The sequence below is a fragment of the Ambystoma mexicanum genome, chromosome 1q, assembly GCF_040938575.1.
Source record: "Ambystoma mexicanum isolate Mex_15411 chromosome 1q, UKY_AmexF1_1, whole genome shotgun sequence".
Lineage (NCBI taxonomy): Eukaryota > Metazoa > Chordata > Amphibia > Caudata > Ambystomatidae > Ambystoma > Ambystoma mexicanum.
The window spans coordinates 772,323,104-772,395,192 of record NC_090922.1 but is presented as its reverse complement, the minus strand read 5'-3'; positions in this window follow the sequence as shown (position 1 = coordinate 772,395,192).

Genomic DNA, 72,089 nt, shown 5'->3' with positions numbered 1-72,089 from the left:
GGCCTGCCCCCACTCCCCACAAACCCCACCACCACGTCCCCTCCCACACACAATACACACACCTAAACACTTGCACCTGCTGTTTCAGGGAACGTTCAGTGCAGTGCACGGAAAGTGCAAGTTTAAACTTCTTCCTACACTTTCATTTTAAAACGAAACCATTCGGGAACGGTTTCTTTTTAAAATAAAAGTATAGGAGCTGTAAAAGGTAATTTAAAAAAGTAGAGGAGCACCGCTCCTGACCGCTCCCGCTCACTTCGACCACTGACCGCCGGTCTCTTAATGAGGCCTAATATGTCAGGAGAGATGAGCAGTTGGCTTCCCATGTAGAACACTTGTGTGCTGGGACAAGAAAGAGGGGTGTTGGGTATATGATAGTATTGGATAGGATTGCCCCTAATAAGTTCTGGAGTGTTAGAGATATTCCTAATGATGAGAAGTGGTTTACCCCGTAACTTGCCCAGCTCAAACATAAGAAAAGGCTGGTAGAACATAACTGGCTTAAAGACAAAATCCCAAAGAATAAAGAGGAATGGAAACGTAAGGAGAAAGAATATAAATATAAGATTTTAGAAGTCAAACAAAATCATAATAAGAGTAAATGAACAGGGCTGGAAATGAAACCAAAGAGCTCTTTAAATTGTTCAGGACTTGGAAAAAGCCTAATGTCCTGTATCAAAATGTTGATACGGATAAATATGACTGTACGAGGGTTCAAAAGGTGTTTACAGACAAAATTTTATCAGCTCAAGCTAAAAAATGTGAAGACTTGGATAAACTGAATGCTCCAATTGCCGGTAATATCATTGAAAGAAGGGAACAAAAATCAGTGGACCACCTATCCGAGTTGGGATTAAAGGATCAGGAAACCGTCAATTCTTTCCCTCAGTTCCATCTCTCAGTTGTGACAGACATAGAGGTTGAGGACATTTTAAGGGGCATGCATTCCACCAGTTGTCCTGGTGACTTATTACCATTGAAGGTGATTCTTGACAATTATGGTATTTTTGCCCCATTCCTACGTAAGTTTATTAATGCCTCCTTAACCCACTGTTAGGTACCTGTAACTATTAAAGATGTTGTGGTTACTCCCCTCTTAATGAAGCCAGGGCTAGATCCCAAGGACGCCTGTAATTTGAGGCCGATAACTAACACCTTCTTTTTCCTTAATATTATTGACAAGTTGGCCACTATGCAAATTCAATCGCATATGGAAGTGTCAGGTGTCCTTCATAAGAAAAAGTTTGGATTCCGGGATGCCCATGTGACGGAAAGGGCCCTTGTTGATATTCAAACCCAGATGTTAACAGCCTTAGAAAGGAGTAGTTGGGACTGCTGGTTTTCCTTGACTTATCAGGAGTTTTTGACCTCCTGGAGCACATACAATTGCTGGATAGATTGGTTGACATTGGGGGTTTCTCTAAATAAGCAGTGGCATGGATGAAATCATTTCTTGAGGGGCAAAATCTAGGGTTCATTGGGGGGATGCCTCGTCTAATGCTGAATGTTAGGGAGAATTCTCCAAATGTGCTAATTTCCCTAACGTTTTGAGACCCCCAGCAACTTTGCTGGATTTCTAAGATTTGATTTTTTTACCTGGAAAGGCTGTGAGCCTTTTTTTCCCACTCTTTCATGTATTTTGATGTGTGTTTTACTTTTGTGTTTTTGGTTATGGAGTTTTAACACAACTCCAGTGGCATCATCTTTTTCTGTGTGTCACACAGCACCTTCAGTGCAGTGGTACAGGGGTGTCTTTCAGACTCCCCAAGTTTAAATACCTTCTCTGGGACTGACTACTGTCTCCCAGAGCATGTAAAGGTAAATTGACTTTACTAGTCTCTTTAAATTTACTGACCCAGCACATCCTATCTTACTATAGAGTGCTGGAGGGGTTGCCTAGCTTCCCCTGAGTCAAAACACTCATGTAACAGTAAATTGTTACTCTTACACTGCAAGACTTGTCCTTGGCCTCATGCCCTGAGATCGTATCTCTCCAGCTCTGAAATCTCTCCATTGGCTCTCAGTGGATGCAAGGATTAAATTGAAAACTCTCTGCATTGTCCACAAGGCTTTCTGGGGCCTAGGTCCAAAATACCTTTGCTATCCCTCCGCAAATACCTCCCCTCTGGAGCTCTTCGCTCCTCAACCCCCAACTCCCTCAGGGTCACTCATTTTTCAAACAAACAAGCTGGGGGTAGATCTCTGCCTTCGACTGGGGCCTCCGTCTGGAACAGCCTCCCTGCCACTCTAAAACTTGAGGAGAACCATCTCCGGTTCCGGAAGCACCTGAAGATCTTCCACTTTTCTTCTGCCTTCGCTCCCCCTCTCCTCTGCTGATCTGTTCTCTCTTGGCACCGTGCACCTGGCCACTCTCTGTCCTCCGGGCACAGGTACCTGCTCACCCTGCCACCCTCCCGCACTGCCTCCGGGCCACCCCTTGCACTGGGGTCTGTATCTGTACCCATACAGCACCTCCTTTTTCTTCCTGCACTTATCAGACCTACCCTGTATGCTGGCTTAAACCTAGCACTTGCAAATTGCTGGCTGCACTACCACTGTTTGTTGCCTTTATTATTTATTTATTGTTATTTATCTGTTTCTCCTCTGCTTTGCACTTTCCACCCCCCTTCCATGCACTTTTCCCCTCCTCCTCTCCCATGCACTTGCGCGTTCTCAATGTCACTGGGCCTAGTAAAATCGCTGTTTTGTTCTCCCCTGTTCCCCTCCCTTGCCTTGTCACGCTCTGAAACACTTGTGTACGAGCGCTATAGAAATAAAATATCAATATCAATATCAATTTCCTACTTTAAATGGCTGGTGGCAGTGGTTTAGATCAACTACCATGATTTTCCTCTACTGCTTACAACGGTAGCTACAAATCGGGTCAGCCATGTTTTTCAATATGGCACCCAAGACCTATCTGTAAAAACAGACTCTGGTCATCTTTTTTTGCCATTTCTTTTAAGAAAGGTCCTTCTTGTGTTTTTGTCTGTGTGCCAAACCAGGTTTGGTCCTTTTGTTTGGTGGCCTTTGGCGGGCTTCAGTGCTGAAGCCCTCCTCTGGCACCCGGGTGTCTGGGATGGACAGGATGTGAGGGAGGTGCCTGAAACTCCCTGTGCTTAGTCTCCTAGGAGACCTGAATGCACTCTGGTGTGATTGGCCGCCTGGCTGTCCAGCGAGGACAGCGACCCTGCTGTGTGAGTGACAGTCAGGCTGGAATGAATGGGGAAACCTGTTTAAAAGCAGGTCTCTGGGACTTGGAAAGCAGAATCGACCACTGGAACGAAAGAACCGAAGAGGAGAGGAAGGAAAGGACTGCTGCACTCATGGTCAACCGTTGAAGCCCTACTGCAGGTCCGAATTGCCTGAAACTCCGACAACAGAGAAGCCCTTCAAGGTTAACTTATTCCCTTGAGTTTTGTGGGAACAACCAACACGTAAGCCACCTGGACACCGTCCTATTCTGGTCGAATTTTCATCAGAGTGCTGTTGAAAACCGGATAGCCAGAGGGAAGGAAACCAGCTTGTGGACTTTAAGGCACTTACACCTTAAACCGACGTCTTGCTGCAGCTTTTGGCTTCTTCCCTGGGCAGTGCGGGAACCTCCCGACATCCTCCTGCTTGTCCCCACGACTGAAGCTCAGGAACAGCGAGATCTGCTCGAACTGCCAGGAACAACTGCCTCAGCTTTCTTCATTGGCAAGGTACTGTGCCAACGGAGTCCGGAAATCTTTTCGCCCATTGAGAAAGTGCGTGAACTTTCCTTAACTACGAAGGCTTTTATTTCCCTAAACATTCGTCAAACTTTTCGCCTAGCCAAATCCTTTAAAAATCTGTAGCAAAGACTTAACCTAAATCTACGAGAACTGTGCTATCCTATGCAAAAGACTCTGAACCATTGACTTTGGCCCAGGCCCATTGAGAGGAATTGCTGGTTGTACTTAACTGAAACTCTTTACCCTGCCTATGAATGTATTTGGGCTGTCTATTCTTATAACCTTGTCTTTTCGCTCCCTTATCAAGTATCTGAAGTGCTGTTTTGCTCACACTTCATTTTTGAGCTAAACCTGTTCAATTACTTACCGGTTGGATTTTTGTGGTGTATTAGTGTGATCTTGAGCTGCTTGTGCTAGTGTAATGTTTTATAACTGACTGAGTAAATACATGTATATTCTTTTACCAAGAAACCTTGAGTAGGTGTTTACTTGTATCACTGTATGTGTTGGTCCTTTGTGTAACTTGTTCTATTGCTCACTTAAACTCTTGAGATAAGTCTGGCTGCTCAGCCATCGCTACCCCTTTTCTGTGCAGTACAGGCTTGTACCAAAGGTGAAATTGTGCTTACACTTGTAGTCCTAATTACTTGTAGTGTTCCCAAAGGGTACTGCAGGTGATTCTGCCTAACACTGGTGCACAGCGGTGAGGATAAAGTATACTTGTTACATCTAGAGTGCTACTTTTACTTTTGCTCAAGTAATCCTCCCAAGGCAAAGCAACACTAGTAAAGCATTTGCTTTATCATGTCTGATATGGAAAGCTACAGACAGGAGACCCTAGTGACTTTAACTGTTGATCAATTGAGAGATATGTGTAAAGCCAGGAATCTCACTATAAAAGGCAAAAAGGTTGAATAGATAGAAAAGCTGTTAGAATATCAAAGTCTGAGGAGTGGGTCTGAATCCCCCACACCTGCAGCAAATGTGGAAAATGTTGATGAGGATGATAATGTTTCTGAGAGTAACTCAAATGTTATGGATGAGTTAGATGAGGAGGAAGAGTCTTCAAATGTGGCCCTGTTTTACCTGTACCTGCTCATAGGCCTCAACCTCTGACCACAGGGACCCCACCATGTCCAACATTAAGTCCTGAATGTGTCTCTTTAGAAAGAATGAGACTTGAGTTAGAGTTTAAAAGAATCCAAGCTCAAACTGACTGCAAACATCAAGAACCTAAACTCAGAGAGATGGAATTGAACCATGCACTAGAGATGAAAAAGTTGTCTGTTGAAACTGGTTCTCTCGCACATTCTGCTAGGTCTTCCAGTCTTAAGAGGCCTCACATGCCCAAATATGCAGTAATTATGTATGAGGTTCAGCTTGATACATTGGATTGGTTGGCTGCTTTTGAATATAACCATGGGATTCAAGACATTACAGGGAATCAGTTAATTCCTTGGTTTTTTTCTAGGCTACCCCTTGTTGCAACTGATGTGGTAATGGAGTTGGGTTATATAGACAGAAAGGAGTATGAAACTGTGAAGCTAGCTTTGATAGCTAGATTTGGGAAGACCCCTTCTCAGTATCCTAAGAGATTTAGAACCCTCAAAAAGCATGATGGTACCCCTTGGGCTACCTAGGTGACTGAATGTTTGAAAAACTTAGATGGATGGGTTAAGGGTTACAGAGTGAACACATATGAAGGTATGAGGAATTTGTTTATGTTGGAATCTATTTATGATGCCTGCTCTCCTGACCTGAGACATCACTTGGCTGACTCTAAGGACATTGATCCCAGAATATTAGGAAGGGCTGCTGACTTGTGGGTTGCCAACAGGGCTACTCACATGGTTTCTGGGGCAACTCAGAAGAAGGATGAGGGGAAGCAGCACAAGAAAGATACCAATGAGAATTCCAATACTTCCACTCCAAAAGAGGGCCACAAACATAACAAGGGTAAACCCCATGGGAAACCAAATCAGGCTAGTGTACCTTCTGGGGACAAACCATAAGGAGGTCAGAACAAACCCCCATTCATAAAGACATTTGGTAAATGTTATGCTTGTGGGTCAACTGACCATGTGAAAGGGGATCTCAGATGTAAGTGTAACCCTTCAGGGGTCCACACTGTCTCCTTAGCTTTCTCCCCAGTGGATGAAGTACCAATGGCAAGTGGACACTTTCACTTACTGGCTGAGGAACCCATGAAAGTCTCAGCCAGTGTCTCTTTAGTGTCCCTGGATCTGTGGGAACAACAGAATGTAGATGTTTACAACTCTATTCCAGACAATACTAAAGAGTATTACAAAGTGTTCTTGTCAATGGTCAGGAGACCGCTGCCATTCAAGACACTGGGGCCAGCAAAACTGTAGTTAGTGAATCATTTTTCAAGGTTGAGGATGTTGCTAAGGCACCCAAAATCCTAGCTAAGTTTGCTGGAGTCCCTGTCCAAATGCTTCCACAGTTACCAGCTCTCATCCAGTGTAATGGTATGACTGTCAAAATACTTGTAAGTATGCAGTGTGAAGTACCTGGGAGAGTCCTGTTGGGGAATGACTTACAAACTCTTGGAGTTGTATCAAGCTCCCCCAGGCCTCCCAGCAAAAGGAAACAGGAGCAGACTAGGAAGGCAAGAGAGAGTAGCTTAAGGGGCTCTCCAGGGGAGATTATAGAGGAAACTATCACTCCCAGTCCACAGGACTTACTGAATGCAATTTCTAGGAAAAAGGAGGAAAAGGGGCAAACTAAAACCTCCAGGAAGAAACCAGCCAGCACTCCTGTGCCACCAAAAAGGACATCCCGAGAGTACTGTCCAAAGTCGTACCTGTGACTCCCTCACCAACTGAGTCTGAGTGTGTGGAAAACCTTGTGTGGTTGAATCAGCTGCTGAGGAATCAGAGCTGGAAGAGGACCTTGCTCTGGTTGGAGATCTGGATCCTGCGGACCATCCTGAGCTGCAGTCTTTACTGGCAGAGGGTGGACCCGGTAAGGCAGATTTCAGCAGAGGTCAAAGAGAATGTCCTACTCTTGAAGGTCTTCGCCAACAGGCAGCTTCCCAGCTGGATGGGCAAGAGCCAGGGAAGCATAGGTTATACTGGGAAGACGGCCTCTTCTACAGTGAACCGACTGAGTCTATCCCAGGGGACTACAGAAGACTTGTAGTGCCTCTTGAAAGCAGACTCCAGTTCCTACAGTTATCCCATGAGATACCTTTGGCTGGTCATTTAAATTTTAAGAAGACCAAGGAAAGGCTCTCTCTATATTTCTACTGGCCTAAGTTGCGGTCTGATGTAGATAAGTTTTGTAGGAGCTGTCACACTTGACAAACCTCTGGCAAGAGTGGAGCCAAGAATGGGGCACCCTTGGTGCCTCTCCCAGTGGTGGGAGTCCTTTTGAGAGGGTAGGAATCAACATTGTTGGTCCCTTATACCCTCCCACACCTTCAGGAAACAGGTTTATCCTGGTTGTAGTAGACCATGCAACTAGTTATTCTGAAGCAATACCTATGAGGGCTTTTACAGCTCAGGCTGTTGCTAAGCCCCTGCTTGGTGTTTTTACCACAGTAGGTTTTCCTAAGGAGGTTATCTCTGACAGGGGATCCAATTGTATGTCCCACTACTTGCAGGCCATGTGGAAAAACTTTGGAGTAACTTACAAGTTCTCAACTGCCAACCATCCTCAGACAAATGGATTGTTAGAGAGGTTCAACCATACAATGAGGAGCATGATAGGTGCTTTAGAGGAACCCCTTAGAAGAAAGTGGGACCTACTACTGCCATGCCTTCTATTTGCATATTGAGAAGTCCCTCAGGAGGAAGTAGGATTTAGTCCCATTGAACTTTTTTTATGGCCATCCAGTTAGAAGCCCTTTGGCCCTAATTAAGGAGGGGTTAGAGAGTGCTCCTTCCACCAGGCCATTGGGAGTCACTGACTATGTGATAGGTCTCTGGAGGAGAATGTCAGCACGATGGCAGAAGCATCTGATAACTTAAAAGCAGGTCAGGCTCTGGTCAAACATTGGCATGACCAGAAGGCCAAAATGGTTGAGTTTACTCAAGACCAGCAAGTTTTAGTTATGGTACCTACAAGGCAGAGGGCCTTACAGGGCAAGTGGATAGGACCCTTCAAGGTTGTGGGTAAACTTGGAGAGGTCAACTATCTGGTGGACTTAGGCAATCCCAAGGAGGCTCCCAGAGTCTTTCACACCAACCGTTTAAAAGCTTATGTCTCAAGACCAGAAGTGGGAGCTTTGCTTCTAGCTTCAGCTCAAGAGGAGGAGGAGAGTGAACCTCTACCTGAACTACTCAGAGGCCAGCCTTTAGATGAGAAAATAGAAGGAGTTAATCTCTCTTCTAACTTGACACCTGAGCAACAGGAGGAGTGCAAGTTTCTGTTAAGTCAGTTTGCCTCCCTGTTTTCACTATCACCAGGCTTGACCCCTTGGGGCCAGCATGATATTCAAATTGGTGACTGTTTACCTGTCAAAAACAGAGGTTACAGGATGTCAGATCATGTAAGATCCCACGTAAAGGAGGAGGTCAAAAAGATGCTTGATCTCGGGGTAATAGAGCCCTCAACCAGTCCATGGTCTAGTCCAGTTGTTCTAGTATCAAAGGCAGGATCCAAGGAGTAGAGATTCTGTGTGGACTATAGAGCTCTTAATGCAGTCACCAATACTGATTCCCACCCTTTACCAAGGACAGATGAACTGGTGGATGAACTTGGTTCAGCCAAGTACCTCAGTACATTTGATCTCACTTCAGGCTATTGGCAAATAGCGTTGGCAGACCATTCCAAGGAAAAAACTGCATTCTCAACCCCAGCAGGCCTCTAACAGTTTGAGGTAATGCCTTTTGGCTTAAAGAATGCACCTGCTACATTCCAAAGGATGGTTAATCAAGTTCTGAATGGGATGGAGGACTTCTGCATGGCATACTTGGATAACAATGCAGTGTCCAGCCCTACTTGGAAAGAACATGTTGACCACCTAGGAAATGTTTTGCAGGCTCCTGAGCAGGCCCAACTGACCATAAAGGCTAGTAAATGTCAAATTGGTCAGAGTAAAGTGGTCTACCTTGGACATGAGGTAGGAGGGGGTGAAATCAGGCCTTTGCCTAGTAAAGTACAAGCTGTACAAAACTGGCTCACCCCTACTACTCAGACCCAGGTGAGAGCCTTCCTAGGCCTCACTGGTTACTATAGGAACTTCATAGAGAACTATGGGACCATAGCTTCTCCCTTGAATGTGATCTCCTCTCCCAAATTCCCTAAAAAGGTCAGGTGGAATGAGGAGTGCACTCAAGCATTTGAAGGCCTAAAGAAAGCCCTTGTCAAGCTCCAGTTCTAAGAGCTCCTGACTATAACCAAACCTTCATTGTGCAGACAGATGCTTCAAATACAGGTATAGGTGCAGTCCTTAGTCAACTGGATGAGAAAGGTAGGGAGCATCCCATTTGCTTCATCAGCAGGAAGCTGAAGAAATCAGAAACAAGGTGGGCAACCATTGAGCGTGAATGCGTTGCTATTGTGTGGTCATTGAAGAAGTTTAGACCATACTTGTATGGATCTACTTTTGTGATTCAAACTGACCACCAACCCTTGGTTGATGCAAATGAAAGGGGAAACCCCAAAACTACTGACATGGTCAATCAGCCTGCAAGGGTTTGATTTTACCATTGAACACAGGTCTGGGTGTCACCACCAAAATGCTGATGGTCTCTCCAGGATGTTTGACCGACTGGAGTATGGAGATGCATCCAGAAGTGGATTAAATCCTCTTGTCCTTAAGTCTAGGGGGGCGAGTGTTAGGGGGAATTCTCCAAATGGCGCTAATTTCCCTTACCTTTTGAGACCCCCAGCAACTTTGCTGGATTTATAGGTTTTGATTTTTTACCTGGAAAGAGTGTGAGCCTTTTTGTCCCCACTCTTTCATGTATTTTGATGTGTGTTTTACTTTTGTGTTCTTTGGTTATGGAATAGTAACACAACTCCAGTGGCATCATCTTTTTCTGTGTGTCACACAGAACCTTCTGTTCAGTGGCACAGGGGTGTCTTTCAGACTCCCCAAGGTTTATATACCTTTTCTGGGAGTGACTACTGTCTCCCAGAGCATGTAAAGTTAAATTGACTTTACTAGTCTCTTTAGATTTACTGACCCAGCACACCTATCTTACTATAGAGTGCTGGAGGGGTTGCCTATCTTCCCGAGTCAAAACACTCACGTAACAGTAAAATGTTACACTTTCCTACTTTAAATGGCTGGTGGCAGTGGTTTAGATCAACTACCATGATTTTTCCCTACCGCTAACAACGGTAGCTAAAAATCGGGTCAGCCATGTTTTTCAATATGGCGCCCAAGACCTATCTGTAAAAACAGACTCCAGTCATCTTTTTTCGACATTTCTTTTAAGAAAGGTCCTTCTTGTGTTTTTCTCTGCACGCCAAACCAAGTTTGGTCCCTTTGCTCGTCGGCCTTTGGCGGACTTCCGTGCTGAAGCCCTCCTCTGGCGCCAGGGTGTCTGGGGTGGACAGGATGTGTGGGAGGTGCCCGAAACTCCCTCTGCTTAGACTCCTAGGAGACCTGAATGCACTGTGGCGTGTTTGGCCGGCCTGCTGTCCGGCGAGGACAGCCACCCTGCTGTGTGAGTGACAGCCAGGCTAAAATGAATGGGGAAAATCTGTTTAAAAGCAAGTCTCTGGGACTTCGAAAGCATGGACGACCACTGGACTGAAAGAACCGAAGAGGAGAGTAAGGAAGAGGACTGCTACAACTCCTGGACGACCAGTGAAGCCCTGCTACATGTCCGAATTGCCTGAAACTCTGACGACAGAGAAGCCCTTCAAGGTTAACTTCTTCCCTGAGTTTTGTGGGAACACCCAACTCGCAAGCCACCTGGACACCGTCCTATTCTGGTCGAATTTTCATCAAAGTGCTGTTGAAAACCGGGTAGCCAGAGGGAAGTAAACCATCCTGTGGACTTTAAGGCACTCACACCTTAAACCAACGTCTTGCTACAGCTTTTGGCCTCTTCCCTGGGCAGTGCAGGAACCTCCGGACGTCCTCCTTCTTGTCCCCACGACTGAAGCTCAGGAACAGTGAGATCTGCTCGAACTGCCAGAAATAACTGCCCCAGCTACAGCTCTCTTCATTGACAAGGTACTGTGGAAACGTGGTCCGGAAATCTTTTCGGCCAGCGAGAAAGTGCGTGAAACTTCCCTCAACTACGAAGGCTTGTCCTTTCCTAAACATTCGTCAAACTTTTCTCCTAGCCAAATCCTTTAAAAATCTGTGGCAAAGACTTAACCGATATCTACCAGAACTGTGCTATCCTATACAAAAGACTCTGAACCATTGATTTTGGCCCAGGCCTATTGAGAAGAATTGCTGGTTGTACTTAACTGAAACCCTTTGCCCTGCCTATGAATGTATTTGGGCTGTTTATTCTTATAACCTTGTCTTTTCCCTCCCTTATTAGTATCTGAAGTGCCGTTTTGCTCAAACTTCATTTTTGAGCTAAACCTGTTCAATTACTTACCGGTTGGATTTTTGTGGTGTATTAGTGTGTGATCTTGAGCTGCTTGTGCTAGTGTAATGTTTTATAACTGACTGAGTACGGAAATCTATATTCTTTTACCAAGAAACCTTGAGTAAGTGTTTACTTGAATCACTGTATTTGTTGGTCCTTTGTGAAACATTTTCTACTGCTCACTTAAACTCTTGAGATAAGTCTGGCTGCTCAACCATCGCTACCACTTTTCTGTGTAGTACAGGCTTGTACCAAAGGTTAAATTGTGCTTACACTTGTAGTCCTAATTACCTGTAGTGTTCCCAAAGGGTACTGCAGGTGATTCTGCCTAACACTGAACCTATCAACTGTGGTGTCCTACAGGGGGCCTGTTTATCCCCCTCCCTCTTTAATATCTATATCCAGCCATTATGCATGGAAATAGAGAGATTTGGGGTGTGTTTCGCTAATTACGTAGACGATTTCCAGTTTACCATGGAACTTAGTGGAATCTATGCTGACGATCAGGAAAAGCTAAACGAAATGTATATGTCCATTAAATACTGGATGTCCAGTAATTGGTTATGCCTAAATGCCAGCAAAACAGAGCTCATTGCATACAGGTCTAAGCATTTCCGAGAGATATTAGGACAGGAATTCTCAAGTTTCCATATTGACAGAGGCCTTTTCCCGTTGGCTGGTAAGGTCAAAACTCTTGGTACATTCATGGAGGCCTTGCTTAATGCAGATGCCGATGTGGACTAAATAGCCAGGTACTCTAACTATTATCTTATATTCTTGAGACTGAATTGTCCTATGATCACGAGGGAAAACCGTGATAAGTTGGTGTGAGCCATTATCTTACCACAATTCGACTATTGCAATTTTCAGTTATGGGGAGATAGCAAGAATTGCATTTACAAAGTGCAGAAACTAAAATGAAGCAGTACGCATAGCCTATAATATTGCACCTAATGACTCGACAGCCATACCCCGTAGAGAGCTTCACTGGCTATCGGTAGCAGCCAGTATTCTCTTTAAGATGTTGACACTGGGACACAAATGCCTTTTGGGATTGCCCCTCGATATCTAAAGGAGAAATTGAAGATTTACAAACCTAGTAGGAGTCTGCGCTCAATAGAGGCCTGCACCCTTAAGGTGAACCGGTTTAAAAGAGTTTGGGGAACGGTTGTTCCTTCCCTGTCCGGGTAGCACAGGCGTGGAATGAGCTCCCTGAATCATTAAGGAAAGAGGAAAACCACTCTACCTTCAGGAAACTCCTGAAGAGTAGACCGTTTGCTTAGGATAGGATCCAGCTCATCTGTTTTATGATATTGTCTTTGTCTTGTGTCTGTCTTCTGTAGCGCCTGGATGCCTGAGGGTATCTATAGATAGATAGATAGATAGATAGATAGATAGATAGATAGATAGATAGATAGATAGATAGATAATATGGATTGTAATTGTGAATTGGCTTGTGGAAGAAGGTTGTAAGGCAATGGTAGTTGGGTGGAAAGATATGTGTAGTGTTATAGGTTGCAGAGTGATGCTGTTATATGATGGGTGGTGTGGGTCTTTTGGAAAACAGTGTGATTTCAGCAATGTGATGAGGAAGTTGGGAAAATCATAGAGTATAGTATGAATGGATAGTTCTGTCAGCTGAAAATAGGGTAATGCACAGAATAGTTATGGAATTAAAATACAATGATATGCAAAGAAATGTGGCTGAACGAGATGCGGGATTTGGCAGCTATGGAGGAGCGTTTGTATAAGAAACAGGGCAAGATGGGTCTGTTTGCTAAGATATGGGGGAGATTTGTAGAACTGTATTGATCTTGATTTCATGGGATCCTGAGATGTGAACAAGGGGTGGGGTGGGATGGGCTTCTGCGACATTTAGATTTTTTGTGACTTTGTATTATACATATTTTTTTTTCCGTAAATATGTTCTTGTATTGTATGGTGATGTTATTCTTGTGTTTTGAATTGAAAATACATTTTCAAAAAAAAAAAATACAATGATATGCACACCACATTGATATACTTACTTTTATAAATGTAAGAGCTTGCTTTCTTGAGTAGGTTTCTTAGGTATGTACTTTTTTCTGGAAATGTAAATGAAAGAATGTTGACAAATTTACATAAATGTATAATATATTAATATTCATATGTTCTTGAGATCGGTGTTGCATGGAATTATGGTTTGCAACACAGAAGACAAGTTATAGTTGGGAAGGCAATGCTGTATTTTATATTGTAATATTAAGGTTTATTATACTTTTGACAAGAGATGTCATTATTTGTTGTACTCTAGCTTTGTAATTGAGGTATTTGCAACTATAGAATTGGACACTGCTGTAATTAGTAGCACATGTAGCAGTCACTATGCAAGCGGAAGTACTTTTAAAAGAAGTAACAAACTGTTGGGATGGGTGCTGCAGTGAAGCATGTTTTGCAACACACAAAGCCAGTTATTTTTGAAGTTATAATTGGTATTGACTATTGCTTTTGAAAATGTAAACATACCTGTAGTATGTCTTCTTAGAAATAGATTCTGGAATGCAGACCCTGTAGATCCTGGAAATAGAAATCTGTAAAACATTGAAAAGTAGGTTGTGATAGAGGGAGTATCATGCTCTTAATCACAGCACAAATGCACTCTCAGAATAGAAAGATACATCTGAACTGTTGAACTAAGCTGGGAGGGTTAGATGTAGGGTTTTTGGGTGTGATTGGTGGATGAGTCTGTGACTGTTTGAATGTAGCCAATCAGGGAGTGTTACAGAGCTAAGGGTAGTTATAGTTAGTTATAATTGTTCATTTACAATGCACTTAATACCAAGAGTGGTTTCTAAGCACGGGATCAGGATTCCAACCTGTTTTACAGCTATGTTGTTTTGCTAGCAAGACAAACACATTGCACCTGAGCTACCTTTCCTCCCCTAGTGAAAAGAGAAGAAGGGCTGCTCTGTGCCCTGAAGTCCATGGACATACACGACTGTTCACGAATGGACCGCACATGCTATCTGGGCACTTTCACCATGCCCTGCAGGGAAAGAGGACTGTGGAGACCCTGGACATCGGGAGGCTCAACTAATAAGTCCTTCTTTTTATGGAGGAGTTCTACCACAGAGGAGGACAGAGCAACAATAGCTTTGATTCTTGTTTGAATTGCTGAAAGCATGCAGCTCAAAAGGAAGACTCTTTGGATTATAGGGGATTTGTAGGTTCCTTGGCTGCAAATATATACAGAGCAGAATAGTATCTCACATAATCTTGGGTTTGAACTATTGGAGGTGGTATGTTATGGAAGTTGTGATATGAAGTGGAATCAACTGTTATGCATGTGTGAAGATAGGGTGCGTTTGAAGCATCAAGAAATGCTTATCATACATTATGGTGGTGTGTAACTCGAGTATCCTTGCAGTTTGCTAAGAAAGATAATTTCACAAGTTTGATGAATCTTTCTCCACAAACCATGTTTATTTTTTCACAAATTACCCAAAGACAAATGTGGAAAAGTTCCAAGCTCTTTTATCCACAAATTGAAAAAGCAAAGTGGAATGAGAATAACGGTGTCTGGGCATTTCTTTGAGATTTTGGAATGTCATCTTTTGAAAATGATACAATTCAACACAATGAAGTAAACATTTTTAGAAAGGATGGAGTGCAGCCTCCACATTTTAGAAATTAGCATTTTCTTTCCAATATTCAGAATTCAGTAAACTTTTTGTTTTGTGAAAGAAATTACACTGGAAGCAATGAAAAAGTGCAAGACTACAGATTGTATGCATACATGTTAAGGTCACACTCTTATACCACAAAAGGCTCTTTTAGTAGCCAATATAGAAAGTAACAATAAAAGAAGTTGAGTTGCTACAACTTCCGTTTCCCATTTTTTGATTGTAAAGTCTGCAGACATAGTTGCATGTCAGCAGACATCCTGGGTGGAAATACACAAAAGGGAGTGGAGTGAGAGGCATAGTGATTGTGTGGATTAGCAGTCTGTTGTCCCTATCAACTCTTTTTTTCACCATTCAAAAGCCCCACGGTCGGCGGAGCTGTGGCGGAGTGAGAGGCAGAGTGACTGTGTGACTGTGTGCACCGTGTACACTGTGTGCACAGGCCGGTCCGGTCTGCTTGGTTCACCTCTAGCGACTCCTGCACACCGCTGACATGCCTGCTGACAGCTGAGGAACGGGCTGGGTGCAACGGATCATGGAGCCAACAGGAATCGCAGCAGCAGGAGCTGGATGCTGCCTGGTCAAAACGCAGTGAGACATGGCTACAAACAGCGGGGACCAAGAACCTACAAGTCAAGTTTGTGACAGCAGCGCGGATAGGGTGAGTGATGCCATCTGCAAAGACATTTGAAAAAGTGAGCTCGAGCGAACGTTGCGGGAAAGGGAAAAGGAGTGAGCTTCACAGTGTGTAGCACGGCAAAATTGTAACGAAAAGGGATACCATCAGGACAAACAAGCATTGCTGGTTGACATTGAGGACTGGGAAGGGAGCACCCAGGACATTCATGAAAGCCAGGAGACACAGAATCCCCAAAGAGGGCACAAGAGGGTGTTGCTTTGTCCCCTGCCTCCACTAACTGCAAATGTGGTAATAATGGCAAGCACGCACAACATATAGGGCCTCATTACGAGAATGGAGGTAATGAAAAAAGGAAGGCGGAATGGTAATAGCAGCATCATTAACGGGACCGGGGCATTCCGACCCAATAACCCGCCAATACCGGCACTGCCCGTACCGTGCCCCCTCATACCGGCATGTACGCGTACACGCGCACCCCGGTGAGCAAATACTGGCATGCTGTTAATAGGAGGATATCACAACCCACGCGGGCATACAAATACCGGCATCCCGAAGGTGGTAATCAGGGGCTGCACAATGCCGGCCATACAGGCATCGCGGACCACCCGCAAACAGCAATCAGCACTCAAGCCAACTGGCACAGGTGCACACAATCACCACAGGTGGACTCAATGAAGTCAGGGCCAGTATAAAAGGAGTACACCCACACACCACACCCCTTCCTACACCAAAATGCTACCACTAGCTTTTGCAATCATGGCGCTTGAGGACATGCCTATAGTGCTACAACTACAACAACAACAGCAAGTACAACAACAACAACAGCAGCAACAACAGGCAGCACAGAGGAGACGCAGGAGGAGAAGGAGGGTGAGACAGGCCCAGCAATTACCACCAGTTCAGGCAGTAGTCCTTCGGAGGCAGCCGCCAATCCCTCGCATCAGACTCAGTCTATTCAATCTAACCCCTGAGCAGATCGACACCCTGTACCGGTTGGACCGGGACACCATCACCCTCATAGTGGACATGATAGGCAACAACATTGCCAGCCTCAGAGAAATATGCACTGCCATCCCCCCACTTCTAAAGGTGGTGTCTGTGCTCCACTTCCTGGCCACAAACACTGACCAGCACACAGTGGGCCAGCTGCATGGCATTTCATAACCACTATTTTCACGCATGCTGACCCAAGTGCTGGATGCCCTCCTGAAGCACGCTAGCACACACATATCCCTACTACGGACTGCCCTGGAGATAGCCGACACCAAAGTAGGCTTCCATGCACTGGCAGGCATGCCCAATTGTGTTGATGCCCTGGACTGCACCCATGTCGAATTGGATGTCCCCCATGCCGTAGAGGCAGTGTACCGCAATCGCAAGCAATACCACTCCATCAATGTGCAGATGGTATATGACTCCAGCAAGATCATCACACATTGCTGTACCCGATTTCCTGGATCAACACATGATGCCATGGTGCTGCGGAACTCCACGCTACCCCGTCACATGGAGCGACATGCTGGACCACGTGCTGCTTGGTGAGTTGCGTGAGTGGGCCATGGCAGTGCATTAGGGTAGGGATGTGTTACGATGCATACCCCACCTGGGTGGGAAGGGAGGGGGAATGCATACCCCACCTGGGTGGGAATGGACGGTAAGTGGAGAATGCATGCACAACTAATGACACCTGACCTGAACCTCTAAACTCCAACATGACACATCATTGGCACACATCTGACCATTAACGCATATCATTGACCACATGTAAGATGCACAACCTGATCACCATGTGTATGTCAAGCAATGCATGACTAAACAGGAGGGCAACTGTGCCAATGTGGCTACTGTGTCCATGCACAGTGTAGTATACACAGTATAAATGGGAGGCTAAACATTGTCGTACAACCACAGTACATCCCCCTCAGCATGCATCATTTCACCCTGCATCATCTATTGAACGCCACCCAGACTACCACACCTCATAGCAGTATAGTATGCATCTAGTTGACATTCGTGCATACGTACAGGGACATGTGCATGTCCACACCAAATAGCTGCGGCCATGACTGTGATTCCTGAAGGTGGCAGCTCAGAGTGACACACACCTATTTGTATTTGCTTGCAGGTGATGGAGGATATCCCTTGAGGCCGTGGCTACTTACCCCTGTGCAGAACCCGCAGAACAGCCATGAAGAGGAGTACAATCGGCTACACACCCGTACCCGTGTTGTGATTGAGCAGACCTTTGGCCTGTTGAAGGCGCGGTTCCACTGCCTAAGCAGGTCTCCTTTATAGGCCTGAGAAGGTGGCAAAGATCACCATGGCCTGTGTCATGCTGCACAACATGTGCGTCCCGAGAAATGTACCACTGCCACCTGACATTGACATGCATGCACTGGGTGAGGATGATCAGGTTGGAGACGGAGTTGAAGCAGCACTCCTGCCAGTACATGATGCACAGGATGGCCATGCAGTACGCCAATCACTGATTCACGAATACTTCTGAAGCACAGGGACTTTGACAGGCATGTGTCAGTGACACATGCGGTCCATGTGGACATGCACACAGGGAATGTTGGGATTTGGGCACTGAACACCGTCATACAATAAATGGATACACACCAAATCACCAATGTGCAGCCATTATGTTTTTTATCACAACGGGTGTATTGGATCAAAGTGCAAAAATGTGAAACTCCCCCATCCCCCTAATAAACTCCCCAAACCCCCCAGTGAACTCCCTAACCCCCCAATAAACTCCCCAACCCCCAATGAACTCCCCAACCCCCCAATAAACTCCCCACCCCACAATAAACTCCCCAACCCCCCCAGTGAACTCCCCAATCCCCCCAATAAACTCCACCAAATGCTCCCATTCACCCCTAACCATGTGTCCGACTCCCATTGTCCGCCCACACTACTTGTGGGACTTTTTCCTGTCCAGGGGCAGCAGTTGGCTGTGCCTTGCACTCCTTCTGGTAGGACGCACAGGGCTGGTGGGGACTGAGGAAGCAGGGGTGGTGGCTGATGAGGAGTCGGTGGCAGGTTCAACTCCTGCTGCAAGGCGTGGCCGCTGCATGTGGAGCAGGATGGATGTTAGTCCCTGTGTTATTGCCCCCAGGCAGTCCCTCATCAGCACTGCCGACGCATTCACTGCGGCTGTATTAGCTGTAATAGCGGCAGTGGTCCCCGCTATGGCATTGGCTATTTCCCGCCTGGTGTCCTCGCCATCTGCAATGTATTGCTGCGGGAGCTCCAACATGGACTCCTGTCGGGCCTCCACCCTCGTCAGACGTGACTCGAGGGTGTTGGTGGGAGCAGGAGTGGTGGGTGGTGCACTCACGGGGCCTGCATTTTCAGTGCTGTCCTCCTCGAAGGGGCTCAGGTCCGAATCATGCAGGCAGGGATCAGCACTGCTGTAGGTGGGTGAGGGCTGAGTTTGGGGTGGGGGGGTGGACACAGGGCTTGGGGTGGGTGTGCATGTTACTTCCGTGACTCCCTCCTGGTCCACATTCTCCTCCAAGTCATCTTTTGTGGTGGCCAGTGCTTGTAGGGACTCCCTTCCACAGATGTGGGTGTGGGCTGCTGGGTCTCGAGTGTGTCAGGCACACTGGCTGTGGGTGTGGCCTGCTTGGCTGCCCCGGAACTGGTGGTGGTGGTAGCACTTTTCTGTATGCGAGATGTGGATGCTGTCGCGGTGGTGTCTTGGCTGGCATCTTCTCCATCGGTGCCTGGGGGGTAGAAGCATACTATGGTGCTGTTCATTATTCATTAAATCATGCATTCATGTCTGACAGGTGTGTCACACAGGGTAGTCTGAGGGGGCATTTTGGCATTTGCTGCATGGCAGGTGGCATGCCGTTGACTTGGGGTTTGTGTGATGTATTAGATGGGCACGGTCCATGTGTGTTGGCTGTGTGTTGGTAATGGGATTGGCACTCAGCATGCATTTCTGTCTGGCAGGGTTTGGCCCGCCATCTGGACTTGTATGTGTTCATGTGGGGGTTGGGACATGCATTGCCTTGCCTAGACTCTCTTCCACATCACTTGTGCTACGTCAAGGTTTCCCCTACAGGGATCTGCAGGGTCACTCACCTCCTTCTGGTGATGATGCTGCACCCGTCTCCATCTCCCCAAAACCCTCGATGGTCTCTGGATTAATGAAGCTGCTTGCGGTCTCCTCCCAGGTGGTCATTTTGGCAGGGGAGTGGGGACCCCCGCCTGTGGCCATGGCCTCCCTCCTGTTGCTTGCCATGATGTTACGGACCCTCAAGCGGAGGTCGTCCCATCTCTTCCTGCAGTCCTTGACACTACGTGGGGTGGTTCCTACAGCCGACACCTTGCGGGCTACCTCCTGCCAGATGACCTTCTTCTGCTGCTGCACCTCACGCTTGTGGTTCTGGGATTTTATGACATCTGCATGTGCAGCAAGGGTGTCCGCTAGCATATTTAATTCAGCGTCCGAAAAGCGCTGTTTCTGCAGCCGGGGGTGGTCTTCCGGGTTGCCTTGGACATTATGGTAGTATTGACACAGAGCTCTCCAGGAAACAACTGGTGGTTTGGGAGGATTGCAAAGGATTGTGTTTTTAAAAATGGCCGCCGGCCCATTTTCCGTTCCGACGCGATGATGTTATTTCAGGGTCCGGTATTACGAGCCCGGTATTAGCATGTTGGTATTACCGGGTCGGTATTTAGGGGTTCCTCCTAGGCGGTGGCAGTATCGGTGGGTCCCGTGATGGCGTTATCGGGGGTTGGAGGGCCTTTTGCAGCATGCCGTTATGGCCATTACCGGCATGGGGGTTTGTGCGTGCTCGCACACTCGTAATCACCCACTATTAGCGGCGTCATACGAGCACGGACCCGCTCGTTCCGCCATGCCAGTAATGACCCTGTTTTTACTGCGCTAATCGTAATGAGGCCCATACACTCTGAAACGGCAAGGGAACGAAGGGAGGCAGCCACCAATGTCGCATTGACTTGTAAACCTAACACACTTAATGTGTACGACGCATCGTTTGGTAATAAAACCACAATGGCACCCGCCAAGCCCCTTGTAGTAAAAACTGGACCCATTACCCACACCGACAGATATCCTGAGAACAGCAGAGATTCGGTAGCCAATAAAAAAAATTAGATGAGGAAAGTGGACTCACCGGATATACAGGCAGACACCCTGAGTATACTGGGGTTTCGGGCAGTCAATGAAAAAATATCAGACTCAACTTCTGCAAGCATACAGCTTCACATGAAGGAGCAAACACAAAGGAAGGTGAACAGGGAGGACTCCACAGGAGAAGCCACAGACCTTGCCCACAAACTGGAAGAACATCAGCTGGATCACCAAGTACTCCTTAAAGGGAGACAATCCCCAGCCGCTCATATAAATAGTTAACATCAAGGTAAGATGGCGAAATTCTCAATGAGACACAGTGGATACATCCACATTCCAAAAGAAACATATGGTCCATGCGCAGCTCAGGCACCAGGTTTATATCGCATTTCCAGCCGATGAGAAGGATGGGGAAAGAAGCGCCCCGCAAGACCAGTCAGGGGAAACTGGGTGTCAAATGCTGCAATTGCATGCCTTACGTGAGCTCAAAGGTGTGGAAACCAATGTCGCTAAACCTTGATGACAACCTGAAAGGTCGTAGATTCTTCTTCCAGGAAAAAACTCCAGAAGAGAGGGCTAACCTAGCAGAGAAGTTGATAACAAAAGAGATAAAACCCACCACTAAACAAACCACCAACACGGTACAGAGCGAAGTACCGGATCAACTAGTGCTGGAAACTTTCCAGGTGATGGAGATCACTGAAAACCATAACCAAAGAAAGCAGCAGGAACCCTCTCAAGACAAAGAGCATAGGGGGTACTCTGTGGAACCAGCATCTAAACCCTTCTATGTCCAACAAAGCGAAGAGTGGGACAATAGGTTGGGGAGGGGCTGTCACCAATCAAATTCGACAGACCAACGTAGACCAGAAAACACCTCACCCAAATTGCTAGGAGCATGAGAGACATTGTCAGTAGAGACCCTCCAAGGGAGGAAACATACACTGGATCCAATATAGCCACCTGGGACGACCAATACTCTGACAGCTCAAACAATACAAATAGACGCAGCGAGTGAGGCTCCACCTCAAAAATATTGTGTGTAAGGTCGTTCAAGGGAGACAGACTTTCAAATTATTTCAACATTAACAACACTTCTGGCCCTGTTTATGAAACTCCATTAGCAAATAGGGGACCAGCTGAAAAACCAGACCAGCATGCTAGTGATGCTCCACTTGAAAATGGTGTATGTGGAGGGCTTTGTAACAGGGATCCAAAACAACATGGAAAACAGTTCAGCCAAAGTAACAAACCTACTCAACCCCATTATTAAAGAAAAACAATCAAGGAGAATGTCAAGAGGATTTCACCTAGCAGAGCTGCAGCCAGAGAGGCCTCTAAAAGGTGTAGCAACGTTAACATCAAAAATGGAAAATTCCACACAGACTGGAGTGGGGACTGCGATTGCCAAAACTGTAGGAGTTCAGACAGTATGCAGTAAGGGCAAAAACCCTCTTTTTTGATGGGGGCCTGACTCCGGAGGGTTTAGGCAAATATATCAAAAGAAAAAGGAAAAAAGGAGTCAAAAGCTACCCTTGTCAATGACGCTAAGGTGGTTTGTCTAAAAGGGTGCAGTGGAGCTTAGGTACGGTATAACAGTATGCTTTTTCAGAAAAAAGTGGGACACAGTTAAGTTCAACAATTTATTAGTTCACATCCGATAAAAGAATATTTAAAATAATGACATATGCCGTCCTGGGCACAAAAAAGTATTGTATACAGATCACAATACTTTGGACATATTTAAGTGGGTTAGTACAATTCAAGTGACTGTAATTTTATGTATTGCTAATAATAAGGAAGTACACAAGCATGGTCGACACACAAGAAATTGAGGTGTTTCTGGTGCGGTGGATAAGTGGAAAAGTCCAGCGGTTTGGAATGGTCGTGACCTGCTGGCAAGTTCACCGCACTGTCGTCAGGACTGAGGGAATTTTTGGAGCACGAAGGTACCGTGAGAAGAAAGACATGCGCCTGTAATTGGTAAAACATAGGATGGGGTGTTAGATCTGGGGTTATTAGACGAAGGCAAAAAGCGCATAGGGGGACACTGCAGGAAGGACAGCCTACCTAAGGTAGTTGAAGCATCATGACTGATTGTTGTTGAAGGTGCCGGCGGTTGAGTGCCTGGCGTGTTGATTGTAGTCCGCAAAGTGGATAGAGGATCTCTGTGGTTACTGAAGAGATTCAAAAGAATTTTGTGGTTCAAGGGAACTGGCACATTGAATGTGATATGGGGAAAAGGGGGGCGGGGGGGTTTAAAACCAAGGGTTTGTGTTACCTTGCAGAATCGATCTCGAGTTCAAGTCGAAAGAAGTGGCGGGAGCCGTTGTTTAATGGCTACGTCTGATGACTGTGAGAGTCCTGTTGAAAAGGGACATAGATGTATGTAATGCAGGGTGCGTATAGCTAGCTGCAGAGGTAAGCGTGACTTTGTAAAAAACAAGTAATGGTGGACATACATGCTGAGAGAGGGGCCATGCCCAATTTTGTGACAAAAATCGAAGGATGTTGATTTCTAAATTTGCTAATTCACATGGTATGGATGATCACCCGTGACATTTGCCTGGGATATACTGGTATGGGTGAATGCGAAAAGTGTATGAGCTTAGAGCATGCAGCTGGTGTAGAAAAGAACTGATAGCGCGTGTAACTCGATTGTACACGTCAAGTAATTTAATCGTGAAGGGCCATGTTGTAACTTGGTGAAATAGCCGTAGTCACGGGAGCCAAAGGAGGACAATTAAATGCGCGGAACGCAGGGAGTTCTAGTGCTTACCTCTCAGCGAGCTGTATCAGTAGCTTGCGTTGTTGTCTGAATGGTGCGCATGCGTGGTGGCTAAAATATAAAAGGACATTTCTAGATTAGGCGAAACGCGATGTGCATGTGCAAAACGAGTAGCGTTGTTATGTAGAGCATGGGTAGTGTTTCTGAAATGGCGGCTTCGTCAGGAATGATCAGTACATCATGGCTCAATGCGTGTACTTGGACAATCTCACAAAATGGAATATCATTGGTTTGTCATTTTGCCAAACCGTGTGTTTCTCATAAAATGACATTTAGATGTTATTGCACACTGAAGGAATTATCATTTCGCCAAGCCATGCGTTATTTTTGAAAATACAACCGTTTGCAGAAAATGAGAAGACATACAGAAATATACAAAAATGTTCAAAATTCAGACAGAGAATCATATAAATACATTGCTCCTTCAGACAGACCAAGGCAACTCAACTCCACCATGTGCTATCCTTGAGCTTGCTGAAAAAGAGCCACAGCAGAGAAAAAGGAGTCATTAAAAAAACATAACAACGAGGGGAATAGAATCATCACGGACCTCGAAGAAATAACACAGAACCCTGCAGAGTTAATAGTAATGAAGCCTTGCACCCGGGAAGAATTGACCACTTGTAACACAGAAAAGGATCTTATCATCGACCACCGACTCAATTGATGTGAAATCTTTGTCAGGGGTAAAATGATGCACAAAGAAATAGAGCAGTCTACGCGTCCTCAGGAAAAAAAACAGACAAGCAAGACCTATATAAAAAGAGGGGTGGCGGCAGACAGACTACCAAAAAAAAATCAAAGAATCAACCAATGACAAGGACAAGAAACTCCAACGGAAGCAGAACATTCATTAAAAATATCGAATTACCAAAACAGATGAGTGGAGTAGCAACACGAAAGACATCACATACCCCAGTACTCAATGAAAGTCAAGCAAACAAACAACATACACCAGATATCCAGGGGGTGATGGACACAGAGGACAAAAATGAACAAGACGCAGTAATGGCAGAGTTACTAGAGATATCAACATATGCCGTTTCCAGCTCAGAGGGGTAGGAAGAGGAAAGGTCTGAGGTCGAAGACCCAACCTATGAGCCGGAGTCCACGGAAAGTGATCAGGAACAAACAGAAGACGACAAACCAGCATGGGCCAAGAGGCTGATTGTTCCCAAACAGATTGAACACACCGGGATGCAAGGATCAGTATACAACCCTGAGAGGAAAGGTGGAAGGAGCCCACCGATCCAGCCCATGGAACAGCAGAGTCCAGCACAAAAGCGGAACCATGAAACTGATAGGCCATTGAGGCAAGCGGAACAAGCAATCAAATCCATGAAACCAACAGAATTTCATTATACCCTGGCAGAGAGCCAACCAGCTTATAAAAATGACCAATTCATGATCTCACTGCTGAGGGCCGTGAGACTGAGGAGCAGACATGAGGAACAGGTCAACCACCAACCCAGAAATGAACATCAACCACAAGAGATAAGTGGGAAATTGAACAGCCACAAGCCGACTGTCCCACTCTCTACCTTGCTCTTGGAAAGACTGATCCCTCTGAAGGATGGTCTAGTCCTAAATAGGGCAAATGTGATCAGACTCTTTCACGATGTACCAGACCTGAGATTTCTATCTTCAAATGATCTGAAAGTAATAGAATTCCTGGAAGAAGAAAGGACAGATACAGTTATTGTACACCCTGTGACACTGCTGATAGCACACAAGTTATTGGAGGACACGCATAACGTTAGACCAGTGGGTTTCTACATTAGGGAGTATATTGCCCCAAGCTTAACACCAGAACGAAGATCGAACCTAAAACCCGAAGGACCTAGAAACAGGGGTAGGGAGGATGAAGATACTAAACAATGGAAAACAGTCACTAATAGACACACAAGATCGGAGAAAAGCTGGTGCCCAAATAGATCAAACTCCAATAAAAAGGAGAAAGGGGCGAACAACAAGGAAGGAGGAAAAGAGCCGCCCTGGAAATGGCTGGCAGGTTTGCTAGCAGAAAAAATGGGCAAACCATAACGTCAATGCAGCCTGGAGAGGAAAAAGTTCAAACTGGCCAGCTGGAACACGAGGGGGTTCAGACACCTGTTCAAAATCGCAGATCTATCACTGGGAGAGCAGGACATAATCTACCTTCAAGAGACATGGTTGAGAGACCCCACCCATCCTAGAAGGCTATATGATATGTTTACATGCAGCCGCAAAAGGGGACAAAGGTCGTCCAGGGTCATGACTCCATTTAGCCATTAGGAACCAGCTACATTTTGAACTTTAGGAAGTGTGGAACCCGAGCCCGTACATACAGTCTATAGTGGGCAAAGTACTCATGAAATAAGAAAAATCAAAGGAAACCATCTCATTCATACATTTATATTGGAACCCTAAAGTTAAAGAACTCCTCAATTACATTGAACAAATAGCAGCAATAATAGACCACCAAAGATAAAAATGGTTGGATCTATATCTTATTTTTGGTGGAGACTTAAACTGTCAATGTTTCAACACAAAAGGGAAAGAACTTGACGAGGACCAAGCAATTACATCAGATTCAAGGATCAGAGAGCAACAATGGATGAAACACTCTAATGTCCTGAGACATCTCAATATTAAACGGAAACATTGAAGGCGACTCCATCGGGCAGGCTACCTGGAAAGGGAAGAAGGGGACACAAATCAGAGACTATATATGCGTGTCCCATAACATGCTGTCGCTAGCACATTTACTAAGAATCATAGAAAAGGTGACAAGTGACCACAACCTCTTATCCATGAACTGGTGGAGGGTAGCACACAACGAAAGTCAGGATTATGTGGGAGGCCCCAAAGTCATTCCAGGGAGACACAGGCGGAGGATCAGAAGAGAAAATATATCAGTCCTCCAAGACAACCTGGAGATGTCAATATTGCAGAAGAGACATCAGAAATCTAACCAACCGATAGATTACTCAGCGTTACTGAAAGCATTTGAGCACAAGAAAGCGAGTTTACCAAAGCTGACGATCATCAGATGGCATGTTTTCGATGCTGTTACAATTCTAAAAAACGGAAGTAATCAAGTCCATTGGAGCCCTTAAGAAACTAGCCATCAGACAAGCAAATCAAGACATTGGCCCTCATTACAACACCGGCGGTAACCAATGGCGCTATTAGCACCATGGTTGCTGCCGGTATTGTAACGAGTCCGCCAATGGTAAATGGGGATATACCGCCCCATTGCAAGGTTGGCGGGGCGGTAATTCCCCATTTACTATTGGCCCTTCCCCATTCCCATTTTTGCCCCATAGGGCTCAATGGGACTGGGGAAGGTGGTAATTACGGTACCGCAAGTTGCGGTACCGTAATTACCTCGAAAGTCCCTTTGCGGGTCCCTACTTTAACGGCTGGTCCAAACCAGTGCTTAAGGTCGGGAGCCGCAAAGGGACCTCGTAATCAGGCATTAAGGGTTTAACACCGCCGACACCTTTTACGGCGCCGTTAACCCCTTAACGCCAGGGTGCTAATGAGGGCCATTTACAGTAAAGCAACAGCATCGCAACTGGAGAAAAATCCACAAAAAAACACTACTACGTCAGGATGCAGAGAACATGCTCATGAATATAAAATAAAAGAATGTTGTTGAAATTTGGGCCATGATAAACGCCTTAGAAGCACCTCAGGATGCACTACTTATCAATACAATGCCAGCAGCAAAAATGGATCGAATACTTCTTGAAATTCGCAGACCCAAATGAGAGTGGAACATCAAAGCCCCAAAAAGAAAAAGTAAAACGTGGGACTCACTGGAAATCCACCTATCAGACGTCCAAGACACTTTAGCTAAATTAAACAGCTCCAGAGCACCCGGACCCGACAGGATGACGAACGCCCTGTTGAAAGAGAACCCGGCCAACTGGGAAATTTTTCTATCACTCTTTGACCATATGAAAAAGGCCAGACTAGTACCATCCACATGGAAAAAAGCCATAATTATCCGGATCTACAAAAAAGGTTCTAGAACAGCACCTGACAATTATAGGCCAATCGCGCTACTAGACATAGCAAGGAAGGTGTTTGCATCCATAGTTTTGAAGAACTTGGCTAAGTGGTGCACCAAAGCAGGCCATAGGGATGCATGGCAGGCCGATTTCGTGAAGGGGGTGGGCACGGCCCATAACATCCTTATCATCAACACACGGAAGGGGCAAGTTCAATGCGGAAAAGACAGAGTTGTACATGGCCTTTATAGGCCTTTCAGAAGCCTTTGACACTGTCGACCGATCGAGACTCTGAAACAAATAACAACAATGGGGATGTCCCAATGAATTCTCGGAAGTCATCCACGATCTATATTCAGAGACTTCAATAAACATCAGACTTAATAGATCGGGGCTTTTGAGGAAGGAAGTCAAGACAAACAAGGGGCTCAAACAGGGATGTCCATTGGCACTGGAACTCTTTAATCTTTACCTCTCAGATGTGGATGAGGAGTTTATTAACACAAGATGTTTTCCAGCAAAGATCGGCCAACATCCGATCCATAGGCTGCTGTATGCAGATGATATAGTCCTACTGGACCAAACTATAGAAGGACTGCAGAGACAGATCGAAGCCCTGCATAAATACACAGTAGCTAATAACCTGCAAATAAATCCTGATAAATCAGTGGTCTTAGTCATCAGAGGTGGAAGGAAGAGAGTAACGAAAACAACTAAATCCGGGTACGTAATGGGGAAAAGGATCCCAGAAGTAAAATCTTTTATGTACTTGGGAGTATGTTTGAACACTTGCACATGGGACATCCCCAGATTAGAAGTACTATGATCTAAAACAAAAAATCTGGCAAGCCAAGGGCGAATACTTTTGAGACGATTCTCTGGTTTCTCCATGGCACCATTAATTGCCTTCTATCATGTGAAGGTGATACCCATATTAACATATGGTGCGGAAACTTCATTCACCTTTCACCTGGAAAATTGGTAAAAGATCGATGGACTGTTTTGGAAGACCGTTCTCAGAATACCACTGAGTACCCTGATCCAAGAGATAAGCATGGAGCTTGGCTTAACTGCCATGAAAACAATAGTTGTCTGGAAAAGCCTGGCCTTTTATAGGAAATGCCTAGATAACATGAATGTAGGGGGCTTTGCAGTATTAAGAGAAGCTCTGGTAAGATCCAACAATATCACACTGACTGAATAAAGAACCATATGCCAAGCAATCATCTTGGAATCAGACGAATCGGAACAAACATTCTGGCAGAACCCAGACAAACTGAAAAAGAAGCTATACATCTGCGACTGGATCACCACCCAGGAAGAAAGACAATCCCTGAAATTCTACGGGAACCCTATTCAGGAATCAAGACAGTTAAACACCCTCCCCAGATATTTCATCCTCTTCCCAAACTGGTATTTCAGGACGCAATTGTTTGTTTGTTTGTTTGTTTATTTATTTATATAGCGCTCTTGACCCAGGGGTATATGTGCACTTAGAACATCAAGTTACAGGCAACAGTGGGGAAACAATAGTACAGAATTAATGAGGCAGAGTAACAGATAGGCAGATAGTGCATAGTTGATAATGGGCAAAGCATAATAAGAAGCAATTCATGAGATTTTACCTACATTTATTTCCAGAAGGGAAATTCTAAGTGGAAGAAAAGGCAGCAAGTGAGAAAAATGCTGCAGAGAGTGCAAGGAGGAAACCGCAGTTGAAACACTAAAACACCTGGTAGTAACTTGCCCGGCGATGCGAGAAACAAGGTGAAATTGATGACAGAAGTAACAAAGAAGTATGGAGCCTGGACACTGGATGACTGGTGGAGAAAACTGCAACTAGGCAATCACATCCCTTTGACTCTAGCCTTGGTGAAATTACTGGACAATATATTCAAAAAAATCAAACAATGGGAACTGAACCACAAGTCTCGAGATGAAGGGACGTTAATTCATGTGGACGATTATAAGCTAAAAGCGTACATTTTAACTTGTGTTTAAGATGGCTAAAGGTTACCTGTTTCGTCTAACCATAGACAAGCCAATATTATTATTTTTTTTTAAATAAAAGGGAGCTCCTGTTCTTTGGTAGCATAATAGTGAGGCTTTAACGCATTTGGTTCTTTGGTTCACGCCACGCTACATTCTCAATTGTTTGTATGGTGAAGAGGGGTTGAATGCAATTTCATTTCTGCCACCTTTTTACCTCTGCACCATACAAATGCTCCAGTATTTGCAACGGCATGTCTTTTCATGCCAGTGCAAATGCTGGAGATTCTAATTGAGCTCACCTGTTTCATGCATCTGACTTTGAAAATGTGTTCCCCACTGGAATGTTGTTTGTATTTCTTTTATTTTTTTATTTTCTGTTTTTTGAGCAGAAGGAGGTGGGAAGAGGGAGGGGAGGGGAACCAACCACTATGAAGGAGGGTAAGGTGGAGAGGGGAAGATAAGCACTGCTGATGTAACTGGGGGACAATACTTTTCATGTGCCTTCAGAGCTGCCTCGAAGGCTCTGCAGTATTGCTCCCCCAAGAACATGAGTGCACCATAGTGTATAGGTAGGGATCAATTGGCTCTTGTATAGCCTGCGATACAGCAGGAGGAATGCTCTGACCAACTGAAGTGGAACAAGTTGGGGCAAGCGTAGAAGATGATCATGTCCTTTCATTTCCTCTCCTTCCCCCAGAAGCTCACTGTCTCCAGAGCCCTGGTTCCTTCTAGGCTGGACTATTGTAACAGCCTCTATCTAAATCTGCCTGCCTCTACTATCCACCCTCTGAAACTTATCCAGAATAGGACTGCGAGACTTGTCCTTGGCCTCAAGCCCAGGGATCGTATCTCTCCAGGACTGAAATCTCCTCAATGGCTCCCAGTAGCTGCAAGGATTAAATTCAAAACCCTCTGCATTGTCCACAAGGCCTTCTGGGGCCTGGGGCCACAATACCTTCAACTCTCTCTTCCTAAATATCTTCCTTTTCGAGCTCTTCGCACATCCGCCTCCAACTCCCTCAGGGTCAGTCGCTTCTCCAAGCAACGTGTTGGTGGTAGATCTCTCTCTTCGGCAGGGGCCTCCCTCTGGAACAGCCTTCCTGCCTCCCTGAAACTTGAGGAGAACCATCTCCAGTTCTGGAAGCACCTCAAAGCCTTCCTCTTTGCTTCTGCTTTCTCTCCCACTCTCCCCTGTTGAATTCCTGACAGGAACTGCACTGGTTACTTGGCCACCCTTTCTGATCTCTGTTCCAGGCCCGCCAGTTGCCCATCTGCACTGTCTCCCTGGCAACCCCTGCACCTGGGGACTGTTTTCTGTATCCCTACAGTCCCCCTACCAGCACTTATGTCTGCACTTACCTTACACTTGCCACCAGCTGGCCGTCTTTATTTATATTATTTATTCTACTATCCCTTGTACTGCACTTTCCCCTCTCCCTTCCCCCACACACTTTTCCCTTTCCCCCTTCCCATGCACTTGCACGATCTGAATGACACCTGGCCTAGTAGGATCGTTGTCTGGATTCCCTTTGTTCCCCCTCCCTTGCCTCATCGCGCCTTGAAACACTTGTGTATAGGCGCGTTATAAATGCCATATCATATCATATCATATCATATCATGCTGTTGATGAGGTTGGTCTACGCCCCAAGAAATAACTGCCTTTCTGATGGGTGGTCGGATGGAATGTCCGTCTGTGGTGTTTGCATGAAGGTGGTGCCAAAGGAGTACTGCCCCTTCTGGCCACGACCCAGTATGACACCATATTCGCTGTGCGCACTCAGGCAGCCTGAGCCTTCAGCACTCCCCCAATGGTGATAAAATAAATGCCACACACAGGATTCTCTCTGAATGCTGGACATAGAAGGTACTTCTTCAACAGCATCATAATCCTCCTCTTCCTCCTGCAGCTCATCTGCTGCAGTACCCCTGTTCCCTTCTCCAGGTCCTCCAGTTTGTAGTGGTGGTACAGGTAGCCACTGAGGGGGTTGCATGGCCATGACTGATGCCATTGTAGAAGATTCTTCAGATCTCCTACTTTTTTTTCTTAACTCCTGCTCTGCCAGATTGAGCATGACTATAATAAAGAGTTGGGTCTCTTTGGAGAAACTGTCCATGGTCTTTTCCTCACCCCCGCAGACTTCAGATGCTGAAAAAGGATAGTAAAAATGTTACCAGAGAACAACAAAGAATGTTAGTAGCAGTTGCAGAAGGGTAAGGTTTCAACTTGAGTGTTCGTAGGGTGGGCGTAGAATGGATTTCAAAAGGTGTGTGAAGCGTGGATATTGACTGCGGACATGTCATCATGTCATGTCATAACATTCACGGCTGTCCACAACCATGTAATGACATTTGAGAACCTGAGCGCACATGCGTGATGTCACTCATGGGTGCTGAAATGAGCACCTCTGCGCAAGGTTGTTTGGGAACTAAGTTAAAGTGTGTCATGGCACTGCAGACAAGGGGGTCTGTTCACAAATGTTAGCACACCCAGGTGACTTCACTCCGGTTTGCTACAGTGTTTGCAAACTAAATGAAAGTATGTGATGGCACAGTTGATGTGGTAGCCTGTTCACGAAGGTCAGCAGACCCAGGTGACGTCACTCTGGTTCGTTGTTGTGGACACAGACATGAAAATAATATGCAGACATCAAATTGTTTTGTTTTAAAAACATTTGTTTTCATTATAATACATTACGATAAGGAGGGAGAATCACTGTGGGAAAGAAAATAGAGGAATTGTTATGTGCTATATAAACATGATTAGGAGAAGGAGGGGTAGAAATATCATTGAATCGTTGACCTGTAATGTCATCTTGTAATGATTGGGGTGATTGATGGGGGAAACGTGCCAGAGGAACAAGTAGGGTAATGAAACTCAATATTTGTAATTGCATGATTTTTAACATACTTATACATTTCAGTAATCTGATTTTTTATTTCATTAGATTCTATACATAATTTTTTGGGTTTATACAATATTCTATATTTTCCAATCTATGTTTCAAAATGTTCTTTTTTCTTCATGATATTCATGTAGCTGTTTTTGTGACTGTGATATATAAAAGGTATGTAATATATTGAATGTATAATACATACACATATACAGATATGTATAAGATACGTAAGCAACAGAAGTGTATTTTTTGTGGAAAATTCAAAATAATGTACCATTAACAGGTTCTTCTTCTCCGTTTACATCTTCTTTGGGGAGGAATAATTCCAACCATTCCAGAGTGCTTACCATTCATTACAATATACAATGTTTATATTTAGTTATATGATATTTTCACATTCTTATTACAATTACATACTGCATGTCCATAAATGAAATGAAGGTATAGTGTTTACTTACTGAAGATTTGAAATTATATTTGCCGTGAAATAGATGCACTTTTTCAGTGTTTGTCAGGTGTTGAAGTAAATTGTTTACACAGGGTGTACAGTTTACTTTACTATATGGTACAATCCATAATATCTTGTTAACATTTTAAAAACACTATTTTCCTTTCCAATCCTTTTTGGAATGTAAAACATGTTTTATTCAAGAATGTTTATATTGTTTTTCTGTGATTTAAAAAAAATATTATGTTATGTAAAATAAATTAAGAATGTTGCATCCACCTTATACTTTGGGTAAAATTGATGTCACTTGTCCTCAGGTTTTGTCCGCAGTCTAGCGATATTGTCCGCGTACATTACCGCTAACATATGGGAAAGTGAATGATTGTTAAGTGCATAGTTTGTAATGAGAAATGATTAAGTTGCTGGTAAGTTAAGTTGCACCAGTAGAAATGTATGGAATTTGGTTAAAAAACTTTGTTAAAGGGACATTATGGTTAAATTGCACTAAAAAAACCTATGAAATTCAGTGAAAAAACATTGTTAAAGAGATGTTATATTTAAGTTACATTAAAAAAACCTATGAAATGCTGTGAAATACCTTTGATAAAGGGAAGTTATGGTTAAGTTTCACTACAACAACTTATGAAATTCTGTGAAAAATGTTGTTAAAGGGTAGTTATGGTTCAAAGGCAAAATCTAAAAAAAAAAATGAGGGTTCCATGTGATAATGTCCCAGCAAAAATGTTGCCATGCAAGAAAGACGCTGTTTTTTTGCGGCAACATTATCATATGGAACCTGCGGGGGACAGCCCTGCAGCCCCCTTTTTTTAAAGGGATTGGGGGACACCCCTGCAAGCCCTGCTCCCATTTACCCCATATCTTGTCCCCATATATAATGTCACCTATGCCGTTTCGCGGCAACTATATGTATGGTGACATTATATGTGGGGACAAAATTACCTGATACTGAAAATAGCCAGTTGTGGAAAGTTACGCAAACATAACTCGCACTGCCTGCCATCCTCTGATCACACTAACAAGCAGGACATCATCGATGACATCACATATCCTGGGAAGTTGTTTTTATTTAATGACAATAAGAATTTTAAGCAGAGGAGTTTATCTGGTCATACTGAATTGAAAACATGATACACAAACTCTAAAGTTGTAGTATATGAAGACCTTAATCTTTGGCTATGTTCTTAAAGGGATAGTGTGCTCAAAAATATCATTGTCTTAAAAGATGGGCAATAATCAAACACATATTTAAACATCATGTTAAAGAAAGTACCTATGCACAATGTTGAGCAAATAAGGCTCAAGCCCAATAAGTTCAAGCACTAGTTGGCATCCATTTCGTACAATTGATGAGCCTCCTTTGCTTGTGTTAATCTCTGCCCTTGCAGCACTAATGAAGCAAAAGCCACCTGCTAGTAGCTTTTATTACAGCAGCTTTTGCTTCATTATTGCCGGAGAGCTTAGAATGCAGGCCCGAAGGCTGCTGCTGGTAATTGCTTATTATTTTCTTTTTCTCAGGAAACCACAGCATTTATAAATACAACTGTGTTGTATTTGGGGAGCCCGGGAGACTGAAAGCGAAAGCCACTGCAATCATAAATACAACGCGGTTGTATTTATAATTGCTGTGGTTTTCTTTTTAAGTTTCACAGACTTAAAAAGAACACCACAGCAATTATAAATACAACCGGGACAGGGTAGCCAGGGAGACTGAAAACGAGATCCAAAGCAATTATAACTACAACATTGTTGTATTTAGGATTTCTGTGGTATTCTAACCACGGCAATCATAAATACAACAAACTTGTATTTATAAAAGCACTTACCGGCAGCAGCCTTCCTACCTGCATTCTCTGCTCTCCAGCAATAATGAAGCAAAATCTGCAGTAATAAAAGCTGCCAGCAGGTGGCTTTTGCTTCATTAGTTCCACGAGGGCAGAGACTAACGCAAGCACGGGAGGCTCATCCATTTCACAAAAAGAATGCCTCCTCTCCTAGTGCTTGAAATTATTGGGTATGAGCCTTATTTGCTCAAAATTTTACTTAGGAACTTTCAATAAAAAGATGTCTAATATATGTTTATGATTATCGCCCATCTTTTAACACAATAACACTTTTGAGTGCACTATCCCTTTAAGTTACTTTGTTTAGGGTTTGTGCGGAACTCATGGTGCAGATACATGGAACAATAAGCAGACCCCACACAGATAATCCAAATTGCATACCTGATAATGGACCCTAATCTTAGTTTTATTTTCTGGTCATAGTATTTATTTCATCCTTGCTATGGTTTTCCTGTATGGGCCTCAGATGTGTATGCATTGATGCTCTACATATACTGTGTGTGATCATTCTTGTATTGTTAGCTGTTGATTCCAAGTTTAACATTAGTCAAGATTCAGTTAGGCTTGTATTTATGGTTCTACTGGCCAGCATACCGGATTTAGAATACTCTACTTTTATGGCAGCCATTGTCTATGGGCCTCATTACACGGACTGCGGTAAGGGTTAATGGTCACCGTTAATGGTAACGGTGACCGTTCCCTTACCGCCGTACTACGAGGTCCCTTTGCGGGTTGGGGAATTTAACGCCTGCTTTTTACAGATGGCACATTGATCACTGCACATTGATCACTTGCCAAGCCATAATTGCAGCATATCTCTATCACAACCCATATGGCATGTGTTGAGAACATAGGCATCAACCAGCCATTCTGTAGTGAGCTTGCTGAATTCTCATAATTCGTGTAGCATATCAGGCTGAGGACATAGTCCTTCCCTAAACCTCTAATGGTTTTCTTCTGAAAGCTTGCCTTGGCACACCTAGTGTCAGGAGTTGTGGAGGCCAAGTGTGCAACTTATTTTCAGAGGTGGAGTCTCATACTAGATTGTTGATCTCTGACCTTCGGCTCAATAGCCTTTGCTCAGGATTGCCTACCTTTAGTACGTACTTTCATATGGTTAGCACGTTATCTTGCCTATGACAACCCACCACATTTTCCTCATCCTCAGTCACATGCTGTTTAAAAGTTGCCACCTGGGCTTTAAAAACATGCCTTGGGGTACATCATATCTCACTTATTACCAACAATGTTGGAATCTGTTGGTGTTGGAATGTTCAGAGCAGTTTAATAGCCAATTGCCCTGCTTCTGCATCTCCACACATGCACTGTGGTGGGTAGTTCAAATTCCAATGGATACATCAGTGGCAGCACCTTGCTGAGGGATGCTGCATACATACATATCTGGTGGGTGGCCACTTAAAATGCCTGCAGCAAAGAGAAAACATTGTCCAACATTGAACACTCTGTATGCACCATCCAGTTGCTGACTTTGGAAATTCAGTAAGTGAGTTGCACTTTTCTTGCAAATGCTCGACCATATGGAGGATTCAATTTCCACTGAACCAGAATTGCAGTATTCAACTGGTCGTAAATGGAGAAGGTTGTGTGGCTGCTACTTTTTTAACATGTTCCAGGCATGGTAGAAGAGGCTAAAGTGGGTTTTAAGAATGATGGCCCCATCTTGTGTAGTTGAAGAGATCTGTGGCTACTGATTGACAGGTGTGACTGGCACAGTGGTCCAGGTACTTCTTGGCCATCTCCAACACAAAATAGATGCTAATGTAGCAGATGACAAACACCCGGAAGATATACTGACCGACCCTTGACTTGTCACCTACCATGTGTGGGCACTACAGTAGATTCAAACATGTCAATTTATTTCATCCACTTCACTTAAACAAATGCCAATTGGGATAGCCGTGCTTTGGCCTTCTCCTATGCCTAGCAAATGCAAGTAGAATCCCCAGTGATTTGACCTTCTCTTTTGCATACTAAGTGCATGTGAAGTTCTCAGTGCATTGGCATTCTACAATGTCTAGTTAATGGAAGTAATGTTCTGAGTGCGTTACCCATCTCCTACATCTATTGAATGGATGTGGGGTTTTCAGGGCTATGGCCTTCTTCTATGCCCACTAAATGCATGTGGGGTTCTCAGTGGGTTGGTTTTCCCCTGCATCTAGGGAATGCACATGGGGTTCTCGGTGCTGTGACCTTCTACTACACCTAGAGAACGAATGTGGGGTTCTAAGTGTGATGACCTTCTACTCCACCTACTAAGTGCATGTGGGGTTTTCAGTTCTTTGGCCTTCGCCTATGCCTTGTGAATGCACACGTGGTTCTACGTGCCATGGCCTTCAAATCTGCCTACTAAATTAATCTGCTGCAGTCAGTGCTTAGTTATTCTTCTACTGCTAGTAAGTGTGCATGGTGTTCTAAGTGCTTTGACCTTTTATGCCTAGTAGATGCGCATAGCATCTGCGCTTTGGCCTTCTTTTATGCCTACTAAATGCATGTGGGGTTCTCAGTGCTGTGGCCTGTTTCTATGTCTAGTAGCAGGAAGTGTGGTTCTCAGTGCTATGGCCTTCTCCTCTGTCTAGTGAATGCACATGCAATTCTTCAGTGCAATGGCATTCTCCTGCACCTCGTGAGTGCATGTGGTTCTACATGCCATGGCCTTCACCTCTGCCTACTAAATACATCTGGTGTAATCAGTGCTTAGTCATTCGTGTACTGCTTTTAATTGTCTGCATAAGATAATTCTATATGTAATTGTCACAAACGGTTAACACGTAGGAGGTAATTCATAGAATTCAGTGCATAAGTGGTGCACGCGGCTGACGCACAGAGTGCGCGTGCGGCAGTCTGCGCCAGCCACGTGCGCCAAAACCCATTTCAGAGCACAGCATATTCATGGATTTCAACATCCATAACCAGCCGTGGCACCGAGCGGGGCAGCGACACCGCAGCAGCGCCACTAATGCCCCGAACCCCGCACCGAGCACCAAAAACATCGCACAAATCCCCTACATGACGTAAAGGCCAGTGGACCAGCATACAGTCCCCCAACCACGAAAACGCATGGAAAACTCCCTGCGCACCCCTCAGAATACACGTAACCCACTCGCGCTAGCGAAAACATGTGTAAAAGTCCACACGCACCCCTCAGAATACGCGTACCCCGCTCACGCTATCGAAAACACGTGTAAAGGTCCATGCGCACCACTTGGAATATGCGTACCCCACTTTCCTCGAATTACATGTTTTTTCACGTGCCAAATCACTCCGTTACAAGCTGGCCACGCAACAACACACGGAAGACCATGCTCCTGCCCAGAAGGCCGAATTACTGCCCCCCAGAGCCCCGAGCAGCCTCCCACAAGCCACCTGCTGCTGCCTGCCTGCCTGCTGCCACTGTGCCCTGCCATTTGTTGCCTGCACATCTGCCGTTTGCAGGGGTCCAGTTGCAGTGACCACCCCTACTGGAACAGAAGACTCCCGACTGAAGTTCCATCACTCCACAGCCCAGCCACAGGACCTAGCTGCCCACCCACCCCTGCCTCGGGGGTTGCCATGTCCGACACTACACCTTCCGGGACCAGTGGCAACCCCGAGCACAGAGGCAGAGGGCTACCAGCTTCAGTGAAAAGTATCCTTTTGGAGCATTATGAGGCCCTCTTCACACCATCGCACGCCGACAAGAAAGGATGGAAGAGGATCTGGAAGGACATAGTGGGTGCAATCAACGTGGAGGGGGTGGCGCCCAGTGACATCAAACACGTCCAGAAGCGCTGGGAGGACTACAGGTCCAGGACCCTCTTGGAAGCAGCGGATGCAGTGGTGCGCCGGGGCCAGCTTACCACCCAGCAGATGAGGGTTCTGGAGCCATCACCAGATCCTCAGGATGCAGGCCCGTCTGGAGTCAAGCGGTAAGTGGCCATGCATTCACGTTTAAAAAAGGGCATGTTGCAGTGTGCTGGTAGTTAGCTACTTGGCTGCATGTGTGACATGGGTCATGTTTGGATGTGTTTGTGCAGGGACATGATGGTGCTGCATGTGAGTCCAGTAAGGCGTGACCCACATGGATGGCGTATGTGTTACAATGCATCATGCAGAGCAGCATGCGGAACGCACACATGTATGCATGCCTGTTTCTGTACTTTGACATGTTTGCGGTGTGAGAGATGAGTGCTGCTGTCATGGACATGCATGATGTACATGTCCGTGTGTCTGAGTAGTGTGTGCGCCATGGATGCATGACACTTGTCTGTGACGATGTGTTCATTCACTGATACAGCCTAATCATCCTTGTATCCACTGTGTTTGGGGGGTATACCGGGCCAGATGCATGACCCTCTGGTGATGTGTGTGCATCTGACCAGCATGTCCCAAGGTGCATGTGAGAATCAGCCCACCATGGGATTCCACTACGGTGCCTTGGACATGGATGCCAATGTATGTTGCATGTGCCATGCCTGTTCCCTGCATGTGTGTTGCCTGCACTGACCCATGTGTTGTGGAGGGACATGATGGAAGTGACGTTTGACAGTGCCACTCATGTGCTATTCCTTTGTGTCTAGGGGACTATAGTTCAGTACCCTGATGCTTGTGTTCATTGTCTCCCTTTACACAGTGGCTAGTGAAGAAGAGGGCGGAGACGGCGCTGTGGAGGAAAGCGATAAGGATGATTCCACCGGCCGGCGACGCAAGGCCCAGTCACCCTCCCAGGAAACACCATCATCCAGGAGCGAGGAGACTGGTGCCGCGTTTGCCACTACGGCTGCAGCGGAAGGGGCGGATGAGCCCCCACAGGGGCTTGCAACGGCGGAAGATGGTGCAGAGCCATCCAGGTTGCTGGTGTGTATAGAGGAGGAGGAGGCTGCTACAGAGCCTCACATGGGGCCTGGTGGGAGTGGTACCACTGGTGCAAGCGGTGCTGTCCAGGGGCAAGGGCAGGAAACTGCACAGGTCAACGCGGAAGTGCCTGTGCATGTCCCTGTCCCTGACACTGTGACTGCATCACCATGCACCAGCAGGGATGCCCTGTCCCAGGCCCGTCCCCGACTCATGTCCCCCTGCACCCCCACCCACCCAGCAGTGATGTGCACCTGCCAGCAAGCCCTGACTCATGTCCCCCTGCACACCCACCCACCCCCATTATCGGGCACCTGCCAGCAGGCCCCGACTCATGTCCCCCTGCACCCCCACCCACCCAGCAGTGAAGGGCACCTGCCAGCAGGCTCTGACTCATGTCCCCCTGCACCCCCACCCACCCCCATTGACGGGCACCTGCCAGCAGGCCCCGACACATGGCCCACCAAACAACATGTCCTAACAAAACAGACCCATGTTCCTAATGCCAACCCAAATCCCGCTTTCCCCCCAGTACAAGCATGCAACCATCCACAGAACCTACTCCTAAATTACCCATGCCATGACAGCCTTAAAAGAACCACCATTCCCATGCATGAATGCACAACAGAGCCACACAGTGGCAACACATGACTGAGGCAATGTTCATTGAGACATGCACAAACCCAATGATAGAACACAACACCAATCATGAAGTTTGAAAAAATGTATTAAAGACATAATGAAGTAACATAGAGGAAATCAAACTTGAAAATCAATACATAATGACAGATATAACAAAAAGAAATGGTAATCAAAGGGGAAAAAAATGAACGACATGTTGAATAAAAAAGTGGTCCATTGCCAATGTCAATAAGAAATGAATAATCCAAATGAAAGAAAACCATTGATCCATGGGAAAATAGAGAAAGAAAGTGTGTGCAAGTCTGCAACTATATACAATGGAAGTCCAAATGGTCCATGATCCACAAACAAAAGGAAATCTACATAAAAAGTCCTATGAATAAATAACTATATACATAAATTGGAGAAATGTCCATGAACTCCAAAATGATAGAAAAAACAAAGGAAACCTAACACTAATGAACTATGTACAATGGCGGCGGGCAAATCCAACGGCTCACTTGTTGATGGTCCGGGCCAGGGCATCATCGTACTCCATGTCGATGTCCCGGAGGCGGGCTTCTTCCCTGGCCTCGAGGTCTCGCAGGGATGCAGTCATGGCCTGTTCCAACTCCCTGCGAGTTGCCTCGAGGCACTCAGCCCACCTCAATGCCCTGTGCATGGAGTTCTCAGCCCTGACCATAGTGAGCCGTGCCTCCTCCGCCCGCTGCCGCTCCAGATCTATCCGCTGGCCCAACTGCTGCCACACGGAAAACACTCCCAATCCAGGGTCCTCCTGCCCTCCGGCCGATGCCTGCTCTGTGATGTTGAAGGCCCCGAGCCATCATGGATCCCACCCTGAGCCTGCTGCCGCCGTGCATGTTCCCTGCTGGTCGATGCCTGCACGTCCTCCTCTTGCTGGGGTCCAGTTGTTGGGGTGGCCAGCCCTGCTGAAACTCCGACTCCCAACTGTGGCAGGGATTTGTCCTCCACCAGCCTGGCCGCTGGTTCAGGGGCAGCTCCACAGGGGGCCCAGGTGATACTTGGCCAGGAAGATGGCACGGAGGATGACTGGCACATAGAGGGTTCCGGAGGGGGTCTCTAGAAGATCCAGCACACGGAGGAACTCAGTCTGGGTGACCTGTCCTAGTAGGCCGACACGGTCAATGAGGTATTTGAAATGACGTGCATTGTCCTCACGAGAACCCTGCACGTCATCCCGAATACCACGTTGAAGCAACGCCACGCCAGCTAGGACAGGCTCAACCCGGTCCCAGATTGCCATGTCCGCAAGGAGAGGAAGGCCAGTTGTTGTTCGCGCATCCCCTCCCTGAAGACGGGTCTGGACGAATGCATCTCTGCTGGTGCAGGATGATGCAGTCACAGGATCGGGGACAGGATTATACACAGGCACCTCTGCGGCGGTCTGTGCTGCCTCCTGTCCCTGCCCCTGGACTGCACCACTAGCACCAGTGGATTGCCCCCCTCCGGCATTGTGCATGGGCCTCACACGGCCTCCTCCTCAACCAAAATCCCCACCAACCTGGATGACTCTGTGCCATCTTCCTCCATAGGCCCCTGTGGGGGCTCAGCTGCCCCTACTGCTGCCGAGGAATCCACCACCAACCTCTGCCTCTTGGACCTTCCCTCGGCAGCTGCGGCCAGGGATGCAGCACCAGACTCCTCACTCCCGGAAGAGATGACAACGTGGGAGGAGAGCTGGGCCTTTCATCTCCGGCTGGCAGTGGGATCCCTGCCTCTGAGCTCCACAGCACCGTCTCCACCCTCTTCATCAGTCGACGCTGCAGACAGGCCACTGTACAATGGTGGGATACACATGTCAAAGTTGCACATGAGTGGCAGTGTCAAACTTCACAGATGCCATCCCACTCCCCAATACTCATATCATTTGAACCCACACACATGCAGAATTTGACAGGAATCATGCAGCAGCATCCATACGCACACAACAGAATGAACATCCGAAGATTGGCATGACGTCACAAGCAACATGGGGAGTGACGAACACATGCACACGCGCCAACAGACAGACATGTATCTGTTCATATCCACCACCTGTCACAGTGCAATCATTGGCAGCTATGTCACATCTGTCAATGGTGTTCCTACAAGTCTGTGTCACATGCATCCATGGCGTATCATATTTGCGCACATTGTCAAACAAACACACGCACATGTATGCCATGCACGTACATGAAGGTGGAACCAGCATCCATGTGTCACATTCCAACCATGCCACAGTACATACACAGAAATGCTAACATGTGTGCATCCCCACATGCGTTCCTGCATCATGCATTTGAACACATACTCCATTGATGTGCCTCACACATGACTGGACTCACATGCAGCAGGCTCATGTCCCTGCACTTACACATCCATACATGGGCCTTTCAAGACATATGTCCAAGCTGCACACACCTGGCACACCTCAACACACTGCGTCCAATCAGTACACATGGACTCTTACCGCTCGACTCCGGACGGGTATGCCTCTCAAGGACCTGGAGGTGAAGTGCTGGACATATACATTTCAGGACCCTCATCTGGTCATTGGTAAGGCGGACCCGGCACCCCTCTGCATCCGCTGCCTCCAAGAAGCGCTGGGCCTTCCCGAAGGTCCTGGACCTGAAGTCCTCCCAGCGCTTCCGGATGTGTCGTATGTCGCGGGCTGCCACCCCCTCCACATTGATGGCAGCCATGATATCCTTCCAGATCCTCTTCCGTTCATCATTGTTGGTGCGTGGTCTTCTGAAGAGGGCATCATAATGCACCAGGACTTGCTCCACCAGGATACCAACTTCTGTGGCACTGAAGCTGGTAGCCCTCTGCCTCTCTGGCTGGGGGTTGACAGTGGTCTCTGATGGAGTTTGCCCCGACATGGCAACCCCCGAGGCTGGTGTGGGTGGGCAACTGGGTCCTGGTGCTGGGTTGTGGAGCGATGGAACTTCAGGCAGTAATTCGGCCTTCTGGGTAGGAGCGTGGTCTTCCGTGTGTTGTCGCGTGGCAAGGTTGATACGGATGATTTGGCACGTGAAAAAACAGCACGTCAGCGTGTAATTCGAGGAAAGGCCCTTAGAGCGTAAGCACGTCTGTGATGTAACACGCGCAGGCATTCCCCTCATCACCGGTGCATAGTGATTCAGCATGGGAAAAAACAGCACATCCACATGTCAATGCGTATAATTCGAGGAAAGGGCCTAAGCGTGTAAGTGACGTGACGCTCTCGGGTGTTTCCCTCAACACGGGTTAAAGGTGAGCGGGGCCATCAGTTTGCTGTACGTGCCTTTCGTGGAGACCGACGTGTGTTTCTACTTCTGGTTGTTTCACACACCATCACAACTTCACAGCGGATCAAGGACGTATCTCTTCTTTTGGCGGGGGTATTGGCGTGTTTTTCATTATCACGCTAGTCAGACAGTGAGTCGCGCACGCTATTTTTCCCACTGCGGGTGCCCCTATGTGTCGCTTACCCATTTTCGAGCTCCTAGTAGCCTGCGTGTCCCACGTGTATGTGTTTTTTGTGTCCCTGGATGCCACCGCGTACTGCGGGAGGTTAATTTCACACAAGTGGGCTACTGGGGGTTGCATGCACGATTTTACTGCAGTTTTGGGGTGCCTGAGTGTTGTGTGACCCATCACTTTATCACCGGGGTCACATACAGCCTTGCAGGTGCACAGGGGTGCTGTTAACATCTTGATCCCACCCCCTTCACCCCAATTGCCCAGGACAATTGTCGTGTACACCTCTCATTGGCACTACTACATCTGTGCCGGCACTACTCCATCTGTGCCATGGTTGGAAGGCCACGAAAGGTGAGGGGTGCCTCAGCTGGGCGTACTCCTTGTGGCGGGTGTGGTCAGGGACGTGGCCGAGATGACCAGGGAATAGGGGAACTCCAGGGTGTCCAGGGTGGCCACAGAGGGGGAAGAGGCAGGGGTGCGATGTTGTGCCATGTGTTGGTGCAGTCATGCCACCACCCCCTGTGGTTCCGGAAGATTCAGCTCTTGCATCTGGCACTGGCGCCCATGTGATCCGGCAGCCCGTTTCATGGACTGCCACGGGCCCAACGGTAGTGGTAGCTGCAGGTGCAGCTGTGGACCCCACCACCCAGGCTCAGGGTCCGCCAGCGCATGCTGCGTTGGCACCTGAAGAATCCCAGGATGATTTCCAGGAGTTCAGAAGGCACATGGAGGTGCACGCAGGGCTGCCCTGACCGAGGCACATGTCCCTGGTTCAGTATTGTCATCTGCTGCCCCGAGTAGACGGGTGTTGGCAAGTGCATGGGCAGATGCAGCCGACAGCACCCCGGTTGTGAGTCTACCATCCAGGACAGACCCGGTCAGTGACCTAAGCACAGAAAATGTTGCTGCGCAGAGTCAAGTCAGGGGCACCCAGCAGCCACCAATGCAAGTAAGGGCTTCCATCCTTGTTCCACCTGCCACTCCCTTGGTTCAATCCACCAGCGCCACTGCCCATACTGATCAGGGCAGCATTTGCCATTCAGGGTCCGAACCAATGTCCAAGAGGAGGAAGGTTGCACCTGCAGTAGAAGCTGGGACCCCATACATGGCTCCGGCCTCCTGCATGTAGAGGAAGAAGCCTTTTGCATGCAGGAACTGGACTTCCTTGTGGACTACGTATCGGGACACAACCGTGATATGCTGGTCGGCCCGATTTGTCACACTACGGCTGCCCAGCGTATGTCCCACTGGAAGCATATTGTGGAGAATGTCAGTGCATTCCGACATGAGGTGTGCACAGCCCAGAAGTTCAAAAAGCATTGGGATGACCTCCGACGCTGTACTAAGGTGAAGCGTGCCTCCAATTATGCCATGACTCAGGTAACTGGCGATGGGTCACCACCTGAGGAGGAAGATCTCACTCCGCACGAGTTGATCGTTGCGGAGTTCATACCAGTAGAATTGTACGAAGGAGTGGGAGAGATGCTGGACTTTGAGGCCCCATCCAGTGAGTGTTGTGGCGTGTTTGTCCAGACCATGTGTGGTTTGCTTGTGTGATGTGTTGTGCTTGACTGCCACTACATGCTATGTGTACATGGTTTTCATGTGTGAGTCATGCAATGCTTCACTAATGCGTGCCTGCTGTGAAGGATGCTGGACATGTACAGCAGATGGGAACTATCCTCCTCACCACACCTGCACCCTGCTCACATGCTAGTCACCCGGAAGCCCCTCTGGTCCATGTTCCAGCTCACTGGCCCTTCTGCATTTAGCCTGGGGTATCTTTCCACTCAGCACTCGGACTATGTCATCGCATGACTGACGTGCATGTGTGTTCTGCCTGCATGCGGGTACTCCACGTAGGCCTGCTCCCTTGCCCCTCCACCCCCCTGCACCCCAATGTAACCATGGTACTGGTGGGTATCATGTTGGAGTACTGCACTGGCCTGTTCAACGCTCCTGTTTACATGCCCACTTCCCCCTGCCAACCTACCAGACACATAAAGTGGTGTACATCCTTTGTCCTTGATGCAGGGTGTCTCACTCGAACTGTGCAGAGGGCAGATGCTGCGCAGGTACATGAGTGCCCATTCATTCTCCATGTGCATTCCATGCATGCTCCTATGTGTCCTTGCCCATATGATCATTGTACCATGTGTCCAGGATGACATACATTTAATGGCATTTGATCATCCATTCCATGCCCACTCTGGCTCAGTCCTGCATCAAGCACATGTTTAGGGTGTCACAATCTGTTTGGGGCACAGGCCTCCCCCTGTTTCAGGCCCCCTGACTCTGTTCAACTGGTGTAATGGCTTCTGCACACATGGGTGTACTACTGAGGGTTCCTCATGTGTCCTGCTTACTGTCCCATTCTCATCTGCTGTGTTGTCAGTTGACTCAGATGATGCAATTGACGCTAGTCGACACTGTCTGCCAATACACAGGTCTCTGGTCACCCTTTCGCTGCCATGCAATGCCTCCCTGCATTTTCACTTAGGGGGGGGTTGCCTTTAGCCAAGCAACCCATTGCATGCACATTGCACGTGATGCCTGAACTTTCCCTTACACTGCCTTCATGGTTATTGATTGACATCATAATGTACTTGTTCATGTAGATAGTGGGTAATGTACAAATGTTCTGCACTGCATCAACCCCCTTCTGAGCTGTGTTACACCGTTCTACATACCTACTCACTGCTGCAATGTGAAAGTGACCTGGCATGTATGGTCAGATTTCCATCCCTTCTCTGTCATGAATGCCACGTGCACAGGTGCATACTGTGACACATGTACTCAGTATTGGAATTCCCTAGTGGGTGTTTAGGAAAGTTGATAGGTCAATCTGCGGCCTATGCCAACTGGTATAGGGCGCAGATTGAATGTAGCCTGCCAATCGGGTTGTAATGACTGTGGAGCTGCCTTCGCGTGTGTATGTGTACACTTTCACATACACCAAAGCAAGCAGTGTTGCCGCTGCTTCCTTTGCTGTATTGGATGCTGTTCATGTTCACAATATAGGGGTATGGGAAAAGGGGTGTTTTTGAACACTTTCACATGTACATATGCATGCAGCTTCAACGTTGTTTAGTGCAACATTATGGCTACTCACGTATGTGTGTGTGTTTAAGTGTTCATTTACACATGTGTCTTCCGCAGCTTGTTTGTTGACTGACTAATATGTAGTTGATTGACGTTGATGCTGGTGAGATTTCAGCAGTGCGCACGTCATGTTGAACTGGCATAATCCTGACGGTGCACTATTGTGCAGTATTTGTATGCCCAGGCCCACTTAGCTAATATGGTGAGTCCTGGCCGTGAAGAATTTACACACGGAATAATGTAATATGGCACATTCATAGCACAATGTGCTCAATCAGGCCCTGAGGGGTGTTCTGGAGGCTTCATGGCCTGCAGCTCAGACAGTACTGGGTGTTATGGTCCCTCATGCCTGATTGCAGGCCCTTGCTTCGCTTGGGACATTCACTATCTCTACATGGCCCATGACACCCGGTACGGGCCGAGCTGCAGATGGATGAAGCTATATTGGTGATGACGGTTTAGTGATGCATGTGTACATGCATATTACGTGTGTCATTGTGTGTTTGGATTCACTTGCAGCTGTGGTCAATTTGCAGTTCAGACATGCTTATGGTATGTGCCATCTCTTTGTTGCCATCTGTCTTTTCTGCCTGTGACATGTGCCTGTCCGAGGTGTTGTCTGATGGAGGTGATATACTACAATGTCTACTTGTGTAGGCTTTGCTATTTAGACACATCCATTTATGCTTTTGGGATGTGTTTGCATATCAATGCAACTGGATGCATGGCAGGTTCTCATTTATGTGTGACATGTCTGCTTCATGTGTTGGCTGTCGATGTGATGTCTATGGTGTGTGGGTTATGTGCTTCTGATGTGTGTACTCATGTTTGTTTTTTCCACTTTTCAGATGATGACGCAATGGAGCCAGAGGATGGTGATGTCAGGCCAGACACAGATTTGCTATCACACCAGCAACCCAGCACAAGTGGGGGTCAAGGGGTGGTAGACCACGAGAACCCAATTGTGCTCCAGACTATAGTGTCTAGGGCTAGCAATGTGTCTAGCCCGGATGATCACTCTGACAACAATGTCGAGTTGGATGTGTGTCATGTCCATTCGTCAATGGTGAGTGATTCTGATGTGGGCGATCCTCTGTCTGCGACACCTGCACTGAGGGGCCAGACGGTGGTGGGACCTCTGCCTGTGGTGGATCGGGACACACAGTCACACTCCACACCAGTTGCTGATGTGCCTGGGGCATCACGTCAATGGAGGAATGTAGTCCTGCAGCCGCGGGCGGTGCCAACCCAACAAGTACGTGGCTCCTTGGGCCCTGCGGGTGTCAAGCCCAGCAACGCGGTGGCCGTGCGCCACTGGGGTATACTGAGTGGGAGCAAGCCATGGTTGCCTATTCCGAACACCAGGGGGCAGCAATTGATAATATCGCTCAGAGCATGGAACGTGTGGCCCAATCCGGGCTCTCCCCTGCTAGGCAGGTGGATCTCCAGCAGCGGGCGACACAGTCCACGGCCCGCCCGCTCAGGCTGGGCATGGTGGCCTCAGACAGGGCACGCCGGGCTGAAATGTTGTCTCTGTGTCAAGCAATTGCTGCTCACGCATAGGCACACAGGGAGGCCCTGAGGGATGATCATAAATCCCTCCGATCTACTCTGGGTGTGCTCTTGATGTCCCAGTGGCAGCAGACAGATGAGAGGTTGGAGCAGCTTGAGAATACCATCTCGGCTGAGCTACGGGCTTGCCAGGAGGTGTTCCAGATGTCATGCCAGGCCATGCAGGAAGAACTCTGTGTTACAAGTGCTACCTTGCAAGAGGAAGCACGCATATCACGCAAGGTTCTGCATGCTGACCTATGTGTCATCGCTGCACAGAACCAGGCTCACCGGTCCCGTAGACTTGCTGCTGATGAGGGGTAAACTGCACATAGGCGTGGTCAGGGTACTGTGCCATGTCTACCTTTTGAGTCAGAGGGTGAGGAGGACAACGACTTATCTCCCACACAGGTCGGGCCGTACAGGCGTTGAGCCCATAGAGGATTTTTTTTTTATCTCAACATCATCACATGTTGGTGTTGAGGTGCACCCTGTACCTCCCCCCTCCTGCATGCCTCCCCCCGGGTCATATGTGGCCATTTTTGATTTGTATAGTTAGTTTAATTAGTTAATATAGTTTAAAATTGCTTGTCTATTGTGCATTCTTGTGACAGTGTGGTGCTTTGTGGCTTTTGAAGGCATCCACTGTCTGATCCAGCTGGGCCCTTCAAGCTTGTCTTGTGTATGTTTGCAGCTTGGGGTCCTGACTCACATATGCCACTCCTGCTTCCCCTATCCATGGGCTTGCAAGGATGGTTCAGTGTTAAAACCATTTACACAAGGGCATTGGACTTTCTTCATATCTGTGGCCTGTCTGCTGCTGTACTACTTGTATTAACACCCCTAGTGGTGATTATGTATGTTTTCTCCACGGCATGTCTGCAATCATTTTTGGAGAGTACATAATTGATATGTCCATTTATTGATGTTGATGTATGTTATTTTCTTGCCTTTATATGTGCTTGATGCACTTCATGTTGGAGACAGTAGCCTGCACCCTTTGGCTGTCAAAGTCACACTGATGGTGGAAGGAGGTCGGATGTAGGTCTCAGACATGGCCCAGTGACAACCAGCATGACGACCCACACACAGGAAACTTTCCAGCCTTATTAAAAGCTTTTATGCCTTTCTGCAGGAAAATGATCCTCCAGGCTACCTTTCCCAGCAGACACAGGGACAGGAACTACAGCAGCCTTGCCACGTAGGGTGGTGCACACGTGCGCATGCATGCACAAGCAGAAGCACAGGGCTTGTGCTCAGATGTATGACAGAAACAGACGTGTTTCCAGGAGCTCCAAGCAAGGTGAGCAGCACGAGGGGCCACACCCCAGCCGACCTTCCTCCAGGCCCCTCGCACATGCATGCTAAGTAGCACCAGTGCTGGGGAGCTTGGCCAGGCATTGGGGAAGAAACACACAGTACAGCTAAGCCACGCTGGGGAACAAATGCCAAGTGGCTTTACAAGTTGTCAGGGGCACACGCAGGGTGCGTCGCTCATATCCTCGAGTCCCCCCTGCTCCTTAGAAGCTGAGTTATTAGCGCAGTAGCGCTCCTAGCCAGAAACAAATACAGCACACAGGGGCACCCAGCGACGCACAGACTCGAGAGCAGTGCATGTAATTTGCATATGCAAATTGCCATGTGCGCTACCTATTGAAATCCGTGGCTGGCAGAACACAACTTGTACCAAAGTCGCACCTCGCCACACGCATCTGGCAGCTCACCCAAGGACCATTCTATCATGTGTGATTCTTAACACATTGGTCTTCCATTTACTGCGGGGCCACGTGCGGCTGCCTTATCGCATTGACAGCGTATGAAGCATCACGGGGCATGCAAAAGTATACGAACCAAGCAGCAGACAAGAGTGTATGTTTGGGGAGAAGTCACTATGTTTGAGGCATGAATGCTGTTGTGTGTGTGGTGAAAACACACACAGAATAGTAATTCACGCTCTCTTTGCAGCTCCTGTTAGCGGACCTGAGAGTGTGCAGGCAGGAGGCCAGCACTCACCCCAGAGATAAGTCTCTCTTTGGCTTGCATTTGACCCATTTTGTACAATGTACCTGTAGAACATAGTTTCTCTGATTGAGAAAGTGTTGTTGTCAATAGTTGTATTTTGTCTTTTGCCTACTTTCCCTTGCCCATCCACCTCCCCTGTCCTGACCCTCTGTCCGGTTAGCCTGAATACCAATGCCTATCCAAACAATGGATCCCTGACCCTCTTTCCCCGCCGGGGTCTCGGAGGCCTGCGTAAGTTTTACCTTGCAGGCGCCCAGACCGCGGAGGGGGGGTTGGTTTGTGCCACTCCTGCGCCTGGAGACCGGAACTGTGACACTACCCATCAGTTGTTGCATCCTCATTGATTATTGTGTACGGAAAATGCTACTCATCCTGTTGAACCATTGTTGAACTGTGCTATCTTGGTTGTTCTATCATTCCGCTTGGACATGTGCTTGGCTATTTTCAGCGACTTCAAGTCATCTACTGGAGACTCTGCCAGGGTTTTTTGGTGGCTACAGGCTTTTTCCCGGGTTTGGGTGTTTGGCTCCTTGGAATTCTCTGTGATTTGGTATTTTTACCAGTCAAGGTGGCCTCTGACGGGGCTGGACCCTATTTACACGTAAGCTAGAACATGGAAACCAAGGGGTAGGGGGATCCTGAAGCCAGGTAGACTAGAAGGAAAGAAGGCTACGGACCACAGACACAGTTCTTCAGAAGGTCATGATGATGTGTCAATGAGGGAGGGCCTTTTGTTGTTGGACAGTACGCTTGGGCTACAGTGTTTGGGCACTCTCTGACATTGTCATTGTGGGGTACTATGTACATGATGTGTTCTAATGGTCAATGGCCGTTCCTGTGTCGTGTTTACTTTTCAGGTGTCAGGGGATTGTTGTGGTTTGACATGCTGGGGTGTACACATGGGCAATGTTCACATGTGATGTGTACAGGACACTGAGGGTCACTCAATTTCACATGCATGTATTGAGTGCATGTCCCTACTGACACACACACTTACACAAAGCTCCACCACACATACAATCACCCTTCCGTGCCCACATGTGCACACAGGTTGCCTTCTCTGGTATGCTGTGTCCCTGCAGCGCATGATCACTTACCATTTGGGGATGGTGTACATGCGTCAATAGGTTATTTTTGTGACTTGTCCTTTTTATGTGATGCTCAAGGTGTATCCCCAACACAATTCTGCTCACTGTGCTGTGTGGTGTGCAGTGTGTTGCAGGAGACACACACAGCACACGGGTTAGGGATTAGCAGATTTGTCTTCGCCAATGTGCATGAGAACAGGTATTCAGTCTTTTGTTGATGGTACCACTGGTGGCATGTATTTGTGTATGACTTTGTATGTGTGGGAGGTTGTTGGTCAGTCATTTCATCTGATTCCATGTCAGGTGTGATTGTCTCGGGCCTCTTTCCATTTATCACATGTCACTTTGTGTCTAATTGGTCATGTGTTGGGTTTTTGCTGTTGTATGATGCCATGTCATGGTGTGACAGACAAGGGTGATGTGGGTTGGGAGGGTTTGGGTGACATACCAGTGATTGTCATGGCCTGTTTTGCAGGGGGGGGTGTGATACACACCTTGCATGTGTTTCTTTTGGTCACACAGGATTGGTTATGTGTAAGTAGCTAGGGATGCACACAATGTAGCACTTCTGTGGCAACATTCTCATGGTGGTACGGTTGTGACAGTTGACTGTCTCTTTGTCATCATCGATTGTCACCTGGTATGTGCCAGGCATGTGTGCACTCCGCAGGGGTAGAAGTTTAGGTGAAAAATGTGGCCACAAACTGGGTCCAGGTTGCCTTGCCACGTGCCCTTTCCCCTCCCATGGGCAGCGCCTGTGCCTGTGGTTGGGGATGTGGGGGCACCACCATGTCCACCAGTACGTCCAGCTGTGTTGCAACATTGTGAAGGACACATGCTGCCACAATGATCCTGAACACTACTGGGGGTGCATATAGTAGCTGGTGCCAGAGCGGTAAAGGGAGCGGAAGCGTGACTTGAGCACTCCGAATGTGCACTCCACTATGCCCCTGGTTGCAATATGGGCAGCGTTGTATCTTACCTGGGGTGGTCTGATGGGGTTCCGTATTGGCGTCAACATGTGGTTGCTCAGAGGGTAGGCACTGTCCACTGGGGAGGTTAGGATGGTTGTCATTAGTTGGGTTTGTGTATTTGTCTGTGTGTGACATGCATGCATGTGCACAGGCATATGTACTCACCAATGAACCATGTGTCGCCATGCTTCCCAGCTTCTAGGTCCCGGCTCAGGGCAGACATTCTGTAAATGAAACTGTCATGGGTAGACCCAGGATAGTTTGCATAGACAGAAGTGATGATTCCATGGGCATCGCATACAACCTGTACGTTGATGGAATGCCAGTGCTTGCGGTTTCGATAGATGTGCTCAGTGGCCCTAGGTGGACGTAGGGCCACATGGGTGCAACCTATGGCACCGAGCACTTTGGGGAAGCGTGCCACCCTGTAAAAGTTCTGGACCCGGCCTGCCTTTCTGCAGGTGTTCTGGGCCTGTATATGTGCCTGCGGACTGAGGGGCGCGCAGTCATGATTGCCAACACCTGGTGTAGGCAGCGTGACTGCGCGGCCTGTGAGACACCCCCGACTATGGCAGTTGTTCGCTGAAATGATCCAGTGCCCAAAAAATGCTAGACATTGAGCACAAAGGGCTCATGCTTGGGAGCACATGGTGGGTGATGTAAGGTCATCTTCCCACACCCTGACCAGGTCGAGGGTGATACGAGGTGGAAACCTATGCCTGCCATAGACCTGGTCATCAGGCATCCCAAAAAGGCTGGTCCGGGGCAAAGAAATGCGGGGCCTGGCTATTCTCCTCCTCCTCCGGTGTCCCACGATCAGTGCTGCGACAAATGGGGCATTCATCATCGCTGTATATACGTGTTTGTTATTTGCGCGCACTTTTATACTGCACGCGGGGAAGCTTCCGCCTGCCTTCGTGTGGCAGACGTGTTGACGCCTGTGTGCGTCTTTTGGCGTGCGCGGTTTTCCCGTATTCGATTCCATGAATACGTGTTGTCCGCCTGCGTGTGGGCGTTGCCTGTATTTCCCTACAGTACTTCCCCAGTCACGCCTTCTTTTTCACGCGTTATTACCCATTCCACGTGTTCGGCCACATGTTCCGCCCCCTTTCTGGTGTATGCGCTGACGTTGTGTGCTTTCGCTATGCGCGTCACGCACAGCGTTCTACATGTTACAATGATGTGTGTGCCCGTGTGCGCCACGCACGGATTTGGCGCACATCTCAGGGAAAACACGCGCAGGGCATTCCATGAAACGAACGTGTGTGCATGCGCTTGCTTTTTCACGCTTGCGCCAGCTTGCACCACGATTTTCGGCGCACATTTGTTCCATGAATCAGCCCCATAGAGTTCTCAAGAGTTGAGCAATGTTCACAAAATTTCACAGCCATGTGTTTGTCTAATCAGGATTAATTAGGATTCATCCATAACTGTATTATTTCTGTTTTCTAAACATTGAGCTGTGGATTATCAACTTTAACTATTTGGTTGGGCTATATGCATAGCTCCCCTATTGTAATGTAACACATTACAATAGGGGAGCTATGCATCTGAACTGTCCATCACAAAAAGATTGGAACCATAACATTTTACTCAGGATCTGGATTACAATAGGGTTACCTTTATGAGCCATAGAGCGCAATTCGGCAGTTGCCAATGTATATTGTGAAGACAAAATTACAACCAATAGGTACTTAGCAATCATGGAAGAATTCCCCTTATGAATGGTAATCCCCATAAGCTAATTCTATAGGATGCATTAAAGGAATGGTTCCGTCAAAATTTTTTATCGCCCCTACGGGTCGGCCATGTGTTTTTAAGCCTAAGTCGCTCGATTTTAGAAAAATTTCCTATGGACCTTACCCGAGTTTTCGTCCTTTAAACGCATGTGAAAACAGGCACCAGGGAGCTGCCATTTTGTGATAACCCTATCATTTCCCCCATCGCCCTGGCTGACCTGCTTTTGCGGCACTAAATCATATCCCCCGCCCCTGAGCCTGACATTATCAAAACATTCATATTCCCCACCTCTTTCCGTGACGTTACTGTGCTGCGTAGGCAAACGCGCCCAGTCGTCTTCTACGCGACTTCACACAGAACCCGGAAACCAACACAGATCAGCTCACAACACAGCGTGCCACAATTCGGAATATGAAACTATACTTTAAAATCAAACAGCAACACGGTAAATTTGGTAAAGTACATTTATTTGACATATGTTTATAGAATATTCTGCAATTGCCATATGAACTCCAAAGTCATTTATTTTCTTTTATCTCTATCCGCAAATCCTTAAAAGTTTATCGTGAGTCACGCGCTGTTCCTTTATGGTACACAGGGTGTTGGTTTTCGTTCAAAGAGGCACTTTTGTCGCACGTTGAACCGCAAGGCTGTTCCATCAAGTAGGCACTTGGCCAGCATAAAGGTTGATATGTTGCTTCTAGCCGCTAGTACTGCGTAAGGGCATATGGGCCCTTGGCGTTCGTCCCATAAGATCATCAGAATGGTGCAGTTGTTTACATTAAGCTGCAGCTGACGGCTGAAGAAACCGTCTGCCGGTGTCTGAAACTGGTGACAGTGGCAAAACGGGAGTATATACCTATTTTGAAAACATAAAAATTATAATTAGTCTCGTCAGCCGATCTTCATTAATATTATTCATTTATTTATTACGGATGAGCTGAAACTATTTGCTTTCAAGTATAGTGCAATGGAGTATGTTCGGCTCTAAAATCAATGCGAAAACTAACGAAATAAATCGAGGTTGGTACACAATGAGAAACAACTTTTTGTCTACATTGCTGTGGAATGTGGAGCTGCATGCCCATGTGCCCGCTACAAGGACGATCCCACAAACCTTTTCAAAGCTCTTCATTCATTCATTTATTCATGCATCCATTCATTAATTCTTCATTCCGGTATAAAAGCGTCTAAAGATTTACTTACATTATATTTGCAATTTCCATTGTGTCTCTGCCAACGATTTTTCGTATACTGAAGTAGCATGAAACTCGGTCTAGTTTAAGAATTTTCTGCCTTATCGTCTCAAACGTTATTGCACCCCCCAAACCCACCTTCAAATGAAGTTCTTTCTGCATGGTCCCTGTCTCTCAAGGTCAAAAAACAATAGAACCTTATACTGCCAGTGTGAGTTGTGGGCCTCTTCAGGGCGCGAGCTGAAAATCAAAGCCGCTGACCTTAACTAGAAATTAGCACACATTCTTTCTTTGCAACATCCCGTAGTAAAGCCATCTGTGAGAACTTGAAGTTTCGAATCCATCTATGTAGTGCGCCTCAATGTGCAAATGCGAACTGCAACGGCTCGCTTGGCGCGTTCTAAGGCCCTAATTTTGTCCTCGTTGTCTGCGAGCTTTGAAGCCCCAAAGAACCATAACTATTGAGACTTTTAATTTTTTGGGGAAGGTCAGGTGAAAGTATAAAGTACCCGAGCAGTTGATTTGAAAGTGAGATTTATTGTTTGTTTGTTTTATTATTTGCAATACGCAAGCCTCCCCTCGGTTAACAGTGCCCAGCATTTATAAGAGATTGCGAAAATTAGTTACATCAACAAAAATATGTACATACACATATAGACAAGGGCAGCAATATGAGGTGAATAAAGAGAGAATTCAAAGATGACACCCAGGTAGTTCGGCACCCAGGATGGTGAAGTTAGGGTTTAGGGTTAGCGTACTTTGTATGCACACTGTACAATAAAATTTATTTACAAAAAGACAATCGTATTACAATTATTTAAACCGGGATTTGTACTTCACAACCAGCTCTCCTTTGAGTGGGCATGGCACAGTGGCAATGTTGAGTGGCAATGGATCAGTGCTCTGCACAGAAATGTTCAAAGTTCCATATCTGTGCTTCTCTAATACAGCAACAATAAGGCTTTTGACAAAGTCGAACTCCATTTCCTCATAGACTGGTTTGATCACCCATTGCTTACTTCTTTTTGAAAAGGCCTTAGTGTAGCGAGGCATCCTTACATTACCCTTAGTCCTAGATTGTTCACGGCCGAGATTCTCGTTATGGGCCAAGACGGCAAGTAGAGTCCTTTGTCTCATGCCCTGTATGCTGAAATGCAAGCGCTTTGGCCTGTACTTTAGGTCAGTCCCCTCAAATCTCTTGATAGAGTTTTATCAAAAACAATCTTCTCAATGGCTTTGTGTGTCAGTGAAGATGGATTCAAACACTTCTTCTTCCGTGCCTTCACTGGGGATAAAGGGCCATGTTCACATTGGTGGAAATGTAGGATTTCTGACCAGCGGTGCACGTTGGTACAGTGGTGCATCAGTGACCGCCATTTTTCAAGTAGTCTTTCCACTGACCCTTCACAAGTTTTGGAGCTCCACCAAAGATGGTTGCTGATAGACTGGGACCACTCTGAAATACTTTCCAAACCTTTTTTTTTCCCTGCAGCCGAGATTTTCTTATTGATTGATTTAGCAAGATGCCATACGTCAAATTGATGTTTAATATGTGGGAACTGCTCTCTCATTGTCTTGGCAATTGAAACGTGTCTGTCCGTGGCTATGAGGTCGATGTGCATTCCCCTCGATTGTAGATATTCCACTGATTTCATAAATCCAAGTTTCTCCATGGCCACTGAGGATGTACATTGTGTTACCTGCACGACCACCGAACTCACAATTTTCTTACTATCCATGTCCTGAAAGTGGTAGGTGCAGTACTTGGCAGAAAATCCAGGGCTGTCACACTGTCCATCGCTAGCTAGCCTGAATCGTTTGCCTTCGAATGTACTTGCTAGAGACAATTGTTCAATTTTCCAAGCATCACTAATGGCCGGAAACAGATAATCATGTTGGTATTTGTAGTACTGCGTTTTTGAAATGAAATGGAGTCCCACAAACTGAAAGAAAGACTATAACTTTCTAAAACTGGAGCCACTAAAAAGTGATGCAGCTGCACACAGTTGATTGTCTGCTGCCAGTTTCCCTAGCATCGGTTGTGCAGGCCATGAGAACGTATGATGTAATCTAGAGGCGGCATGTATTGTGACGTTACTGCTTTGTTTTTGACGAGTCACATGAATCAATGGCTTCCCACATACTTTCCCTCTGACGGAATGCCCACATTTCAGCATACTTATAATATCCATCAAACAACTGTCAAATACTATGTATTTGCCCTCTTTCATTAGACTGTCATCCTGCGTCAAAGTTGATTCGGCCTGTGACGTTGAGGACATATCACCACATTTGAAAGAAATATCGCTGCTATCAAGTTCTGATGCGTCGGTGAATGCTGCTGCTGGTTCATTCTCTGTCATTTCAACATCTGTTACTTCAACATTGATGGGAGAACACAACAATGTCGACAGCTTTTTTGGTGGCAATTTTTTGGCGGGTGTAGATTGTGCGAATTGATCTGCGACTACTTCAGAGCTATCTTCAATACTTCCAGTATCATGTTGTTGCGGCGGTGCCGTCGTACTGTAGCAATGGTCCAATAAAACTTTGCTGGATTCTCCGGACACATTAATTTCATGTTCTGGCCATTGGACATGAGCATCCCGAGTCTCAACACGCCGCGTCTGAATTAACAGTTCCTCCATAGCTTCCATAGTGTAAATGGTCTGGAAAGCAACATCTCTCATTCGCTTCACTGTCTCTGTATGTATAGTTCATAGACCCACAGGTAACTAGAGGACAGATTGGAAAAGGGATGTTCAGTTTAAACACAAGATAAAGTATAGTACAATTGACTGGAAAAAAACATAAAATAGTCCCCAGCACAAAAAAAATTCTAAAGTTATGAACTGTTTGTAACTAACCTTATTTTGGTTTCTTTTCTTTACAACTTTTTTGACTCGACCTTCAACATCTGCACGCTGTTGCTCTGATACATATCGCATGTCTCCCCTTCCTCTTGGCTGCAACAACTATATTTTCTGTATCCGCATAGACAGCAAGGAATGAGGCTCCATCGACTCCGTGAAACATAGTATTTTTATTACTGTGTATCAAAATATTGTTAGCGTAAAACGCACGCGAGGATGAACACACATGTACATCTCAATAGCCAAACACGATTTAAACATTGTGTGGAAAAATCAAACGACAAGTATTCGAGCTCTGATGACCTAGTTCGATGGAGATGTCAGTATACATACCTCTGGCTCTACATGGACTGCCACGAATGATTGTATTGAAGAGGAGGCATCAGCAACTCCCTGAAACACAGTACTTGCGTTAGTATGGTTTTCAATATCGTAAACATAACACACACTTTGGGTCGACGGCACAGGTACATATAAAGAGATAACAACAAATGTTGCATTATCTAAAAGAATCAAGGAATATTTAAAAATGATCAGATTTAATCGACTTATTTCTCCGATTTCTTTACATCTGCATCATCTAAATGTGATCTTGTGATTGTAGTGGAAGCTCCATCATCTCCCTGAAACACAGTACTTGCGTTAATAGGGAAGATAGTATAGCAAATGGAATCACGTTATATGATCACGCTCGATGGAGCTGTCAGTATCCATACCTCATGCTGCTGAAGAATATCTAGGGCTGTTGTCAATGTGGTGCGCACTTCCGCAAGCTGTTGCGCCGATTCGTATCCGCATGGTCCCGCTTCCACCGGAATTACTTGAATGTCAGGCTCCGCATCAAGTGCCTGGGCTGACGATTCAACAACAGCCTGTAACATAGTATTTGCATTAGTAAGGATTACAATATTGAAAACACAACACACGCTTGGGGTCGACCGCACAGGTACATATCAACGGCTAACCACAAATGAAACATGGTGTAGAACAATCAAACGACAAGTGTTCCAGTCCTGATGATCACGGTCAGTTGAGCTGTCAGTATCCATACCTCGGGCTGCTGAAGAACATCTAGGGCTGTTATCAATGTGGTGGACGCTTCAGCATCTCCCTGAAAGACAGTACTTGCATTAGTATGGATAACACTAATTATAACTGAAAACAAACACCAAGGGACGACAACTAAGGTGTATATCAATTGGAAAGCACTAACCAAAAAATTGGTAACATAATCACACGATACATACAAACTATTTCTTGACATGCATAAAACAAGTCTGTAGCGGAATAGCCAGGTATGATTACCTGATACGCGCTAGAAGTGGTTGATAACTGCGAGCAAGTGACGGAAGTAGAATGTTCTTGCTTCAGATTCAAGGGATAGTCAAGAAATTGTAAAGGTAAATTATTGTTTGATAATGAAATGCCAATATTTAAAATTGCCATGTAAGGAGACAGAATACTTGAGTAATGCGCAATATAGCACAGATCCCTGTGCCCATATATAGATTTCGTTTGTGGGTTATGAAATCTAAAAATAATATATTGATAAATGTCATTATTCAAAAAGCTATACACTCATATCAATGTCGAAGGTATTACAAATAGGAAACAACACCTAAAATATCAATGAATCCATTCGGCTACCTACACACTACTGCAATGCCTAAAGCTAAAAACGGACACTTGACTCACCAGTGGCGGATTGTGGATGAATAGAGTAGGAATAGCGTTTGCGAGCAATTTTCGTGTTGATCGCCGTTCGTTCTTCTTTGTTACCCAAGATGTGGTGTACATGTTCGAGGGAAAGTGCCGGCTGCAGATGCGGTATCGATCACCCCTCTTGTCCTCAAAGACTTGTTGGACTCTACTTTCCAGCTCATCCAGTGAATATCCGCAATGTCTGACCCATTCTCTTATTCGATCAACAGTTTTCGGGAATACATGCATTGTAGTGCCTTCAGATTTAGCATGGGTCTTCGAAGGGCAATCGCTAATCGAACAGGCAGGCATTGTTGAAAATTCTGAAAAGTAAATATCAAGATTATTATAAAACCTTGATGAATAAAAATGTCATAAAAAAGTAAATGAACCATACCATGCTCAATGCAAGGTTTGTTTTGGTCGCCAGAACTATACCAGTTCATCATGTGCGGCTTAGTATTTGCATAAGTTACAGACATTTCTGTTTTGTCTTGCACGAAACGGAACCATGCTTACATTATAGACTGGACCCCCGAAGGATGCAATTCGATGACAATTGACACAGATGAAAATAAATAGATCTATTGATAGCATAACAATTGAAACTCAAGTCAATAGCAATGAGACCAATGACCATAGCTCTATTGGGCCTGTAATAGCAAATAGATTGAAATGTAAAAATGACAGGAATATGACTAGGATACATGGCCTTACCTTGACCAACAAACAGTTGGATTCAGCAGGCCGAGCATTATGTTGCAGGAGAACAGGTAGATGGCCATAGGTAGCATACTGACGAGTTTGCTCGAAACGGTCACAGATAGCACGGCGACGAGCAGATTAGGATAGATCTCAGTGCTTCTCAGGTAGAAGGTTCAGGAGTTGACTTGCAAAGCACAAAGATGTTCTCATGAGACATATCAAGTGGTTTATAAAGTATTAGAAACAGGGGTGTGTTTGTGAATGAATGACGTGTGTATGTCGTGGTATTATGTTTATTGCAGGGGGCGGCCTGCCTCAGGGGAGGCCTGCCTGGAGACATGGGGTCGGAGGAGGCCATGTGAGCGATGGCCCCTGGGCGTGGGATACCTTTTGAAGTGTACATGCTGTTTGGCACCTTGGCCGTTTGCGCCCGTCACAGCCCCCCATGCCAGCGCTCATCCCCGGGTGCGAACCGCCTTTGATAGAGGGGGTGGGATGGATGGGCCTGGGGCGTGCAGATATGGCACAGGAAGACTGCTGAATGGAGACACACTTATGTGGATTGCAGGGGGGCGGCCTGCCTCAGGGGAGGCCTGCCTGGAGACACAGGGTCTGAGGAGGCCATGTGAGCGATGGCCCCTGGGCGTGGGATACCTTTTAAAGTGTACATGCTGTTTGGCACCTTGGCCGTTTGCGCCCATCCCTTGCCCTTATGTGATGTTAAAGGACACGGGGCATTCATTTTTGTACCCCCTTTCCACTCCATTTTGGTGACCAGGCCTCACTGTGATAGTACAGCGCGCAGAGCACATGGCAAACAGCCTCATTCCCACTCTGACTGGAAAACTCCAGAGGTATTTGCAACAGCTAATAAATGTAACACATCACTCTCTGAGATCACGGTCCTGCATGTGAACCGGCTTGAACCATGCACATGGCTCGTTCATCTCCACAAACGTGTCCTTGCCCACGCACCCTTGCCAGTGGAAAGTAACTGCCATTCTGACCCTGTGTCCCTGCAAGGTATTCTCTTCATGTGCCAGACCACTGACCACGCCATGATGGCCACCTAGCAGATCCCCAACTAACATTAGACCCCTACTGCAGTATATCGTTGCCTATCAATAACAAATGCCACATATCGGAGATTCTTGTGAGCACAGACCCACACTTCAAACACTGCATTATAGTGGTCAAGACCCTTGACCTAAGGCCTGTATAATCCAATGTTCATTGATAGTATTGATATATGTTTGACTTTTATAGACACATAACCGACTGAAAGACTTTGAACAAGTGTTATTTAGTGCATGCATTATTGATAATATATTTGGTTAGCTTAGATGGTGACCACCCCGCTTCACAGCGACCTGAACTTCACCCATTCCGAGCACAGGTGTCTGACGTCCATCCTTGAATGGAGACACACTTGATTGATTTAAAAAATCGAAACAACCGTTCTTAAAATATATGTGGTGTTTTAATTTGTAGCTTATTTTGATGACACAAAAATACAAAAGTTTACACATTGTACAGTTCCGGTTGCAGCACAGGGAGAGAAAATCCCCTGTACTGACCGCTGTCACTCGGGAACGTTTCTCTTATGGCACGAACGGCACAGGCGGGTATCACTCTTCGAACGCAGTGTCCAAGCCTCCCGTGAAGCCACCATGTAAAGGAACGATAGGCCATCAGCCTGTACCACCTGTGAAAAGGAATGAAACAAACTGTTTTTAAATTACCAAGATAATTTTAATAAACGTCAATTCTTGTAACTAATGCATTCTGCTCGGACAAATGCTATCTAGACACTGCACACTATGAACGACTTTCATGCGTTACAATGATATGTATATGTAATTTTGGATATAGTAGAAGACCATGAAATAGTAGTGGCATCACAAGCAGAGTATACTTACTCATTACTCGGATTACGAGGACGAACAGTTGCGCGAAGTTCGTGCATAAGCACCATCCTTATCCTCAACACGGACCATGTGAGGCAGGCTGCCCTGAAGTCTGGCAGCTCGGTGCTGCATTGCGGTCGTGGCTCACCTTCCGAAATGTAGGCCACGCATCCCGAGTTTTCACAGCAGCAGCAGTTCTCCTCCTCGGTTGGCATTAGCTCGCACCGATTGCATGCGCACCAGGTGGAAACACCATCCATGCGACTAGGTCCAGTGTCTTCATCCGTTGATTCGTCCTGCCAACTGCTGTCCGAAGCCCCATCGTTTTCACGTGTTTCCCTTTCCAGTAGTTCCTCCTCGGTATACTCGGGCTCGTACATGTAGGGCATTATTGTATCCATTGTGTGTTGCACAAACTAAAATAATTGATAGCTCTCAAAGTAACACAGAGAGAGGAATGGAATCGAAAATCTGCTGCTGTGTGTTGTGAAACGGTCTGTTTATACTTATTGAGGAAAGAGGCGTCCTGCCATTTCCATGGCGACACATCATTAGCTGAAGCGCAGCGAATGTTGACACGAGACATGCTTTGGCGTTGTGAAATGGGCGGTACGCGTCTGCTGATGACAGGCTCAGGGGGGGGGGATATGATTTAGTGCCGCAAAAGCAGGTCAGCCAGGGCGATGGGGAAATGATAGGATTATCACAAAATGGCATCTCCCTGGTGCCTGTTTTCGCGTGCGTTTAATGGACGAAAACTCGGGTAAGGTCCATAGGAAATTTTTCTAAAATCGAGCGATTTAGGCTTAAAAACACATGGCCGACCCGTAGGGGCAATAAAAAATTTTGACCGAACCATTCCTTTAACAATCTCAATCATTTCAGTCCACTAGATAGACTATGGGTCAGTATTAAAATGTAGTTACAGAACGGACAACATGGAGAAACTTTTGGTTTCAGCAGTGCAATATTAGTAATCCCGATGCCCCTTGTATACATTGGGACGTGATGACTTTGCACGCCGCTAACCTGTGACATCATCACGTTACTATGTATCTATATCTAAAATGGTTGGGCGCACTCACACGAGGAACGCTGTGCACGTTGTGCTCGATATCGCACAGGACACTCCGCGGATTGACTTCAGGGATCTACCCTCCATATATAAGGTAAGTGCATGGGTTTTATCTAAAATGGTATTCTCACTATGGTATTTGACATTTTTCAATTACGGGCATATAGATATGCAGCTAATTATCTCATATTTTTCACAGAGAGATATTTCTTTCATCATTGAATTATGGGACCATTGAAATTGAAAGAAGAATATTAGAAGACACTTTACTCCTCAAGGGGTGAGTTGCTTCACCAATATATATTTTTTCTATTTGAGTTACATAGGAAATAGCGAATCAGATCTACTTAAATCTATGATTAACATGGACAGTTTGATGGTAATGACACCACGCAATGTTTTTTCAGACAAGAACAATATATAGGACCTATCAACAGGGTCATCACAAGCACTGAACTGCGCTTATATTAGGCGAGTTGTACGTTTTGGAATTAAGGATAGAACATTTTGAACTATATATTAACAATATTCATTCCACATATAGTCCAATAGTATGGTATTTAAAATATCACTCGTGATGCATGAAACACAATAATGTGGATAGAATGTGCATTAGGAACTATTGTAGACTGAGGACTGCAGAAATATGCAGAAAGCTATTTTACTTTATTCATTTTGTGTGTTTTGCTCTTGTTTTCTATGACAAAGATGTGCTCTTTATTGTCTAAAAGATGTCTCTTGTCTCTATTTGTATGCTTCTTGATCCTCTACCAACCTTAATGATGTAATTATGGTATGTATGATTCATTATTTTCAGTGTGGTGCATGAGATAGAATTGGGTTTCATGCCACTTATTAGCCTTGACAAGGACCGGTGGTCGAAGCACGCTTTGCCTGTGGGCGTGAAATTTTGTGAACATTGTCAAGCTTTTGAAGACTTTGTATAGTAACATAAAATGTTATCATGAAGTGGTTGTAATCATTGTTAAACACTTGAGGACTCTGTGTGTTAACAGTTTGTGACAATTAAATATAGAGTGAACGATGCAGACTTCATATTATAAATTTGAAGTGATTATAATAGGATAGGTGTAGTCCAATAGGGTACAAGTATATTACTTTTTTACTTTTATGAGGCAGGGGAACAGCCTCATTGTGCCTTTCCGAGCAGCTCTCCAGTATCTAGTTATTCTCAATCTATCAATCTAATATTGTAAACTAGTAGCCAGTGTACTATGACCACATTAGGCATAGCCCCACAGTTGTCACACTGCTTGTAAGTGTGAATGTTGTTCTCAGTTCTTTGAACTTTTATGCCTAGTAGGTGCATGTGGCATTTGTGCTTTGGCCTTCTCTTCCACCTCCTAAATGCATGTGGGGTTCTCAGTGCTGTGGCCCCTTTCTATGTCTAGTAGATGCAAGTGGAGTTCTCAGTGCTATGTCCTTTTCCTCTGCCTAGTGAATGCACATGGGATTCTCAGTGCAATGGCATTATGCTCCATTTAATGAATGCATGTGGGGATTCTTAGTGCTTTGGCTTTCTATGTCTAATAAAAGCATGTGTGCTTGTCAGTTCTATGTCCTTCTCCCACAGAATGCAAGTGGGTTGTGTTTTCCCTGCACTCACAATTTGCACTGCCACCTACAAATTAGATCCCCTCCAAGCACCCCCACAAATTCCAGCCTAATTCTCCCAATCTACCTGGGTCCCATTATCAATTTAAATCTGCTCTAACAATCCTATAAATACTTTTTCTAACAAGCCTGGGTCACTCCTACCTCTTGAAGTGCCAAACATGGACTGCTAATTAATTTCTTCTCACATATCTTCATACAGATGCGAGTTTGAACCTTTTATATCCAAACTCAAGAATACCCTGAAAGGTTTGACTGAATTGAACCCCCTGGAAATTCAATGGACTTCAGTTTTCCACGAGCCATCCACTGATGATTACCCATTATAATAACCAAGCTCAGGCTTGAGGACGAATACAAAACAGCAATACACAGATTAGTATTTTTGAGGCAGAAAAAAAAAAATCCCTAATATTGGAACAAGCACCCTGCCAAGTTGAATTCTGGCCATTTAAATTTAGGAATACTGGAATATGAACTACTGTAAAATACTAAACCACCAAGAGCCCTTGGTCGAGATTTTCACTTCTGGCGAAATAAGCATCTCCTGGGCAGTTCATTTATAACTTTATTAGGGCAATACACTAGTTATTCTTTGAGGCATGTGCGGGTTGAAGAGGTGGGATGTGTTCCGGTTAGAAGGCCTCCAAATTCACTGGCCGCCCTTATTAAAACATCCTTCCCATCGGCTGCTGTTATATGCTGCAATGCCCTCCGAGCTGCCTTAGTCAGCGTTTGGATTTATGGGACTACTGCAACGTTCTGACCAACTGGTTATGGCCTATGGTTTTTGAGGTGTTATATGTTGCGTTCTGCCAAGATCTGTGATGTGTGTACTTGTTAGTGAAATGGTTTTATTATGAAGGTTTATTAATGCTTTGATTGATAGTGTTTTATTTTGATGTTTCTCTTGTAAATGCAACTGTTCTTTTAGTGCAAATGTGCTGGGTTCTGGCTCAATAAATTAAATAAATAAACGAAACAGAGTAGCTTCCTATTCTCGAAGATATCAGTGAACTCAGTCTTTACCTCTATTTTACAGAGTCGGGACCTAAGTCTTTGGGCTGGCTTCCATGTGGCTACCTTTGCTATGATGGTGTGTTTGAGAGAATAGTTTACCAAGTAGATATAGGGCACCAGAAATTATATATTCACAGACCATTTTTCAGCACTATTTAGAGTCTCTTTACCTACTTTTTAAGTGTAGATGCCTTCAGAAATATGGTGTGAATTGTTTGACTAATGTACATGAAAAATCAATTGTTGCATCCATGACTTATCTGCTTGACAGTGAGCACTGTGTTTTACGCATAAGGAATGTATAAGTTGTAAAATAAAACATGTGCAACCCTGGTGAATGTCTACATACTAGCGTAAAAGATAGCAACATTTTTGGGGTTGCTGATATCTTCTGCAAAGCATGAAAAAAGGTCACTGTAATGTGGGATACATTACAGAGATAAAATGCATATACACGAGAGATAGTCATGAATAAGATTTGGATTAGAATGTAATATAATTGCAGTACTGGTATGTGACAAGGAGTTGTGAGTTTTAGCATTTGAAAACTCTCCTGGATATACTCCTCCTTTTCCTTTAGAATTTCCTGTGAACCTCCCTTTTATCTGTGAAATTAGCCCTATAACAATATGACTGCACAGAATAAGGACTTTTCGACTCTCATGGACTAACCAACCAATGTGACGAATAGGATTCTGCTGCACAGGAGTACAAGGACGAGTACTGGTAAAATGGCCCACTCAGCCCTCACACGATTACAAAGTGAATGTGCCCACTCCCTGACACGATATCCAAAACTCAGAATAATGGACATACCCCAGTAGCGAATGAGACAAGGAGATAGATTCCAGGTACAAGGAGCTAGATTGCAGGTAGAACAAAGTTTATATAAGATAAATTGTGCACTCAGAGAACTCTGCTGCACAGAGAGCGCTCTGCCAAACATTACATGGGCAGCAGATTATGAGGTAAAGAATCATCACTGATGACATCATGTTACAAGTACACAATTCTACAATACAATTGGGTTGAGTCATCAGTACTGTATGGAAGTGTAGGTGCTGACCACGTAGGATGGTATTACCCAAATTGTTTGTTTACAATTGTTCGAATGAACAATTGACCGAATTTAAAGAGTCACAATTGACCTTTTCACAATTGACCATATATATATATATATATATATATATATATATATATATATGCATATATATATATATATCAGTAAAAAAACTTTGTTAAAGGGACGTTATGGTTAAGTTGCGCTACTAAAAACCTATGAAATTCAGTGAAAAAACTTTGTTAAAGGGACGTTACGGTTCAAAGTAAAACCGAAAAACCCCTGAAATTCGGCAGTTATGGTAACATAAGCAACCATAACTCGCGCCACCGTGCACTGCTAACACTAAAACCCAGGACATCAAAGATGACATCACAAATGTCATTGATGACATTACTGATGACATCACATGTGCATTTACTTTTCATAAAAACTCTGTACAAGGGATTCTTATAATGCTGACCAAAAACTGTCAAGGATCATTGGGATAAATATCATGAGCTAATTAGTGCATTAAGCAATGCATTGATATAAATAGCATTCTATTATGAAGTTCTATCCAGTATACTAAGCTACTAATGCAGAAACATAGGCAGTGTGTGCAGCATACATGATGATGGTGCCATATTCATAATCTTGCCATGTTGAATACTGAAATGATAACTGCTTTCTTATTAGAGTTTTGCGTACTGTGAAACATGTAATAAGTAGATAATAAAACCCACTTAATACATAATTATTACAGACAAAACACAAAGAGACAACAACACATACGAATGTGAGTATATACAGGGACAGTGAAGTAAACAAAAAAGCAGAAGTAGTAGCAGAAAGAGTTCATAACCTAACTGATTGTCTTTATGCAGAGAAACTATTGCTCTGTTTCAAAGCTGCTACTTACCATATGTATGTGTATCACATGATGTGACTGCACCCAAAGGAAAGGAGAGTGAGTATAATGTATACAAATATGAGCATATACAGGGAAGGTAGAGTAATACAAATAAAACTATGAGAAAGTGCTGATAACCCTAATGATTATCTTCATGCACAGAAAGGATTGCTCTCTTTCAAGACTGTGTCTTCCGCTATTTATTTATTTATTTATTTATTTTACATTTATAAAGCGCTCAAACAGCCCGCAGGCATCGAGGCGCTGTTACAGGAATTGTTTGTTTTTCTCAGTTGCGTAATTGTGTTTTTTTTTTGTTTGTCTTAGTTACTTACGTATTTATAACGCGCGTAAACACCCAGAGGTTTCTAAGCGCGGACCCGGGGATCGAACCTGTTGTTGCTTCGTGTCGTCTTGCTTCCAAGATGCGCACGCTGCCGCTGATCTATCCTCCCAGGCTATGTATATGCTATGTATATGTTTCATATGATGTGACTTGACCCTAAGTCTACAAATATAGTACCTTTTCAATTTTTACTTCCTGACTGTTACTGAAGAAAACTATGTGGCTTCGATATGTCAGTAAAGGATAAAAAGGGAGAGCCAGCCATGTGATGTCATCAGTGATGTCATCAATGACATTTGTGATGTCATCTTTGATGTCCTGGGTGTTAGTGTTAGCAGTGCACGGTGGCACGAGTTATGGTTGCTTATGTTACCATAACTGCCGAATTTCAGGGGTTTTTCAGTTTTACTTTGAACCATAACGTCCCTTTAACAAAATTTTTTCACTCAATTTCATAGGTTTTTAGTAGCGCAACTTAACCATAACGTCCCTTTAACAAAGTTTTTTTACTGAATTTCATAGGTTTTTAGTAGCGCAACTTAACCATAACGTCCCTTTAACAAAGTTTTTTCACTGAATTTCATAGGTTTTTAGTAGCACAACTTAACCATAATATCCCTGACTTCATATACATGTAACATAGAACATACTAACCCCCTCGTAGTGATTTTCATGTCCGCGGACTACCGCCATGTCCGCAGACATATCGAAAATCTGAGCTGGGTGAATGTAAATTTAAATAGTGTGCCCCATTTCCCCTTTGAAGTTGGCTCTGAAAAGAGCCGTTTTTTTTTTTACAGATGCTTGACAGACACCTGTTATTTTGTATTTTTTTTCTTGTTTTTTTTTCTTACTTTACTCCTAAAATCTTCACATAACCGTCTTGAAGCAACCCTTACATTCCAAAATAGAAAGGCATTTCCCGTAAAAGATAAAGAAATGCCATCTTCTTTAAAATTAACAGCATTACTGGCATCAATATTCTCATTATTACAGAAGAACATTCCAAGCTCTAAGCATGAAGGCACACATGCCTCGGTTGATGACACACCTAGTCATGTTTTACTGAGGACAAAAAACGGAACTATTGTCCCATATTGCCCTAGGTAGTAATCCAGAAAAAATTACTTTCGCATTTGGAAGGATATTCATTACGGCTTGAACCAAGCGTTCCAAATCAGCCAAGAAAGTAGGGGCACTGACGTTGCCCAAATGGAAAGCACCATAGTGCAAAACTACCACATGCGGACTGTTCATCGTGGCCATATCCTCACAAACTTGTACAATTCCCTGTACATTGCAATCAGGCACAGTGCTCCACACCACCTCCACTCCTTTCACATCAAAGTTCTTTGCAACATGCCTGCATTGCGTACTGTTGTAAACCATGTACAAACATATCTCCGAGCACCAACACCCTGACTTTCTCCACTTCTGTCATCTTCACCACACACAGTCTCTTTCAACACAAATCCACAACCTCGACATCTGATTGGCTGATCCGTACAGTCTTCTTTCCATGTTGGATTTCCTGGAAAAATCCAGATGTAGCACGCCCTGTCCATGAACAGCCGGGGTGTCCGCGGACGGCGTCCACTTTACTCTCTGTGCCATTCCCTCATTGCATACAGCTAAGCAATCACACAATACGAATAACGTCCTCAGAACACCCCCATTTTGTGAATTTTCGAACATTTCAGGACAATTATCATTTCATTATTCAACATATTAACATTACAAAAATTATACTTGCATCTTGTACTCTGCACACAATGCTATGTTTCTCCATTAGTAGCTCCGTATACTAGATAGAATCCCATAATTCAATGCTATTTATATCAATGCATCATTCAAAGCACTAATAACAGTATATTTATTGCAATATCCTTGACACTTTTTTCGCAACATTATAATAAAAATCCCTAGTACACAAATTCCATGAATAGTACATACACATGTGATGTCATCAGTGATTTCATCAATGACATTTGCGATGTCATCTTTGATGTCCTGGGTGTTAGTCTTAGCAGTGCACGGTGGTGGTGCGAGTTATTTTTCATAGCTTACCATAACTTGCGATTTTCAGGGGTCTTTCGGCTGTACTTAGAACCATAACGTCCCTTAAACAAACTTTTTTTAATATCACGCAAACAATATGCAAACATGGCGTGCAAAAACCAACCTCTCACAGATGGCTTTACACAGAATGTTGCAAAGTAAGAATTTATGCTCGTTCACAGTGAAGGTCAGCTGCTTTCATTTTTTTCTCGGGCCCCGGAGAGGCTCACAAAGCGGACTATAAGGTTGTATTGTGTTTTGACCTTGACAGACAGAGATTGTGATGAAAGACTTCTCTTGAAGGAGTGTTGCTAAAACGTAAGAGAAGATAAGGATGAAATTTCTGAAACGAAACCACTTTTATATATTATATCACTATGTGAAAGATCGTTCGCACACGCGGAGTCGTATTTTGAGACTGCACTACTCGTAGACAATGGAAATTGCAATTGTACTGTAAGTAACCCTTTAGATTATTTTATACCAAATATAATTACAATAGCGTAGCATTAAACACCGCTCAAGTTGAACTTGTTCGTTGAAAGTGGCATAATGTTTTCTACCGCGCACTATCACCGCCGAATTGATCCCCTGTCATTTAGAGGGCTCTGAAAAAGGCAGACGACGCAGGGTGGGTTAATAGAAATAATTTAACCGGTCTATAGGCGGTCAAGCAGTCTACTCGCTGTGCCACTTCATGTAGCCTGTCAAGAGACACAGCGAGTACAACGCTTGCTTTGACATCTGTGCACAGCTTGCTAACGCAAGTTCGAATCCCAGCAAGGCCAAACTCAGCCTTTCATCCTTCCGTGGTCGATAAATGAGCACCACACACCGTGATTAATAATAAGCACCGCTTAAATACCTCACAGTTCTTAGCGCTATATGAATGGGAAAATATTATTATTTTATTATTAACATACTCCGTTGCACTATCTTCGATAGCAAATAGTTTCACGCCCTAATAAATAAAATGATGATTTTTAATGAAGATCGGCTGGTGAGACTCATTTATGTTTTTTAAAACAGGTATGTGGCCCCATTTTGCCTATGTCACGATTAACAGACTCCAGCGGATGGGGTCTTCAACTGCCAGGTGCAGGTCCAAATATGCAACTTCATGACCCTCACCATTTTATGGGACAATCGCCAAGGACCAATATTCCCTTACGCAGTACTAGCGGCTACAAACAACATACCAACCAATAGGGTGGTCTAATGGCTCGTTGTTGGAGCAACCTTACGATTATCAGAGCGACCATTTACTGCTTTTATAATAAACCAACAGCCTATCTACCGCAAAGGAACAACGCGTGGCTCAAAATAAACTTTTGCTGATCGACAGCAGAGATAATAGCAAATCGCTGAATATTCACTAAACATTTCATGTGAAATAAATGTACTTTACCAAATGTACAATCCTGCTGTTTACTTTTAAACCACAGTTTCATATTCCGAATTGTGGCGCACTGAGTTGTAAGAAGATCTTACACACTCTGTACCGCAAAGGAACATCGCGTGCCTCAACATGAACTTTTGCGGATCGACA